General features: G+C 45.3%; 1 long non-coding RNA gene across 1 annotated transcript; it reads left to right on the top strand.

Annotated features, from left to right (window-relative positions):
- The first annotated feature begins 51,965 nt into the window (after nucleotides 1-51,965).
- On the top strand, nucleotides 51,966-68,266 carry LOC142869945 (uncharacterized). Its single transcript, XR_012918465.1, has 3 exons — nucleotides 51,966-52,730; nucleotides 62,989-63,087; nucleotides 68,116-68,266. It is a non-coding gene; the product is annotated as an uncharacterized LOC142869945 (long non-coding RNA).
- The last annotated feature ends 3,823 nt before the right edge of the window (nucleotides 68,267-72,089 follow it).

The raw sequence follows: 72,089 nt of genomic DNA, 5'->3' as shown, positions 1-72,089 counted from the left end.
GATGGATAGGGCTGGTTGAGAGGTGGCGTGGCATTTGTGGGGGTTTTCTAAGTTGCTTTCCGTCATGTGCTTGGTGGAATATGGCAAAGCATATGGGTAGCGGGTGATTCATCCGTGTAAGATTTCCTGGGGAAGGCGGAGACGGGCTCAGCTAGCACCGTCTCCCCCACCATAAGCTGCTGTAGCTCTGCCTTAATGAAATACAAGTATTTGCTCTATTTCAGGTTTTCAAGTGAATGATCCCCACAGTGCTTCTTAAACGAAATGTTCTCGTTTTGTTACTTTGTGTGAGCCCCTCTCTTTTGTCCAATGCTACTCATGAGGGTGCCACCCTGTTCAGGTGGCTAGGGAGGGATATTTCGGCTCCCTTCCTCCGTAGTACTCTCAGGAGTCACTTTTGAGTTTGTTGCAGGGTGGGTGTCCCCAAGTGAAGGGATGTCATTAAATCAGGAAGAGTTTTCAACAAATAAATTGTGGCATGTATGTTAGTGATGGCAGAAGTTAAATACTTAGGCAGCACAAGCTGTTGATCGGAAGAACTAATTCTGAGGGAGGTCAGGGTCAAGTGTACATAGTAGCAGTCTTTGATTTGCAGGCATTATTCAGAGATCGAGCTTAATTTACAAAATGCTAAGTGGTCATGCTGGCTCTTGCCTTGGAGAACGCATCTTTCATGTTCGACTTCAAAGCCTCAAGGATGTGACTGAAAGAAGCTTGAGATGTGGATGCTTTTCACAGCAATATGAAAATGCAGAAAATCAGGAAAAAATTTTTAAGTAGTCTGCTATAATTAAGCATTGATTTTATAGCCATATAATGAAAAACGGTAAGCCATTGAAATTATTTTAATTTTAAGCTGCTGAAATGTTTAATGTCAGAGGAATTTATGCTATTTTAGTTAAATGAAAAAAATCAGGATACAATTTGTATATTATGTTCCTATTTTAATAAACCTATCTACAATGTGCAGTTGAGCCATGTAAAATTGACATTTTGTATGTCAAAATGGTTAGATATCAGCAATTTCCAATGGTTCAACCTACATAGACAAAGGAAACCACACACACACACACACACACACACAGAAGACATCCACCCAAGGTCTGGATGGTGATTATAGGCAATTTCAACTTTTTTCTTTTTAATATCTATACTCTCAAGAATGAATGTGTGTAACTTTTTTCATAAGAAAAAAATATTCTAGGTGCTCCAGAAGCAGCACTTCTTTCATTGCAAAAAGGGATTGGATCTGGAGCTTGTTCACATTATTTGTCAGTAAATTTGAAGATTTTTGGTCTCTAGTCTCCAGAGTTCTTTAGAAATCACCAGGAAGTTAAAATTCTTATCCTTCTCTGCCCTAAGTCGATTCTGCCAACGGACCTGGGAGATCTCCTTTTTTTTGCAATCATCTGGCACCCAGCAGGTGCCCAATAAATACTTGTGAATGAAGAAGGAATGAGTACATGAGGAGAGGGTGGTTAAATGGTTTGATGCAATGTGTTCTGAAATTTGGCTGATTTCCTCCCAATTGAACCAACTGGTTTGTCCTAAACATAGGACATAGCTGGGCTGTAAGTCCATATGTACTTACTGTTAAGAGGCAAATAAGGACTATTGGAAGAGACAAAAACAAAAACAAAAACAATACGGCTGCGAATTTTGTTTAGAAGTATGTGTACTGTTCTCTTGGATAGAATATAAGATACATGGGCAAAAAACACAGTTCTTTGTGAATTTCTGGGAGATGTTAGAATTCCTGGCCCTTTACCGCGCAGCCATTTCTAAAGCAGCCAGGTCTACAGGGCTAGTGGCCGGGCTCTGACCTGTCCAGACTCCACTCTGGGGTCCTCCACAGCCTGGCCCCCCACCCCACAGCTCTGTCTGTACAGAAGCACTTAGAAAAATGTTACCGTTTCCAGGATTGAGATTGATATTTTAAATGTCCAGGTTTCCTTTCAATGATTATTCATTCTACATTGGAAGGGGGATGGAGAAAAGAGAAAGAAAGACAGGAAGGAAGGAAGGAGGGAAGGAAGGAAGGACAGAAGGAAGGACGGAAGGAAGGAAGGAAGGAAAGAAGGAGGGAGGGAGGGAGGGAGGGAGGGAAGGAAGGAAGGAAGGAAGGAAGGAAGGAAGGAAGGAAGGAAGGAAGGAAGGAAGGAAGGAAAGAAGGAAGGAAGGAAGGAAGGAAAGGAGGGAAAAAAAGAGGGAAGAGGAGGACGAGAGAGATTTTTAGCTATGTGAAACCAGTCAGTCCTCTCTTTAGCAAATGGTTATAAAAAAGCTGCAAAGGGTCTATTGATCATTTACCAGCTGCCACCATCAGCAGAGTGTTATTTCCATCCTGTGATTTCCTCTAAGTGAGGCAGGCCAGCTTAGGTGGTTCTAAGCCTTCCGCGTTGAGCCTGTCCCGAAATTAACTTGAATAACCTAATTTCTACCTTCACGTTGATCTCTTCTCTCACACTGCGCAAAGGGCAAAACAGAAGTGAAACAAGAAAGATTAACAAGGTCTGCGCCAGCTATTAGAGGAGCAGTCATTGTTTGTCTGCATTTAAGGAGAAAAGGACACTATTTGGCGGTGTGGGGTGCCGCTGCGCCGGCTGAAGCTAATGATCACCCTGCGCGCGGGGCTGGGAGGCGGGTGGCCCGTTGCTGGCCCTGACTGCTCTTACTGACAGGTGCTAATGGGAGGGGGCAGGACACAGCTGCCTGAACAGGAATCCCATTATCCTTTGCTGGGTATTGATTCACCCTGTGGGACGTTTCCTCTCTGGCTGTGTTAATTTTCAGAGTGCACATTTGCCTCGTCTTCGGCGCACAGAGAGTCAGAGGTGTTCGGGGTGAATGTAATGGGCTCTGCCTTCCCGTCTGCAGAGGTTTTGTCTGTTGGGACGTGGCTTCCTCTAATTATAGTGCCTGCTTGGGGACAAGGTCTGGAAGAATAGCTTTGCCACTAATATAATTGCCTGAGGTGCATAGCAAATTAATCTAATGACATGAGGTGCATTTGGAAAGTTGTTTTCTTTTCTTTCTTTTTTTTTTTTGCATTCATAAACAGTAGTTCTTATTTTAAAACTTGATGTTTTTGCACAGAAAATTCAGGAAGTGATCCAACAGTTGGAATCTTGGCCATGTACACTCATCTTAAAATGTTCAGTCTCTTCTTTGTTTACAGTCAGGCCTTCTAAAAAAGGTTTAGAGATAATTTAGAAATGATCTTTGTCTTTGGCCTTGTTCTAGGATTTGGTGGCTTGTGGTTAAGGGAGAAATATAGGTGGCTTGTGTTTATAATAGCTAAAATTATTGAATGTAGTGTTTAAAAATGTATTATCACATAGATAGTCAAGATTGTACTCTGCAGAATTACATACTATAGACTTAATTCTGCATCGTATTTTTGTGGTGATACAAGTCATTATGTAGCTGTTGTAGGAAATTTAAAAATATAAAAAAAATCATCCATAATTCTGCTATTCAGAAATAATAACCATCATTATTATTTTGATACTTTCTGCCCATTTCTAATTATATGACTTTTGTATCCTTTTTATCATTTGCTATTTTGCCAACATTTCCCTACAGCATTAAAAGCTCTTTAAGGGGTATGAGTACCAATGCCTGAGCGATACTCAGGGCAAGGAAGGACACCGGTGGACACTGTGCATCTCCGTGAACTTTGGGCGCGGTGGACACGGGGGGTTGCTGTCCGGAGCAGGCAGAACACGCTGGTGGACAAGCTCCGGGAGCCTCCTGGCCCTCCGATTTCCGCCCTCCACTTGGCTCTGTGAAAAGGCAGGAGGCACACAGAGTCGGCATCTCGAAAACAGCTGCCGGTCAGCGCAGATGCACAGAAGGGAAATGCAGCTACTGGTACTGAGAGCTGAAAACACAGTCGACCTGAGACCTATGACCTGTGGGCCACAGAAGGTCCATGCCCCTAGTGGAACGAGTTGCCGGGAAAGCACTTAGGGGTGACAGACTAAAGCTCAGATTTCCGGCTGCTCAGGCTCCATCCCCTCCCATCTCCGACACTCTCCTGCAAATAGTGAGTCTCTCGAAAGTACGTCATCATCCAAAGGCATGGGACCTGTGCAAATCTACCCCAGTTGCACAGAGAGAATCAGAGTATGAGAAGGAAAGGGCATGTAAAAAATATAAACCAGAAAGAAATGCTGCCACACAGCTTAAAAAATACACGAACAAATAGCTCTTTATAGATTCAAAAGTATTAATGAAAATGTGATCTTTCTGAAGTGAAAGCTCAAAGGAGAAAGGTAGGGCCTCACGATAGAGATAAGGACAGAAAGGAATTAAACATAAGAAAAAAATCATTATGCAAATGCGAACCTTATTATAAGAAGCCAAAAGATACACATGGCTAAAAATGCACTCTGGGACATAAAGAGCAAGTTTGAGAGAATGAACAAAATGAAGCAGGGAAAAAAAACCAAAACAAGTTGCGAAGTAGAGCAGAAATCACTGGTAGTGGAGACAGATAAGGGCTATCTCCTAAAATCATAATTGTGCCTGAAGAAGAGAAGGAAAAATGTGTAAGGTAAAAATTTAAAGTTACGTTTTAAAATTCTTGAAAAACTTTTTAAAAAGATTGGAATCCACGGGTTGAAAGATTACACCATGTCCTAGGAAAAACAAATTCGGAACAAAACTACTCTAGCATGTTTCACTAAGCTTAATGGAAAGAATCCTATGGCACCCAGGAAAACATCAAATTATCTCCAAGGGGAACAAGGCAGCTTGGCCTCAGACCTTTGTATAGAATTCAAAGGGGAAAGAAAGTGGAACGATATTTGCAGAGTCCTTAGAGGATGAAAGTGCAACTCAAAATGTGTGTGTGCAACCCAGGGGCTCCCCAAGCATGGGGACAGCAGACCTGTCTTCTCAGGCACTCAGGAACTCGGCACACACACTCCCCGGGAGCCCTTCCAGGAAACAAGCAAACACAAAACCAGAACTATGGGCATACACTGTAGGCAAACGGAAGACGAGTAGAGAAGATCTTGAGATGAAGGAGAAGGACAAGGAGGAGAAGAGGAGGAAGAGGAGGAAGGAGGCAGGGAAGGAGGGGAGAGAGGAGGGAAGAGGGGAGAAGAGGATAAGGAGGGGAGAGGGAGAGAGAGGGAGGAGGGAAGGAAGAAAAGGAAGAGACTGGTGGTGGCATGGGATTCACTGAAACAAAACGTGGGCTTGGATGACTGTGGCGTGTATGATAATAGAATGTAAATGCTATAAAATATTATAATAAGAAATTAAAAGAACACTGAGCATGGGTGGGGGGAGAAGAGGGAGAGATTTAAGGACTATATGCAAGCACAGAGACACAGAAAGGATAACTGTAATAAAAGGCATGTTGGGGCGATGTGCCTATGGGAGGCACATAGAAACACAGCCTAGTTGTCAAGGTGATATCTAACACATTTTAACAGGAAGCAAAATACATTAAACAAAGGTAAACACTATACAATGATAAGGATTACGCTTTGCAATGAAGATCGATCGCAAACATTAATGAACCAAATGTGAAAAAAGAATCACGTGGACAGAAGCACAGCAGAGCAAGTCAACTTTAATTTACCTTTCCCGGGTCACACTCTATCAAGTAAACGGAAGCAAGTAAACACATAGAAAGCCAAATCCTAATCATAAGAGACATAAAGTAGATTCATATTGATTGGACACATGTTAGGCCACAAAGAATACGACGTTCTGAAAGTGGGAAGAGTTCAGACATTGGCAGATGACAAGGCCAGAACGGAGCAGCTGCGACAGGTGCTGCTGTTGACCTCCCTATGTTCATTCTCTCTGCTGCCTTCTTGGCAGAGCCTCATGTTTATGGGGGAGGGTGGGGGGAATGATCCCAGCTGGCCACGTGGGATGCAGTTCTGACCAGTGAGATCCAAGAGGAGGGTTCCGGGAAAGCTCCCGCTTTCCTGATATGGGACTGTCCCTGTTGTTTTCCACTGCAGTTCCCTGCTGGTTCCTGCTTGGAGAGTAGATGTGACACCTGGAGGCGGGTCAGCCACTTTGCAGCCATGAGGAAAAAGACATGAGGAAAGGGGCTGTGAGCCCATAGGCTCAGGAGGCCGGCAGGCAAGATGGGGAGGGGCTTGGTCCTGGACAAGGCAGCCCGGTGCTCCGGGGTTCAGAAGCACAGTCCAGTCCTCTGTCAGAGGGGAGGGTGCTGAGCTGTGGTTTTCCGCAGTGCAGTTGAATGATGACTGGCAGAATAATGCAATGGAAAACAAATCCCTTATAATCTGGAAATAAAAATCCAAAATAATAAACACTTAGTGGCAAAATATTTGAAAAACAATTATCATGGAAATGTTATTTCAAATTTCTGATAGAATGAGGGGCTAGGTACCCAGACTACCCTTCCTTTTAAAAGCAACCAAATATCCTAACTAAAAATATTAAAGAAAACTGCTTCCTAAGTGCACCCATGAGCTGGTAGGAAAGCAAACTCTTCTTTAGGTTAAAGAAAAATAAGCAGGGAGAAAACTTAGGGGAGCCAAAACTTAGGGGAGCCAAATACTGTAGGTGGATTTTTCCCTGAGTGTATCTACTGAACCTGGTGATTTGAACTTGAGTTTTCAGGGCACTGGGCGCAGAGACTAGGATACAAGACCTGGGCTCACCCCAAATAGGCCATGCAATTGGAATTTCTTCTGTCATAAACCTGGCACCATTTTAAAGGAAGGTGCATTCAGATTTGTAAGGATGACACAAAAATAGACCCCCTCCCTACACACAGCAGAATTTTAAAAAATTGCCTTTCTTGAATATAGAGCGTAAGCAAAGGGGAAGAGAGAGACTGACCAAGGTAAAGTAGGAGCCACGGATCAGCATCAGCCCTTATGTGGGTTTGGGGCCCTAACTCATTCCTTCTGGGTGGTCCAAAGGCACTCAAGACAGAAATGTAAGTGAGAGCAATCCTCGACCAACAGTGACCAAGGGCGCCTAGTAGAATCCAGTGCAAATTCTCTGTTGAGGAATCTAACCTCTTCCCAGTCCTCAAAGGATTCCCACAGATGAAATCCCACGAAGAATGAGCAGATCACAGTGAAAACACCCACACAAACAAGGAAACAAGGCACTGAAAAACAGAACCAGACGAAACTACAGCCTTGCAGAACAGAACTACAAGGTCAAGACCTGTGCTTTTTTTTTTGTATCAATATGTGCTCATGCAGGAAGAGAAAGGTTTCAGACAGTTTACAGAAACAAGAACTCAAGTTATTGTTGCAGAGAAGCAAAATGCATTCAAGTACTTACAGGATTAAGCCACTTCCACCACCAACACGGGGACCACTGTAATAAGGCAAGAATATGTATCAGCAGGGAGGAAAGTCGAGCTCTCCTGGGATGCAATATGTCCATTTGAAATTGCTCAATGCTAACTGAATATTTTTCTTTCCCTTTGCAAATACAACATACCTAGCTTATCTTGGATCTAAATATCCTTTTGCATGATTATGTATAGAAGAAAATAATATAATTCTTTGCATTTGTGCCTTACTTTACCATTCACAAAGCCATCTTCATATACAGTACTCTTTTAATCTCATTTGAATTCTTAAAAGTCCTTTTTCTCATTTGATCTCTCAAAAATCTTTCAAGTATTAGCTCCATTTTCTTTTTCAGGGCAGAAGCTGAGTCTTAGACCTGAATCTAGGGCAATGTTAATAGGTCTCAGAGTTCAGAATATTATCCTTTCCTCTGATGCAAACTTTGATCTTTTTACCATTTGGATTTTAAGGAGAGAGCATTCAGAGTATTGAATTTTAAAGGATTGACCTGAACTGAAAGCTAATATAAAAAATATATATAAAAGAATGCATTCTAGAAGTGTGAAAATAAATGCTTAATTGAAGGAAGGTGGAATTAACATTAAAGGCTGAAGATTATTTAAAACACACTATATACAGAACAAAAAATTAATTGCTTTTTAGTGACAAGGATAAAATGATGAACTACCATGTTTCCCTGAAAATAAGACCTATCCATAAAATAATCCCTAGCAGGATTTCTAAGCATTTGTGCAATATAAGCCCTACCCCGAAAATAAGACCTAGTGATGGGTGTGGCTACGCAGCGTATCTGCACAACCCATGCATTTCTTCGCGGAGCAATAAAGAAAATGAGCAGCCCTTCTCATCTCCCCCATGAGAGCTTTATTGCTCGACTTGAGAGATTGGGGCCAATGGTTCTAAAGGAAATAGAGTTGCAAGAAATTCAGGATGGAATTCGGGGTTTGGTGAGTTATGATGATGATCTTCCAGAAGAAGACGACTTAACTATATTTGAATAAATGTAGATTGTTGTACCATACTTAAAAATAATAACACATCCTCTGAATATAAGCCCTAGGGTGTCTTCTTGAGGAAAAGGAAGTATAAGACCTTGTCTTATTTTTGGGAGAAACATGGTAATGAAGCAATGTATTCCTTCTTCTAAATTTAAAAGTTAGTTTCTTTGGAATAATTGCTAGAGGAATGAGAGAGAGAGAGAAAGAGACAGTGTGATGGCAAGAAAGGTAGCTAAAGAGATGATTTCCAGGTGTAATTTGATTTGGGTTGTGCCTCAAAAGAATGGAGACCTATTTATTTACTGGTATCCTTACATGCGAGGGCTATGTCAACTATCCGACAGTTCTTTGACAAGGGCAGATGTGTGAACAGTTTATAATATGACAGAAAAGGTAAATGCAACTAGGATGAAATGATTAAGTCCAGGAAAACTTTGGAATGTGGCACTGAAGAATGCTGAATTTTTCTAGTCCTGCCTTTTTGTGTCTATATTTCTGAGGGATATTGGTATGTAGTTTTTTTTTAAGATGCCATTTTCTTGTTTTGGTATCACAGTAATGCTGGTCTCACAAAATAAGTTGGGGTTCTTCCTTTTTTTTTGAGTTTGGATTCAGTTGGATTTTTTTTTTTTTTTTTTTTTTTTTTTTTTGCCTTTTTCAAATTGTGTAAGAGGCCATATAGAATTGATATTACTTTTCTTTAGAAGTTTGCCATCTGAGCCTGGAGTTTTGTTTGTGGGAATGTATTTCAATTATAAATTCAATTTCAACTACAATGTGAACGTAAGGATTCAAATAGTTTTATGAATATAAGTTTCAAATATTATTTTTTTCTCATTTCAGTATTGATAATTTGTATTTTGCAAGAAATTTATCCATTTTATCTAAGTTGTCATATTTATTGTCGTGAAGTTATTCAAAATATTTTCTTATTGCCTTTTCTGTGTCTAGAGTATCTGTAGTGATGTCTCCTTTTCCATTGTTGGTATTGATAAATTAGGTGTTCTCTGTATTTTGATCTGTCTGGGTAGAGATTTATCAAGTTTATTTAGGTTTTCATAAAACCAATTTTTAACTTCACTGATTTTCTCTTTGGTCCTCAATTTTCAATTTTATTGATTTCTGCTTTAAAAATATTTTCTTCTTATTTATTTGGGTTAAATTGGCTCTTATTTTTCTAGTTTCTTGAGGTAGAAGATGAGATCATTTATTTTATTTAATATCTTTTTTCCTTTCCAATATAAACATTTAATGTTATAAAGTTTTCTTTCAACTTTATAATTTACAGCCAAAATTAATGTAGCTATAAGATGTAATTGAGAAATTTTAATGTTGGCTTTAACATTCTTTCAGCTCAAAATATTTCCTAATTTCCCTTTAATTTCTTTTTTGACCCATGAGTTATTTATAAGTGTATAATATAGTTTCTAAATATGTTACAGTCTTCCAGATATCTTTATGTTATTGATTTCTAGTTTAATTCTGCTATGATCAGAAAAGTTATTTCTGATGATTTCACTTACTTTCTTTTTGTTGAGACATTATGTAGCTCATGATTTGACCTATTTTTTCAATGTTTTGTGTGCACTTCAAGAGATTGTAACATACTCTTGTTGGATCAAAGATCTATGAAGTTCAGTAGGTCAAGTTTGTCGACAGTTTTTTTTCAGTCTTCTCTATGCTTGTTGATTTTCTTTTAATTGTTCTATAAATTACTGAGAAGGGACTATTGAAATCTCCAACTGTAATTGTGGATTAGCCTATTTTTCCTTCTAGTTATATACATTTTGGCTTCATGCACATTGAAACACATTTATTATGTGCCTACACATTTACGAATTTTGGAGGCTTTTTATTATATGTCCCTATCTATCACTGGTAATATTCCTTGTTTTGAAATAGTACTTTGATATTGACATAGCCCTTCCAGTTTCTTTTGCTTAGTGTTTGCAGTATATACTTCTTTTCACCTATTTACTTTTAATCTATCTTTGGTTTTGTATTCAATTTAGATTTATTGTAGATAGAGTAAGTTTGAGTTTTTTTTTTCCTTCTAATCCAATTCTAACAATATCTGCCTTTAATTTGTGAGGTTTTTTTTTTTCATCATTTACTCAACTAATAGATATGTCTGTGTTTACAACTACTCTCACTATTTGTGGACTATTTTTCCATCTACTCTTTTGCTTGATTTCTGTCTTTTATGTATCAATTGACCTTTATTATGATTCCATTTATCTCTAGTAGGATTAGTAATCATTCCTCTTTGTTGTTCTTTTGTTTTGTTTTATATATATTTTTTTGCTTTATTGATTTCTCTTGGGTTAACATTGTGCTGTTTTATAATAATTTATCACTATCCACATTCAAATGATATTTCACCAGTTCATTTTTAGAGTAAGAAATATACTGGGGTATACGTTCAATCACCCTCTTATTTTTCCTGTGACTTTATTTTTATATCCTTTATTTGTACATATATCATAAACCTCACAATGAATTATTATTGCTTTAAACAGTCAATTACCCTTTCTAGATACTAAAAGTGGTTAAATGTTAAGTATTTTTATAACTATCCACATAATTACCATTTTCAATATTCTTCATTCTATTTTGTATATCTACATTTTCATATCCTATTATTTTCCTTCCTTTTGAAGAAACACCTTTATTTTTTCTTGTAGAGCAGGCCTGATGGTAGTGAAGTATCTCAGGTTTTGTCTCAAAAATGTCTTAATTTTATGTTCACTTTAGAAATATGTTTTTGCTAGATCAAAACTTCTAGGTTGATAATTTTTCAGTATTTAAATGTGTCTCTTCGTTTTCTTCTGGCCTGACTAGTCTCTTGTGAAAAGTCTACTATATTTAGTATATTTGTTCATTTTAGGTATTATATCCTTTTATCTGCTTTTTTAAATTTCAGCATATTATGGGGGTACAAATGTTAATGTTATGTATATTGCCCATGCCACCCCCCTCAAGTCAGAGCTTCTAGCGTGACCATCTCCCAAATGTTGCACATCTCACTCATTATGTTTGTATATACCCATCCCCTCCTCCCCCCTCGCACCTGCCTGACACCTGATAAATGTTATTTCTACATGTCTACTTAGGTGTTGATCTGTTAATACCAATTTGCTGGTGAGTACATATGGTGGTTGTTTTTCCATTCTTGAGATACTTTACTTAGTAGAATGGGTTCCAGCTTTATCCAGGAAAATACAAGAGGTGCTATATCACCACTGTTTCTTAAAGCTGAAGAGTACTCCATGATATATACACACCACATTTTATTAATCCACTCATGTATTGATGGGCACTTGGGTTTTTTCCCACAACTTTGCAATTGTGAATTGTGCTGCTATAAACATTAGAGTTCAGGTGTCTTTTTTGTAGAGTGTCATTTGATCTTTTGAGTAGATGCCAAGTAGTGGAATTGCTGGATCAAATGGTAGATCTACTTGTATCCCTTTAAGGTATCTCCATATTGCTTTCCACAGAGGTTGAACTAGTTTGCAGTCCCACCAGCAGCGTAGGAGTGTTCCCATCTCTTTGGATCCATGCCACCATCTATTGTTTGGGGACTTTTTGATAAAGGCCATTCTTACTGGAGATAAGTGATATCTCATTGCGGTTTTGATTTGCATTTCCCTGATGATTAGAGATGTTGAACATTTTTTCATGTGTTTGTTGGCCATTATTCTATCTTCTTTTGAAAAATTTCTGTTCATGTCCTTTGCCCACTTATTGATAGGGTGGTTTGATTTTTCCTTGCTGATTTTCCTGAGTTCTAAATAGATTCTAGTTATCAGCCCTTTATCGGATGTGTAGCTTGCAAAAATTTTCTCCCATTCTGTGGGTTGTCTGTTTACTCTCTTGACACTATCTGGCTGTTTTTAAGATTTTCTTTTATTACTAGTTTTCAGAAATTTGTGATTTTGAGTACTTTACCTTATACTATTTTTCCTTGGGTTAGTTGAGTTTTTAGATGTTCAGATTCCCAATTTTCATCAAATTTGGTAAAAAAAAAAAGTCTTTACCTATATTTCTGTAAATATTTTTCTTTCCTTTTTCTTTCATGTCCTACTAGTGCTTTACTTATAAGAATGGTAGAGCACTTGGATCTTGTCCTTTAGGTCACTGATGATCAGCTTATTTTTCACTCTTCCCTCTTCTTTGTTCTTTATTTTGTATAGTTTCTTATGGTATTTCCTTAAAGTCCCCTATCCCTATATTTTCTTATGCAGAGTCTAAAATGATCTTAATCAAGCATGCTTATATTTCATTTGAGACTTTATTTTTATTTCTGCAAGTTTTATTTGGATCTTTTCAAAAAAATCTTTCATTTTCCTCCTTATACTGGTCATGCTTTTGTCTTACTTCTTGAACATATGGAATACAGTTAAATTAGCTTTTTTACATCTTATTTATATATCTTATGACAGCTCTTATATCTATCATGTCTGTGTTTATTATTATATTTTTGGTTATGGAAAGATGCATGCTTTTCACATGGCTGGTAAATTTCTATTGGATGCTGGGTATTGTGAACGTATTGTTGTTGTTTACTGTATTTGGGGTCTGTTGTCTACTGTATTTGGGGTCTGTGTATGTTTAAGACTGGTAGATTTTTGGTTTTGTATGCCGTTAATTTAGTTGGTATCATCTTGGTATCATTTGAGGCTTGCTGTTCTTTTTTTACTTGAATCATATGTTGTATTTTGATTAAGGTTTTGCCATTGTAAATGCTTGTGAATTTCTTTGTATACTTTTATATAACTATAGTATATACTAGAGTTTTATATACAGCAACTTAGTTTTGTGTTTTTTTCAAATTTCAAAATATTAAAGGGGTACAAATATTTTTGTTATATGGATATTTTGTATAATGCTTAAGGTGGGGCTTTTAGTGTGTCCATTACCAAAATTGTGTTCATTGCACCCCTCACCCCCTCCCACTTTCTCCCTTTTGGGTTTTCAATGTCCTTTATATCTGTTTGTGCCCATCTTTTAGCTCCCAATTATTAGTGAGTACATATGGTATTTGTGTTTCTGTTCCTGAGATATTTCACTTAGGATAATGGTCTCCAGTTCTATCCAAGTTGCTACAAAAAACATTATTTCATTTCTTTGTACAGCTGAGTAGTACTCCATGGTGTGTGTGTGTGTGTGTGTGTGTTTGTGTGTTAATTTTCTTAATTCACTCATGAATTGATGGGCACTTAAATTGATTCTAAATCTTGGCAATTCTAAATTATGCTGTGATAAATATTTGACTGCAGATGTCTTCTTGATAAAATGACTTCTTTTCCTTTTCTTTTGGGTAGATACTCAGTAGTGAAACTGCTGGATCAAATTGTAAGTCTCCATTCATTTCTTTGAGAAATCTCCATACTGTTCTCCATAGCGGTTGTACTAATTTACAGTCCCACCAACAGTGAGTAAGCATTCCTTTCACTCTGCACTCTTGCAAGAGTCTATTGTTTTTAACTTTTTAATCATGGCCATTCTGACAACAGTAAGGTGGTATCACACTGTTTTAATTTGCGTATCCCTGATGATTATTGATGTTGAATATTTTTTCATGTGTTTGTTGGCCATTTTTATATTTTCTGTTGAAAAACTTCTATTCATGTATTTTGCTCACTTTTTAATGTAGTTTTTTTTTATTTGTTTGTGTTCTTTGTAGATTCTGGATATTAGCCCATTATTGGAAACACAGTTTGCAAATATTTTCTCCCATTCTGTAGGTTACCTGTTTACTCTGTTGATTATTTTCTTTGCTGTGCAGAACCTTTTAATTCAATTAAGTCCAATTTATTTATTTTTATTATTGCTCCATTTGCCTTTGGGGTTTTGTCATAAATAGTTTGCCTATGTTTTCTTCTAGATTTTTTATGATTTCATGTCTTACAATTAAGTCTTCTATCCATCTTAAGTTAATTTTTCTATTTGCCTAGTTTGTTGAGGGTTTTTATCATGAAAGGGTGCTAGAATTTATCAAATGTTTTCTCTGTATCCATTGAGATGATCTTATGGTTTTTTTGATTTTGTTTCTGTTTATGTGGTGAATTACATTTATTGATTAGCTTATGTTGAACCATTTTTGCATCCATGGGATAAAACCCACTTGATCATGGTGAATTATCTTTTTGATGTGCTGTTGAATTTAGTTTGCTGCTATTTTATTGACGATTTTTGCATCTATGTTCATAAGAGATGGTGGTCTGTAGTTTTTATTTTTTGTTTTATCTTTTTCTGGTTTTGTTATCAAGGTGATACTGGCTTCATGGAATGAATTATGGAGAATTCCCTCCTTCTCAGTGTTTTGGAATAATTTCTGTAGGATAGGTACCTGTTCTTTGTAGATCTGGAAGAATTTGGCTGTGAATATGTATGATTCAGGGCTTATTTTGTGGGAGATTTTCTTATTACTGCTTCAATCTTGCTGTTTATTATTGAACTGTTCAGGATTTCTATTTCTTCCTGATTCAGGCTTGGGAGGTTGTGTGTTTCTAGGAATTTATCCATTTCCTCTATGTTTTCTAATTTGTGTACATAGATGTTTTCACAGTAGTCATGTATGATATTTTATATTTTTGTGGTATTGGTTATAATGTCTCCTTTTTCATTTCTGATTGAGAAAGTTTGAGTCCTTTCTCTTCTATTTCTGGTTAATCTGTCTAGTAGTCTATCAATTTCATTTAGTTTTTCAAAGAATCAACTTTTTCTTTCATTTATTTTTTTGTATTTATTTATTTAGGTCACTTCTTTTCTACTGCTGGCTTTGAGGTTGGTTTAGTCTTTTTCTAGTTCCTTGAGATGTGACGTTAGGTTGTTAATTTGTGATATTTCCTTTTTCCATGTAGGCTTTTAAGGCTGTGAACTCTCCTCTTAGGACTGCTTTTACTGTATCCTATAGATTTTGTAAGCTTGTGTCCCCTTTGTCATTAGGTTTGAGGAGTATTTTTATTTCCATCTTAAATTTCATCATTGACCCAAGGATCGTTCAGCAGCAGGCTGTTTAATTTCCATAACTTTGTGTGGATTTGAGTGTTTATCCTAGAATTGACTTCTAGTTTTATTTCACTGTGGTATTAGAAGATACATGGTCTGATTTTCATTTTTTTTTAATTTGTTGAGACATATTTTGTGGCCTAAGATATGATCAGTCTGTGAAAATGTCCCAGTGCTGACGAGAAGAATGCATATTCAATAGCTTTGGGGTAGAATGTTTTGTAAATATCTGTTAGGTCCATTTTTATTAAAGTCCTATTTTTGTCTAATGTTTTTTTTTTTTAATTGATTTTCTGCTTTGATGATCCATTCAGTTCTGTCAGTAGGGTGTTGAACTCCCCAACAATTGTGATGTTATTGTTTATTCCTTTGCTTAGATCTAGTAGATTTGCTTTATAAATGTGGAAAGTCCTATGTTAGGTGCATATATATTTATGATTATTATGTCTTCTTGTTGCATTTCCCTCTTTGCCATTATATAATGACCATCTTTGCCTTTTTAAAAAAACATTGCTTATTTAAAGTCTACTATATCTGATATGAGAATGGCTACATGTGCTCACTTTTGGTTTCCATTTATATGGAGTATTTTTTTCCATCCCTTTACTTTGAATCTTTGTGAGTCCTTGTGAGTTAGATGTGTTTCTTGGAGAGAGCATGTAGTTGGGTTGTGTTTTTCCATCTGTTCAGCCTCTCTGTGTCTTTGAAGTGGAGCATTAAGACCATTTGCATTCATTGTTAGTACTGAGATGTAGGATACTGTTTTGTTCATTACATTGGATAATAGCTAGTTGTTTTCCCTCTTGTTTTGTTGTTTATAAGAGCCATGAGCTTTAACTTTTGGATATTTTCACACCGGTGGGTATTTATTGTACTGCTCCATGTATATAATCAATGCACTTCTGAATACTTCCTGTAGGATAGGTTAGTAGTGACAAATTCCCTTAATGTTTGCTTGCCTGGAAAAGTCTTTGTTTCTCCATCATTTATGAAACTTAGCTTTTCAGGATACAAAATTCTTGACTGGCAGTTTTTCTGTTTAAGAAGATTCAAAATGAGGGCCCAGTCCTTTCTACCTTGTAAGTCTCTGCTGAGAAGTCTTCTGTTAGCCTGATGGATTTTCCTTTGTAGTCATTGTTTTTGTCTTGAAGTTTGTAGAATTTTCCCCTTCATTTTAACTTTGGTCAGGTTGATCACTATATGTCTTGGAGATGTCCTATGTGATATGAATCTTAGTGTTTGATCACCATCTTGTATCTGTATATCTGAATTTCTGATACCAGGGAAATTTTCCTCAATAATTCCCTTGAATAGATTTTGTATGCTTTTTGCTTTTTCTTCTCCCTCAGGGATACCTACAATCCATATATTGGTTCACCTCACATAGTCTCATATATCTCTAAGTTATTGTTCATTCTTATTTATTCTTTTACCTGCATCTTTGACTGACTGAATTAGTTTGAAAGCCTTGTCTTCAAGCTCTGAAATTCTTTCTTTCACTTGTCTAGCCTGTTTTTGAAATTTTCTGCTATATTTTGAAATTCCCTAAATGACTCTTTCATTTCTTTAAGTTTTGTTATATTCTTTTTTATGTTGTCTAGCTCTTTAGCAACATTTTCATTTTTTCATTGATGTACTGAATTTTTTGGGGGGGGGCTTCTTTGCATTGGTTTTCAACTTTCTCTTCAATCCCATTCATCTGATTTTCTATCCATATTCTGAATTCCATTTGTGACTTTTCAATTATTTCCTTTTGTTTGGCATCTATTGTTGTAGATCTATTGTAATCCTTTGAGGGTGTCAGACTAGCTTGTTTTTCATATTACCAGAATGCTTTTGTTGGTCTCTTCTTATCTGAAGCCTCTTCTCTTAACTCAGGGGAGATAGGTTTATGGCACACATGTTCTCCTTTGCTGGGAACTCTACTTAGAAGAAAGAGAAGTCCCTAGACAGTACTTTAGTGAGCTATTCCAGAAAATTGACCTTGTAAGAGAGGGCCTGTAATACAGTTGTTCTGCATCGCCCCATTCTCCTGTGATTGTCACAGTCTAAACTGGTGCTGGATAATCTTTGTGCAGAGTGGTGACTTGTTCCCCAGGCCACTGTTGGAAGCTCAAGTCGGGGGCTAGATAAGGCCCCCTCAATGGAGGCTGGCACTGTGGCAGATTGCTCTGCCTATGTCTCCCTGTGGTTGTGGCAGTGGCAGCTGGGCAAAGCTACTAGTCAGTGGTTGTGGCTGTCAGGGCTTCAGACATTCACTCCACCCAGGTTCAGGTGTGATGGAAGCTTGTGGCTATCGGGTCCCTGGTGGAGCCACCTGCCAGGCAGCGGGTGGGAGCCACAGGGACAGGGTGGGGGTTGAGCAGCAGCACTGAAGCCATGGGAGTGAGACCATAGGGTTGAACAACAGCATGGGAGCTGTTGGGGGTGGGACCATAGGGCCAGGGTGCAGGGCCACCAGGCAGCCAGGGCTTTCCCCGTGTCCAGATCCCACTGGGGCAGTGGCTGTGGGGATTCTCCTCATGTGACTTTGGTGATGCCTCTTCTGTTTGAATCCCCCATGGGGGAGAGGGTTGCTTGGCTTCCAGTCACGGGGCATGTGAGAGTGTCTACTCCCCCTGCTTCCTCCTTGGCCTGGCTGGGATGATGTGGAGGCGGCCGTGGTAAAGCCGAGCCCTGTGTGTGCCAAGCGCTCTGGACCTGAGAGCTCAGAATGGTGTCAGTTGCAGCGACCGGGAAGGAAGCCCTCAGATCCCTGCGGTGTCTGTTTTCCCGTGCAATGTTTCTGCACAGGCTCCAAGCAGCTCCCTGATCAGCCTGGAGGTCTGCAGTGGTGGGGGGATCCCTCACACTTGGGCTTCAGTGTCCACGGGGGAAGCACAGAGCCCCAGGATTCTCTCCTCCTGTCCTTCCCCATGTGTGGACACCTCTCCCAGGCACCTTCCAATCTTGCTCAGTGGATCACCCTGTCACCTTCTCCTTCACTAAATGTCCCCCATTCCTTCTCCTGTGATTCACTGTGCTCTCTCCAAGAAGGCCCCCCAGCATGTGGGCATCCACCTGCATCTTTCAATCCTCTCCTTGACAGTAACATGTGGGCTGCTTCTAGTCTGCCATCTTGCCCCAAACCTAGTTTTGTGGGTTTTTTTTTAATCTTTCATTTTAATGTATTTCAAAATGTTCCTTAAATGTTATTTCAATTTCATTTATTAAACTTTTTATAAGATTTTTACAAAGCAAATAATTTTTACAATTATTTTAAAATAACTGTAGCTTCACATGCAGTTGTAAGAAATAGTGCAAAAGGATTCCACGTGTTCATTACACAGTTTCTCCTAAAGGCAATATATTTCAAAACCACAGTACTATATCACAGCCACAATATTGACATTGATGTGTAACCTATAGAATATTCCTGTTCTATCTTTTGGGAATATTTTAAATTACCCATTTGATTGCCTTATTTGCTATCCAGACTATGTATTTCATTTTTTGTCAGTTATGGTCATGTGTCCTTTTTGAGAAATTGGTCCATTTCATCTAAGTGGTTAAACTTATATATAAAAGATAGATTGCAGTGTTCACGTATATGTTTTTGACATCTGTGGGGGCTGTAGTGACAGTCCAATATTTCAGGTGGTAGTAATTTATTACTTCTCTCTTTTTTTCTTTGTCAGTCTTACCACAAACTTGTCAATTTTATCAATAATTTTAATGAATCAGCTAATTTGTTTTTACTGATTTTCTCTGTTGCATTTCTATTTTCAATTCTGATTTTTTCTTTAGTATTTCTTTTCTTTTGTTTGCTTTGGGTATATTTTGCTTTTCCCTATTAGGTTGAAGTGGGAGCTTAGATTATTGACTTAAGAAATTTTTCTTTTCTAAAGCAAACATAAAATTTCCCTGCTAAATACTGCTTTAGCTGGTCACTTTAAATTTTGTTGTGTTGTATGTCATTCAGTTTAATGTACTTTTATTATTCCATTTAAGGTTTCCTCTTTGACCCATGGACTATATAGAAATATGCTGTTTACTTTCTTAGTATGTTTTGATGTTTCTCTTATCACTTTTTTTTTTTTTTTTTGAGATAGGCTCTAGCTCTGTTGCCTGGGCTAGAGTGCAGTGGCATCATCATGCCTTACTGCAATCTCAAACTGCTGGGGTCAAGCAATCCTCCTGCTTAAGCCTCATGAATAGCTTGGACTACAGGTGCATGCCACCATGCCCAGCTAATTTTTTTATTATTATTATCTTTTGTAGAGATGAGGTCTTCCTATCTTGCTCAGGCTGATCTTGAACTCCTGGCCTCAAACAATCCTCCCACTTTGGACTCCCTTAGTACTAGGATTACAGGTATGAGCCATCACACTTGGCCATCTTTTTGTTCTTGATTTCTTGTTTGATTCTATTGTGGGCAGAGGACATGCTATGCATAATTTCACTTTTTCAAATTTGGTGAAGTTTGTTGTTTTAATGCGCCAGGACATAGTCTAGCTCGGCTCATGTTCTGTGAATATTTAAAAAGAATGTGTATGTTGCTATTTTGGGGGGGAGAAAAGGGAGGAGTGTTTTATAAAATGTCAATTAGATTCTGTTAGTTGATGGTTTTTGGAGCTCATCTGCATCCTTGCTGATATTCTGTCTGGTTGTCTATCAACTATATAAGTATTTATATATGTGCTTATTTCAAGTGTCAATATTGTACCAGTTTGAGTGAAGGGAAGAAATCTACTTCCCTTTACATCCGTTTACCACTCCCCATAATAATATAATTGCCTTAAATATTTCCTGCACATAAACTTAGAACATCATCAAACAGTGTTTTATATATATATATATATATATATATATATATATATATATATTTTTTTTTTTTTTTTTGCTTCAATTATCAAACATGAATTAGGAAACTCAAGAGGAGAAGAAAATGTATTTATCCAGATTTCTACTCTTTCTGTTGTGCTTCCTTCCTGATGTTCCACGATTCATTCCCTTATCATTTCCTTTAGCCATTCTTTTAGGATAGATTTCCTGATAGCAAGTTCTCTTCATTTGTTTTTCTCTCTTTTTAATATCTAGAATGTCTTGACTTTCCTCTCTTTTCTTAGGAATATTTTTATTGGATACAGGATTCTGTATGTGTTTATGATTTTTTTCTCCCAGCACTTAAAATGTTACACCACCTCCTTTTGGCTTCCTTTTTGTAAAAAGATACATCACTGTCATCCAGATTGTTTTTTTCCTGTAGGTAAGATGTGATTTATATCTTGCCGCTTTCAAGATCTTTCTTTGTAGCTTTCAGAAGTTTGACTGTGTTGAGTCTTTGTTTGGATTTTTTTCTTTTTCTTTCTTTTTTTTTTTTTTGCATTTACCCTATTTTGGGTTTACTTAACTTGTTGCATATATAGGTTTGTCCCTTTTGCTAAATTTGAGAAGTTTTTCTACCATTATTTCTTCAAGTATTACTTCAGCCCACACTGTTTGTTCACCCCAAGACCATGGCAGGAAGGTTAGACCTTATGTTGTAGTTCCTTAGGTCCCTGAGAATACGTTCATTTTTTTTTTTTTCAGTTGATTTTCTCTCTTGTTCAGATTGGGTAGCTTTTGTTCCTCTACCTTCAAGTTCACGAATTTCTTTTTCTCTTTTCCCTCTATTCCACAGTGGGGCACATCCATTGTGTTTTTTTGTTTTTTTTTTAATTTAAGTTATATCTTTTAGTTCAAATATTTCCACTTGGTTCCTTTTTAATGTCTTCTATCTCTTTTCTGAGGCTTTCTATTTTTAATTTCTTTCAAACATGCTCATAACTGCTTTTTAAATCATTTTTACAATGGCTACTGCAAACTCTTTTGTCAGATAATTCCAATTTCTCTGTCATTTTGGGGTTAGAGCCTACTGACTTTTTTTTTCCTCACTCAGTCTGAAATCTTTTTGTTTCTTAGTATGATGAGTCATTTTTGACAGAAACCTGGACATTTTTAATATGATGACACTCTGGATTTTATTGAAGTCTCCTCTTTTACCTGGCATCCTCCTCCAGAGAAAGGGGGTAACACCACCTCATTCCTGTCGGGTGGGGGGATAGAAGTCAAGGATCCCCACTCAGCTTCCACTGACAGTACCCAGGATGGACGTGCTTGTCCTGTAACTTCTGCTGACTGTGCGTGCAGGTGGCGTTTTTACCACTGGGCGTTGCAGAAATTCCTAGCTCTATTCTTGGCCTCCTTTGATGCCAGCCCTGTGGCAAGGGGCAGGGCACTGGCTTACAGGGGTGGGGTGGAAATCAAGCCTCCTAACATTGTTGCCACTGGCAGGAGTCGAGGAAGGGGGTCGGGCTCATTACCACCTGAAGTCACCTCCTCCTCCATGCAGCCTAGCCAGGGTTCGTAGGTGCCTGGCCACAGCCCAGAAAGGATGGTGGTCCAGCACTCGGCCCCTGCTGGTGTGGGCGTGGGTGGTGATTGGCTGGAATTAGAGAGGTGATATCTAAAAGTCTCTTCCTTTCTAGGTTGACTCTTTCCTGGACCTCTGGCGGGAGAGCATGGGGCTCTTTTTGTCTGTACTTGTTGGCATTTCTGTGTTGCCAACTTCTTCACTTTGAGACTGGACTATATGAAACAAAATGAAAACCCTGGGGTCTCTGGGTCCCAAGGTCTCTGCCTGGTCTGCCTTCTTCTCTCCACCTTTTAGATTTCTCTAGGGTTTTTTTTTTCTTTTTTTTTTTCATATGTAATTCTTTTTTTTTTTTTTTTTTTTTTTTGAGACAGAGTCTCGCTTTGTTGCCCAGGCTAGAGTGAGTGCCGTGGCGTCAGCCTAGCTCACAGCAACCTCAAACTCCTGGGCTCAGGCAATCCTTCTGCCTCAGCCTTCCGGGTAGCTGGGACTACAGGCATGCGCCACCATGCCCGGCTAATTTTTTATATATATATCAGTTGGCCAATTAATTTCTTTCTATTTATAGTAGAGACGGGGACTCGCTCTTGCTCAGGCTGGTTTTGAACTCCTGACCTTGAGCAATCCGCCCGCCTCAGCCTCCCAAGAGCTAGGATTACAGGCGTGAGCCACAGCGCCCGGCCTTCATATGTAATTCTTAAGTCGTACTTAGTGGAGAAAGACGGAAAAGTATGCCTACCCCATCTTTCCGAAAGCAGAAGTCCCTTGAGTCTGTTTTTAAAACTTTGTGAAAGTGAATATGTAGCAGACATTGGTCCAGAATTAGTTTAGCTTCATTGCTAATGTCTCACATTCCTGAAGTTTCTATGTGATGCCTTATGTATTACAAGGTCTTTCTACTGTTACTGGTGGTAATACATAAACTGTTCCCAAAATACACCTGGATTTTAGCAATAATACTAGCTAAGACTATCCTTGCTTTAATTGGGAATTTTTTATTCGTGTGGTTGAAGACTTTTTTAAATATGAAAACTAGGTTTCTGCTTCTCAATGCCTATACTTCTAACTCTTAACAATTTGCTAAGAGTCATCTCATCCTTTAAGGCTTGGAGAAGGATCCTTTTTACTGATTCTTTACAACATCTCTGGAAATTTTGAGGCTGAGGTCTTGGGATGATCACATTTCCCCCCAGCCACTTCCCGCCCTGTGTTCCTGCTGCCCCTAAATTCTCGCTACCCCCTTTTTGCCTCACGTCCTGTGAGTGCTGCGTCTACTTCCCTTATGGGTGGGGCAGCACCTTAGGGGGGTGGGGGGAGCTGTCCCTTACAGGAGAGCTCTAATCTGAGCTCTCGGAGCGTCACCGACTCATAGACAGGACGCAGCAGACACTGGTGAAGGTTTGGGGACAGTGCGCGCACGTTATATGAGAGTAATGGACACCCATTTCCTTCTGCTTACAAGTCTCCTGGCTTGTCCCAGTGCTGGGGAATTGCCCCTGATTTATTCTTCTGCTTTGGCCCAAGCATTCTGCATGTCGCTCGGCCCTCTCTCCTGGACCTGGTCATCCTCTTCCCTCCAGTGCTCCCGGGCTCCGTCCGTCCCTCCTGTGGGCACATTGCTCCAACGCCGCACCACGGTCTGTCTAGGTCTCGAAGAGAGAACAACCGCAGCGTTCTCAGTAAACACGTCCCAGACGCATTGGGAGGATTTCTTTCAGTCTTCAGGCGCATCCGTTGCAAAGCTGCGGGGCACCCTTGCTCGCCCTCAGTCACTGAGGACACGGCAGGAGCAGGAGCTGTCTGACGCGGAAGCCTGGGTCCCTGCACGGTGGCGACGTCACTCTTCGTTAACATGTGCCTTGAAAACACTTTCTCTACTTTGCCATTTGTCTAAAAATGTTTGTTGCTTAGCTGTTGTGTAAACACATGTATATACATAAAGCCTGTATTTGAAGCTGGATATGTTATTTTCCCTTTACGTGTATTTTTTTTTTTTTAATTATTCGGGCATATGTAGAAAGTCTTTCTCTGCCAAAAGGTTATGAAATATCACTCATGCTTTCTTCTGGTGCATTTCTTTGCTATTTTTACTTTTAAATCTGTGATCCCGCTGGAAACAATTTGAAGTAAGAAGGGAGCTAAAGAGCCGACTTCCTCCCCCGTGTTCCACACATGACCCGATGCCATTTGCCATCATGGCCCGGAGGCCGTGACAGGGGCCGTCCGTGCTGTTCCTGTGCGGGTCGCAGCAGCGTCGTGCAAACAGTGTCTGGCACTGGGGACGGAGACAGCGGTGGCCTGTGCGCGCTTGACAGGACTTGCTTGTGCCAGTTCAGACAGGACCCCCTGAGGTCTTCCAGGACGAGCAGAACTTTTCAGGGGGACATAATTCCGGCTCTGTGGAGTTGGGGTGGAGCTGGAGCAGTGTAAATTCTACGGATAACGTGACCCCTTCGTCGTCTTGTTTCTAATACCGCGTTATGCAGCCTGAGAACCCGCGTGGAATGCGCATCTTCCCACGGTGACCCCGGTCCTGGGACAGGCAAGGCGTGTCACTCTGGCGGTCACTGTTCGGAGCTCGGCACTGTTCAAAATCTGCTACCCTTGCCCCGAATACGTGGCCTGCACTTTCCCAAGGCCCAGGCGTGTCCGGAGAGGAGTCGAGGGGGCTGTGGGAAGCCTGGCAGCCGTGGCGGTGTCCCTTCCACGGGAACCTGAACGCATGCCGAGGCTGCCACGGAAACAGGGGGCAGGCGTTCAGAACACTCGTGATTCTAACACGCATGATGAAAATTCTCAGCAGCGCTGTTTGCAGCGTGCATGGCTCTGTAAATATTAGCAGATGAGAATATGGCCAAACCTGGTTGCTTCTCTAAGTGGTTCTCCTTTACAAACCTTGGGACCCTTCCCTGGGAATGAAGATAACAGAAGTTTGGCCCTCCCCTGTTGGTTAGGGGGAAGATGGCCCGTCGCCTTGGCTGGTTTACCAGTTTTGTTTTTGGAGCTCCACCATTTTGGTCATTAATCTGTAAAGTTGGCAGGAAGTCACCAATTAGAGTGGGTTTATGCAGCATCTTGGAAAACACTAGCTGTTTTGTCTCCATTGGAGAAACCCCACAGAAGCAGGTAATCCTGGTGGCAGAAAGAGCTAGGTCCCTAGGCTTGGCTTCCTCGCCAACTAATTGGATGACATGGGGTCTCCCTGAACTTTTATTTTCTCATCTCTAAACGTAGATATAATAATACTTTTATTGTAAGACCTTTGTTCAGATGAGAACACACCCCTGCGATATATTTATATATTGCATCCAGCCCTGTATAATTGGCATACAGCTGAACCTCAAAACATAATTCTTATTATTTATTGCTTTACAAAAATACGAGCTGTTTTGGATAGCTGAAAACTCTATGGTGAATGTGATGTTTGGAAGGAGACATTTAGAAATTGGACCTCAGTTTGCTGGTACTAGATTTTGGATGAATTGAATTTGGAGGGACTAGAATTTGACTTAGTTTTAAAATATTTGAATCTGGAAGCTAAAATGATTACATCCATTCTACTCTAGAGGTAACCACCCAATGAAAACTACTATGAATAATAAAGAAAAATTGCTGCATACATCTTTTTCATTTTTTTTTGATTAATAGGATGTGATGCCACTGTAATGGTATTTAGTAAATTATAATGCTCCCATTAAATTATAGTCCTGTAGCAAATATTTGTGAATTCAATTATGCTGCTTAGCTGCTAGCCATCCTGCATATTCATCAAAAGCTCCTAAAGATGGCAATAGCTCCAAATTTCAATCAGGAAAAAGACATGTTAGGTAAAGCTTGGATGGAGAGTCAGTCAGTTAATGCGAGGCTCATCGGAGTCCTACATTAGCTCAGCCACTGCCTGGGGCTGCTCTGGGATTTCTGTCCCAAGGAGACTGACTACCTTTTGTCCTGTTCCCTCCAACCAGCCCTTTCCAGCTGCCCGTGGAGAAGAGGAATGGGGGATTCCTCCTCGCTCCCACGTGGGAAGGGCTGGCAAGGGCAGACCTCGCTGGGGAAAAGGCAGGTTTTAATCTGCTGAGCTCGGGGTTAAGCCTGCTAGGAAATCTCAAGGGCAATTAGCACTTGGAGGACACAGAATTTAGTCAGTAACAGGAAATATGAGTGTCAGATTTCAGGGATTCCAGTTTCTTTAGGGGAGAGAGATTCTGATTTAAATAGCTTCCCTGAAGAGAGCTAAAAATCCTCTGTAGACAAAGAGGTCTTCAAAGCAAGGTCAAAGGCAGTAGGCAATAAAGCTCTTTATAAGAGGTCTGGAGAGTGAAATGAAATGAAAGACGCTGTATGGGAAGAAACGAATTGTCACTGCTGCTAGAAATATAACCAGGAAAAAAAAAAAAAGCAAACTTGGTCTGAGGTCTTAGGGCAGTAAAAGGAAACAGCCTTGGCTGTGGAGTTGTGTTCAACCTGGGTTCAAATCCTCCCTCGGTGATCACAGTGGTGACTTTGGGCAAGGTCTATGTCTGTCAGTGGAAACAGGGAAACTTCTGTGTTTATCTTGGGAGTTACGGACAACGTACCCGAAGCATCTTGGTACAACGAAAGAGACTGGGGTCTCTGGAGCCAAACGGCTGGGGTGGGTCTGAACTTTGTCTCCCCTGCTTACTAGCTGCGTGACTTTGGGCGAGCTATTTTACCTCCCTGTGCCTCAGTTTCTTCATCTGAAATGGGGCATACAGTAGAGCTTACCTCAAAATGTTGACGTGAAGGTCAGCAAATAATACCGTCATCCCTAGTGTCCCTGGGTTTGGTTCCAGAATCCCCTGCAGACACCAAAATCCTCAGATGCTCAAGTGCCCGATGTCAAATGACACAGTATTTGCATGTGTCCTGCACACATCCTTCCATGTGCTGTCAATCATCTCTAGGTTGCTCATGGCACCTGATACAGTATGAATGCTCTGTAAATGGTTGTCAGACTCTATGGTTTAGGCTGGGAATAACAACAAGGGAAAAAAAAAACAACTCTGTACACGTTCAGCACAGATGCAAATCTTCTCCCAGATATTTTCAACCCATGATCGGTTGAATCACGGATGTGAAACCCACAGATACAGAGGGCCGACTGTATGTGAGAGGGACTTAGAACGGTGTCCAGAGTCCAATAACTCTACCGTGTAAGTCTTTGTTATTATGTTATTGTGCTTAGGCATGCTATTATAATGACTCCTTGAGGAGCTGCGTGGTCCTCAGAGAATAGTGTGTAAATCACAGAGAAAGGAAGGATGGCAAGAGAATCAACAGCCGTCTTCATTTTCCAGTGTGGGCTGACCTGGAGCCCATGCCTACCCACAGAGGCGCGTGCCTTTCAACGCCACCCAGCTAATTGCAACGCAGAGCTGGGGTTTGAATCCTACTGAACTATAGAACCTGCTCCTAAAACATCCATCGCTCTGCAACCTGGACGATGCCTAACTGATGATCTGGCTCCTTGTCTCTGGGACTTGATTAATTACCATCAAGGTTAGTGCAATACCAGAACTCCTGGCCGGGAACCACTGTTGGGAGTAGTTCAAAGGAGCAACCATGTAGCTGAGACCACGCCAGAGCAGAGGAGTCCGCTTCTCCTTTATCAAGTGGGGAAAGGAAATCCCAGCATCTGTAGAGAGGAAGAGGCAATGCTGGTTCCTGGTAAGGTTCTAGATCTCTATAGTAGGCATGGAAACGCTCACCAATAGCCAGTTCTCCCAAGGACGAGCCGCATGGGAGGAATGAGTGCTGGCTCCTTGGAGTTCACCGTGGGCTTGTGGTTTGCTTTGATAAGGACCCTGAGGACAGGGCCAGGTGCTGCATGTCAGTCCTGGGTGGATCCTTGACTTGCTAGAGGTGACTCTGGGCCCCTTCTTTCCTACTGCCCATGGTAGAGGCGCCTGTAGCCAAAGAGAGACATGAGGGAGAGCATTCTGGAATTCTGAGCTAAACCCGGGAGGGTTGCTGGCCTGCGAGGGAAATAAACTTCTCTGTGTTAAGCCACTATTATTTTCATCTTGTTCTTTTCCTTTTAATATTTTCTTTCCCTGTTTTAAACGGAGGCATAAAGTGGCCTCTCTTGGCTGACAGTTTTTAAGTAAGTATGTATAAATAAAAAGCGATCATTAGGAAGTCATGTACATTTCCTCCGTGTGCTAAATATAGGTCATTCATCTCTTTTGATCGTGGTGTTAGACCAGCAAACCAGAAGAGTGATGTTCACACCATTACCTAGCTTTCAGTGGACTTTTTGAGAAAATATTTATTGAATTCTCATGTACAAGAAGGAAAAGGCTGAGTTGGGTGCTCCAAGAATGAGGCGGACTTTTAACACATTGGTTCCTGTATTCACATGGATCTGAGTGTCCGCCCTGCGGAAGTACGGCGGGGCCGTCGTTGCTCTGGACCCTCCAGCAACTTGAGCAGTGAGAACAAGGGGGGCATTGGAAGCCTCACTCATTAAGATTTGCATCATTAAAAAATGGCATGGGCAGAACCAGGATTTATAATCATCTTGCTGTCTACAACAGATTAAATTCAATTCAGATTGAATTGTGCCCAGTTGCATGTTGTGCTTTTAATTTAACAGTGGAACATAACATTTTTTGTTATCATTCACTACAATGTTACTTATGATCTCAAAAGACTGGTAACCACCTTAACGTCCAAGAGTAGGGGAAGAGTTAAATGCATTGTGATTTATGTCCTCAAAGAGCATTTAATATCAAGAGGAGTGTTGAAGAAACAAAGTTAAATTAAAATGTAAAGTAAATACAAAATTGTATACAGTATGATTCCCCAAATGTGGCTTTAAAAGGAAAATAATCAAACTACCAAATATATTTTTTTTTCTTTTTTTGTATTCTCAAGAAATTTTTTTTTTTTTTTTTTTTTAGATTTTTTTTTTTTTTTGAGACAGAGTCTCTCTTTGTTGCCCAGGCTACAGTGAGTGCCGTGGCGTCAGCCTAGCTCACAGCAACCTCAAACTCCTGGGCTCAAGCAATCCTCCTGTCTCAGCCTCCCGAGTCGCTGGGACTACAGGCATGCGCCACCATGCCCGGCTAATTTTTTGTATATATATTTTTAGTTGGTCAATTAATTTCTTTCTATTTTTGGTAGAGACGGGGTCTCGCTCAGGCTGGTTTTGAACTCCTGACCTTGAGCAATCCGCCCGCCTCGGCCTCCCAAAGTGCTAGGATTACAGGCGTGAGCCACCGCGCCCGGTCTCTCAAGAAATTTTTACATGAGCAGGTATTATTTTTATAATCAGGATCATCTAGTTTTTAGGTGATCTTTATAAAATTAGTTTAAGATTAAGGAGAATTTTCTCATTCCAATATTTAGTTAAGATCTGCATAAACTTTACTACCTCAATTGAATGTATCACTCCTATGATGAGGCAGGAAATTTGGGATATCGGAAATGTCACTGGTACTGCTGCCGAAGTTATCCTAGTTCTGACTTATGAATCCGTACTTTAACATAATGTAAGGTATTTTCCAGAAAACTATATTATAAAGTCTAAGTGCCAGGCTGAGTTGGCATGGTAATAGTTGGGAAAGCCTTAGCATTCAATTGTGTTTTCTATCTAAACAAAGCCTATTTTTCTGACCTAGGGTATCCTAAAATATGCATATTCTAAAAGAAACTATACGTAAACACTTAGAGTGTTTTAGATAAAATTAACAAGTACATGGATTGCAAATGTGAAAAGTCTTTTTCAATCTATATAAAAGAGCTTCTTCAGTTTTGTTTTTGTTTTTTCCTATTAAATCTAGTGCCGAATCTAATTTACCTTTTTCTGCATTTATATAATTTGATAGGGGGAATTAATATTTAAATATTTCAGATGATACTTAAAATACAGCTCAGAGCTTGTTTGAAGATCACCTACTTTATAGCTTATGTGCTACATCACTTGTTTTAGCTTTTGCTATTTAATTTTCCCTACGTTACAAAGAGAGAATTTAGAGTGCAACAATTCCACAATTATTCTATTTTTTTCATACACCATTATAACTGCCATTCTAAATGTGGTATTCACTGGGCTATGTTGTACTGGAAAATAAATATGTAAAAGGTGGGTGAGTTAGCAGTATACTTTTGTTTCTGAGGAACTTACTTGCATTTTAAATGCGAAATCTTCTAGCAACCTTATAAATGATTTACTCCATTCTTTTTAATAAAATGTATTTCAGAAAATTTACTTTGACCTTTAAAAGTGATTCTTCTGATATAACCTTATTGCTATGTTGTATCCTGTGGCCTACTTGAAATTTCTTTATGGCTTATGATTTGAAATAAAGATATTTCAGTAAAGAAAGAAACAGTTCACAGCAGATATATAAAGAGCTTTGTTGAAAAACGTATTAGAAAAAAATCCCCTGGATTTCTTCAAACGCTACCTGCTTTCATTCATTTTCACATTCATTCCTTCTTTTGTTTGTTTTTCATTCAACACATAGTTACCGTTACCTACAGTGCCCTAAATCATTTGTTAGCTCTTGAAATACAGATCTTGTTCACCACTGTACTTGAGTGTTTGGAGACGCTGAATTACACTGCTGAACTGTTTGTCACAATATTACTGTTGGTGTATTGTAAAAATTACAGTGTGTTCATTGTTCTCTCTGCCTGTACTAATTTCCTTCCTCCCAGCTGATGGGGAATTAAGGCAGACGCAGAGAGAAGAGGGCAAGATCGCAACCTCAGCTGGGGCAGGGACACAGGGAGTGCGGGGTCAGATTCTCTGGGGACATACTTGGGATACTTTCTATCATGCACTTTGAGCAGAGGACACTTTCCCAAGAAGGAAAAGCAAAACAAAAGAACACACACAGGTCAAGGATTTGAGGTTTGTTTGGTTTGGGTAGCTGTCTGGGAACCAGGGAAATCGAAACAGAGGAGGTTGGTTTTGTTAAGCCAAGATGTGCACATTCGTGGGATGACTTCGCTTGTTCGAATCCTTAGGGGACAATATCCACCTTCTAAAGGCAATGCTAATTTCAAAAGTCTGAGGCAAAAGTGCTTTGGTGTGATCCTTAGATCCTGTAGTGGTCTTGCCTTTGCATCCCGGCACCTACATCTTACCTAGTGCAGGACGCGTAAATGACATCTAACAAGTCCTTGTATGTTGAATCGACTGAGCCTTTCAGTTTTCAACTAATTGTGGCAACCAAATAGTAGAGAATCAATTCTTTCATAGTGGCTGCGTATAATATATCACAATCCAGTGGAGTGTGGAAAAGGAACATTTTCACAGCAACGGAGCTTCGGTCATTCCCTCTGCTGTGTATTTAGAAGTGTAATTTTAAAAGTCATAAGTCATAGGGAAGAATGGCTGTTTCTAAACCTCTTGGGAAATATCTCTTCCTTTTATTACCTGTGAATTATTATTTGGAATAACTGAAAAGCTAAAATATCCCCAGAATTAGAGAAGTAGGCAATATTGCTTGGTTCCTTTATTGCCAAAGGGACTGCTGAAATAAACGTGTTTTATTTGAAATGCGATTTTTAACAAGATTATTTTGCTTATAAAAATATGATGTCCTTGTAGAAATTCAGAATCTATAGGAGCATATTTTTAAAATTAAAAGTCACCCTGATCTTCCCACTAGATATAATCACATTTACATGTGCAGATAGATATACACATGCACATAAAGTGTCATATAAACATTATGTAATTCTATATGTATGGCATAATCTCAACTGTGTATTGTTATAGAATATTTTGCATTTTTACTGTTAAAATAATTTAAAAACTGAGAATTTTTTCTATTATTTTAAATGTAAATGTATACAGCTCATTTTATAGACTTCATTTTATTGGATGTATAATACTCCATTCTAATTGTTCACAATGGTGATTTGTTTCATGTAAAAATTCCCCTTTGGTGTAAAACGATAGGCTGTTACTCTCTTTACCTACAGAAGCATCGTGCAACTAAAGGAAGATATTTGTTAGATCAATTTGCTGTGCTAAAAAAAAAGAAAGGACAGAATGTGGCCAGCACTGAGTCTCATGCTCACCCACTCTCGTCCAAAACTAGAAAGAGTTAACATATGTGCAGCCACCATCAGCTCAGTGTGGGAAGGAAAGCGTTCTCCTAGTTAACGGCTTTTTTTTTCTTTTTAATCACACCCATAATGCAGCTAGAAGAGAATGTCAGGCCAAGATAGAAGCATTTCTATATTCTAATGAATACAGCAATAGGATTATAAACAAGAAAACTTGGAACACGGAAAACCAAAAGTGGAGGAAGGGATTCAATTAGACTCTGTCTATGCACACTACTCAGCAACCACAAAAATGCTGTTGTTTTCTAATTAAACACAAAGCAACTAGTCTCACTTTGGAAAATATATTTCATTCACATACATTATATAAAACCTTGTATCTTAAAAGGAGAAACTATATGAATATTTCCAGTTTGGATTTTTAACTCTGATTTTAAAGCATGACTAAGCTGTTTTGGATTCATAAATACATCCCACTTACTTAATTGTGTCCACAACAGGTGGATATAGAATCACACCACTTGTTGGCTCTACTAATCGCCTTTATGTCCAGAATTAGCACAGCGGCTGTCTAGACCCGCCGATGGGTGTTCGGCCCAGGCTGTGGCCATCCTGGCCTGCCGGACCGCTCTTTGCGAGAAGCGCCATCCCCTTTCAGGCTGGGGAGACGCGTTTAATCTTAGCGCTGTTTGCAGACGGACTTTAAAAAGCTGTCCCGAGAATACATCTTGGCCAGTAGTTTAGTGTGTCAAACTGAGGACGAGAATTGTGCTCTATTCTTAAAATGCAACTGTTTGCATGCTGGGAATATTAGCTGGGGTGGGGGGCAGGGGGGAAGAAAAGCTGGAGGTCAGGGAAGCAGCGGGCTGCAGGGTGGGAGCCCCGCGGAATCTGGAATGTGCCGCTGAGCTGAGGACAGAGGACGGGCACGCCCCGGGGGTGCCGTTTGTGGCTTAGTCGGATGTTGACTCTCCCCCCATTTGGGGTTGCAGATGAGAAAGGACAGAGCTAGGAGAGTCCTTTGTTTACTTAAACATTGTGTGCAATTATCTTTTGTGGAAAAATAATAGCATCCTTCAGGGGAGTCGGGGAGGGAACGCTTTCTAAGAGGAAGGGGCTGGAGGGTCCAGGTAAAATGTTCTTTGCACAGAGACAGCATCTTTGGAGATGGGAGAGTTCAGTACAATTTGGTATCTTGGAAACTCTCAGCATGATTGTATTAAAAAAAAATTGAAATCAAAGGCACTCTGTTCTTGCTGTTGTGGGGTGACCAAGTCCCTGTCTGGCTGTGGCCTTAGTGAACCGAACGTCCGACAGACCAGGGGCCCTGGGACCAACGCCGGGATCCTGAGACCCAGCCGGTCGGTGGCCCCAGGCCTCCTCCGTGTGCGGAGAGAAAAGCGAGGAAGGATGATTTATGGCATGTGCTCTGAGATTCCCTTAAATAGAAAAGACCAGCCGTTCATCTGCTCAGCGTGTTCACTATCTTCCGCGCCTCTCACGGTGCACTCGGGAAACACAGACCTGCACAGGCTCGCAGGGACAGATCTGGGTACGGGCACGATATCCAGATTGTTACAAGGTCCCACCCAGACTCCTTCCTCAGGACGCCCACCCCTCCATGACTGCAAGGCCCAGCGAGACAGGGGACCTGGCAGGGCCTGCCGTGGCCTTGGGGGCCACTGCCCCTCCGCCGCTGTCCTTTCTGCCCCCAGAGGGTCGATTTGCCCATTGACATGCTCTTTAATATGCTAAAAAAGTAGCTTACTAAATAATAAAGCCCAGACAATAATTTACTTTAGAGTGCATTATAAATTATGATTTCTACATAATCTTCATTTTAAACCAAACATTGCATTAAATTTATACTTTGAATAAAATTAAAATTAATTACATTCCTCAGTGTGTGTTGAGTAGATATTGGAAACACCCAGAGTGAGGATCTGGAACTTAAAACCTTTACAAAAGATAAAATAAAACTAGACAATAGAGCACTGGTTATTATTAGGTGTGCCAACTAGATGGCCTGCAGCAGAGCACTGGTTTGAAGGTAATACTCGAGTCGCCAGAATAGGCTGGCATTAGACCCACGTGGAACTGCTACGGATATTTTTGGAGACGGCACACATATAAATAGTTTTTTAAAATCAAAATTTAGCTGAGACTTGATAAAGTCTGATTTAATGAATTAAAATTATTTGCTGAAGTTAAATTATAATAGCTCTGTGTCTGTTTTCCTTGAAATAAGGAATGTTTTCAGGGCTGTATTGGACAACCTGCTGTCAACCCTGGAAAAATGAACTTCAAGGACACCATGCTTAGATGGAGAGGAAAGAGAGTGTGTGTGTGTCTGTGTGTGTGCGTTTGTGTGTGTGTGTGTGTGCGTGCACACACACATGCACACTCCTATGCACAGCAGTGGAGATCTAGAATCGAGGACCAAACTCTCTCTGGAACACACTCCAGGAGAGAGCTCAGAAGGGAAGTGCCATCCCAGTTAGTCTGGGCACCCAGAGTCCACTGCGTAGGCAGAGAGAGCACACGAGGGAAGGACTGCCCTGCAGACACGTTTGCCCGGCATCCTGAACCCCCTCTTGGAGGGCCTGTCATTCACCTTCTCCCATCTATCCTCTGCCCCTTGCTGTGATATTCTGCTGACACCATCCACCTGATGGCCTGATGTGGTCCAGGCAGCTCTGGGCAGAGGCTCGGACTGTGGTCAGGGCTCTGGCCGTCACTTTGCCCACGTCACTTGCACTGTTTTGGATGCATAGATCTCTTCATTAGTCAAGATGAGGTCTGGACTGTACTCTCGGGGGCAGGTCCTCTTCAGAGCCTTGACTCTGGGCAGGCACCAGTCTGGGACTGACACTTAGCCAAAGAGGGAAGAAGTCAAGACTACAACTAAACCTGTGGCTTTAGTCTCATTTTAAGCTCATGTTCCCAGTTGAGTTAATCAGAAAAGCCCAGAGAGTTTCATGGTAACATTGTCCAGGCCTTTTCCAATGCTAAACTCTAAAAAAATAACTGATCTCATTGAAATATCTACTTGGACTAGAAATATTTTATTATCATTTAAAATACTTGGGAATTCATCATGTTAGAATTCGTATATCCTACACGAGAACGAAGGAAAGCCGTTAGCCCTTTTTAAAGTACCTACTATTTTGTATATCTTGTACTCAACGGTTTTACATATGGTACCTTTTATGTCAGAGAGATGGCTGGGGGCGAGGGGTGAGTTTATGGCCCCAATTTGCTCCTGTGTCGATTGCAGATTTCCACTGAAGGTCCAAGTCGGGTATTTGAGAAACTCAAGGGCAGGAGGGTGAGAGGTTGTGGCGTAAGAGGAATTCCTGGGAGGAAAGCGAAACGATGACTCTTAGCCTCGATGTAGACAGAAGGGGAATAGCAAACCAAACAAACAAAATGAAAAGCCAAGTTCAAAGGGCTGTAGGAGCCCAGAGGAGATGAGGATGCCTCACCCGGAGGAGGGAATCCACAGCAGAGTGGCCTCGTGCTGTGAATGAAGGGCGCCCCACAAAGAGGGCACGGGGCAGAGGGTGTAGAGGTGAGGGTCAAGGTGAGGTTAGTTGTGTCTGGCGAGTGAGACAGAGCCCACTGGGGATACGGCCTAGAGCTGGGGACAGGCCAAGCGTGGAAGAGTCCTGTGTCCTCCTGGGACTTTGCCCTGACGTGATGCAACAGACGCAGCTGGAGAATCCGTAATCCATTTCCCGGCACTGCTCGGACGGTGCCCGGGAGCTCGCCGCAGCCCCCCTCGCTCCCCCCCGGACTTCGGAAGTGCACGTAATGCGACTTGACTCCTAGGAAGTTAAAGAGCAGAGCAACTTCATTTTGTGCAGGCGCACAGGTGTGGGGACGAAGGCAGAGAGAATCCTTCAAGAAGGGCACAGGGACTCGAACTGGCATTGGAGTGTGGCCGAGTTTAGATGCGTGAAGGGGAGGAGCCACAGCAACCTACATGAGGCTTTTGGCTGCAGAAAGATGCATTTGGGCATGAGCCTCTGACGCGGAAATAAGCGCTTTGGAGCTCAGCCTCACCAAGGGGAATGAAGTCACGGGTGGCGTGGCGGTGAGGGATTATTGGATGATGGGAGACCTCGCCTGGATGCCGGGGTGGTTGAAGGGCCAGCGGGGCGAGTTTAAGTTTGCTGCATTTATTTGCAGCAACATAGAAGTGAAGTGCAGCCATGCCTCCAGGGCCAGGCAGCCTTGGAACCCCAGGAACATTCCAGAGCAGGGCGGCAGGGCGGCAGGGAGTGGGGAAGCCTGCAGGGAGACAGTGCAGGTGGCCGTGGAGATCCCAGACTCATACTTCTTAACCTAGAGCTGGAGAAATGAAGCTTTGCGGGTGGTTTGCGGTCATTGGACTTTGCATTTCCAACTCTGCTTTCTAGCGGGGAGATAATTTTAACATTGCCAACTTTCTTAGGCAATGAAATAGAACTTGTTTTAGGAAGTTAGCCTGACACTAAGTTAAGAGGGAGGCAGGCAGAGGGCTGATACGGTCTGTATAGGGTGGGGTGTTCTGCAGGAAGTCGCCAAGAACGGTACATTAAGAAACATGAGGAGGGGACAGCCGGAGGGGTAAGTTGAGGCAGGATGTGAAGAAGAGAGATTCCACGGGAGCCCACTACCCCCATGCACAGAGAAGGGCCAGCTTTGGGGAGAAGGGGGTTCTGCGTGATGCTGGTCCATCGAGGGGAGCTGTTTTCTCAGCGTTCACTGACGCGGCCCAGGAGTCAAGGATGTTTACGCTCAGTTCTGAAGTCTTACAATTTCCCACCAACTAAGCCAGAAATTATAAAACCGGAATAGTTTTGCAATTAAATGCTGGAATGTTAAAAATATAACAAAACCAAAACCCCGCTTCTTCTTATTTTTTTTGCATTTTCTGTATTATTTAAGCCGTGATGGTTTGCGTAGACGCACAGTCTGATATCAGTACATCTCCGGGAACTGCGGGTGAGTGCCGTGAGAAAGGAAAGACACAAGAAGAAAAGCGGAATTCCAACGAAGAAAAGCGAAGCATCTCCAGCTTAAACACAAACACAACATTCGTCACGATCATGAAAAACAGAAGCCTGGGATAAAAATCCAAGAATTTTACCAATCCATGCCCCTTTTTATTAATTCATCCAATAAAAACTTCCACAAGCTCACAAAAGATTTCCGAAGCGCTGGGGAGTGGGGGAGGGTATAAATAGCTGTGCGGAGACAGGGCTCCGGAGATGGCTCGGTGCATGTTGACAGTATGGTAAACAAACGAGCAGTTGCCTTCATGACACAAACACTGGGACTCGGCTAGTTTTGATTCCGAGCTCTGATTCTGTGTGACTGTGCCACCGAAATTAAGATTTCTCACTTTACATCTCACCATTCTTGATGGGGCCAGCGCTGGTACAACATTGCATTCCGTCTAGAACGATTTCACCCTCGAAGCAAAACTGCAACATCTCATATGGCAACACGGCGTTGTTGTATTCATGACTGCCTTTTCTTTCTTCCTTTCTTCTTCTTCCTTTTTTTTTTTTTTTTTTTTTGCTAGGCAGAAAAATAACGTGGTTTGATGCAATGGCCCAACACAATAGGAGCTAATGAATAGAGCGTGTTGCACTCCAGAGACTGCCGTTCAATTACTGGTGGTGCCAATCAAGTCAGAAATATTAACCATGGTAACCGCAGACGTCCAGCTCTATGGCCGCGCGGGGAAAGCAGCTGCTCTGGGAAGCGCCAGGTCCCGGGAGGGACAAAGCACCACCGAGCCATGAATGGCTCCTTCCCAGAGGTGGGCACTGTCGGGCGACCCCTCTGAGAAGCCCTGTGGGAGGGGGGCAGGGATCTGTTGCCGGATGACTTGCAGGAGTCCAGGGGCGAAGGGACCACAGCAAGGAAGTGTGTGTTTAGAGGGAGCCGGATGGGGGGAGGAGAAAGGAATCGTGTGCTGCGGATCACTCGCCAACACAGCAATCCAGACTCCGTCGGGTCTGTGGGCTGTGAGTTACGTGAAAGGCAAGGGAGGTGCTGGCTGTTGAACTGTGTCCCCCTAAAATTGGTATGTTGAGGTCCAAACCCCAGCACTTCAGAGTGTGGCTGCAATTGGAGTTGAGTGGCTGCATGTGACTAGTGAAGACGAGGTCACGCTGGAGCAGGTGGCCCCAATCCCATAGGACCGGTGCCCTTGTAAGAGGGGGAATTTGAAGACACACACACACACACACACACACACACACACACACCATCTCTTATAATGTGGTCTCTGAACTCAAGAGGATTTGCTTTCAGCCTGGAGACATAAAAAGGAAATAGTGGCGACACTTTCCAGTTAAGAACCTACTGGGATGTACCATCAAATGCTAAATGGTCTGCTAAGCGACAGAAGGACACTGAATATTTTGGAGCACTTTGTTCCTCTGACCAGAAGGAGACAGAGTCTTCACATTATCGGGACGAAGATGGGGCAGAGATTTGAAGGTCTGCTTTTCTGGGATGGAAGGGGTGGTATTGGGGAAACGACATTGGACGTTCGGGCCAAAGACTTACGAGCCAAGTTTTGATCTGATATTTGTTCACAGTTGGATCTTAAGCAAGTTAATTAACCTCTCTGAACCCAATTTTCTCATTTGTGAGATGGAGTTTGCCATACCTACTTTGAGGACCGCCGAGTGGAAGAAACTCGGGAACAGAGGTGGCCGGGTTCTGTGAGCGGAGACCGTGATACCCGTGTTGGCAACAGAACCAACCTGCACATCCACGTGCGGGCGGCGTGGAGGTAGGGCAGGGAGAGAACAGGTTTCCTGGGGGCACCCCACCGTGTCGGTCCCGCAAAGCCTGCCTCCCACAGTCCCTGGGTGTCACCCCCATGTGGCCCTGCATGGCCTGTGTGTCCTCCCACCCTGGGCTGTGAGTATGTGTGACTAACGGACTGCTGCAAGTCTGTCCAGTGTCGCGTGTCATGTGTTCGGCCATGGCCATAACCCTAGGGCAGGAATCCCTCCCCCAGTAGGGGAAAGGGGGTGAACAGGACAGAGGGAGGCACCTTGGGCTGTCCTGCCCCGGCCACTATGACCTGATTTCAGTCACTCTCTGCTTGCCTTGTTCCTTGGGGTCAATCCTGTGTGCCCGTCCCAGGCACTGGTCCCCTCTCCTTCCATGTGTGTGGGCCTCGGTTCTCCCCCTATATGCAGCCCAGTGCCTGCGTGTGCGTGTGCACACGTGTGTGTGTGTGTGCTGCGTTCGCTTATTCCCTCTCTCTGTAAGCCTCTGCTGTTCTTGACCCTGTGTCAACTCAGTGCTGTCTCCTCCCTAAGCACCCATGTAGCACGATTTCCACCCGCTCATCTGACACTGATCCCTACGGCTTTGTTTGCCCACTTTTTTTTTTTTCTTTGAGACAAGGTCTCTCTCTGTTGCTCAGGTTGGAGTGCAGTGAGTGACATCGTCATAGCTCACTGTAACCTCAAAAAATTCCTGGGCTCAAGGAATCCTCCTGCCTCAGCCTCCCAAGGAGCTGGGACTGCAGGTGCACACTACCGCACCTGGCAAACTTTTTAATTTCTTGTAGAGATGGGGTCTTGCTACGTTGCCCAGGATGGTCTCAAACTTCTGGCCTCAAGAGATCCTCCTGCCTCAGCCTCCCAAAATACTGGGATTATAGGCATGAGCCTCCATGCCCAGCCTAAACTGTAAACTTCTTGAAGGCAAGGGGGCCTGGTTTGATGCCATTATAAATTTTAGAGTGTGTTAAGCTAGAGGTTGCAAAAAGGGCAATCCTAGTATGATGGATTTTATACGGCCCAAGCATGTTTCAAAGCTTTTGAATGGGTTGTTACTTTTAAAAACTGGGAAATGTCACATAAAAAATCTATATTTTGAGCTTCTCAGAAGATCTGGTGATGCCGGGACACATTCTGACACAGCAACCGTCTCCCGCGGCTGCTCAGTGAGGACCCCTTTCCGTGGGTGAGGCCCCCGTCGCCGCCGGTCCCACCCAGGCCCTCTCCACCCTGGGCTTGCTTCAGCCAACGTCCTGCAGGGAAACCCACCCTCGTCCCGTGGCTGACTTTCTGGTGCCGGCGCCCAGCTCCCCGGGCTCCTGCTATTGCCCAGTGCAGTCCCCTCTTGACGAGAACCCAGCCCGCCAAGCTGTGGCCCGCTCTGCCAGTCCGGTGGTCGAGACTTCCCCCCGCCCTCCGCCAAGCTGCGCTCAGCGCTCGCCTGAGCCGCCACTAACAGCAGCCTTCTCATTGCTCTCCTTTCATTCGGTCTTTTTTTTAATTGAGGTAAAATGCACATAACATAAAAGCCGCCGTTTGAGCCGTGCTCCAGTGTGGAGTTCAGTGGCGCCTCGAGTGCGCTCAGCACGCTGTGCAAGCATCGCCCTGGTCCAGGTCTGGAAGTCTTCCTCATCCCAAACGTAAGCCCACACCCGCTGAAGTCGCTCACTCTTCCTCCTGCCCCCCAGGCCCCCGGCAGTCACGGGTCTACTTCCTGTCTCTGTGGATCTGCCAGTTCTGGACGTTTCGCATCAATGGAGTCATATCGCACGTGGCCTTGTGTGTCTGGCTTCTGCCGTGGCGCAATGATGTCAAGGCGCATCCATGCTGCGGCACACGTTCCCGCTGCCTTCTTTGTCCTGTCCGAGCCACATTCCCCGCGGACGTGGCCGTGCCGCGCCTGTTTCCGCGTGGGTCAGCGGATGGGCGTTTGGGCTCTCCGCTCCGGCCCTTGCGAATAGCGCTGCACCCACACGAGTGCACCCATTTTTGTCTGACCCTCACTTGCTCTTGCCTCCCACTGTTTCATTCTCCCCACAGCCAAAATAATCTTTGCAAAGATAAATCTGATCTTCTCACCCCTTTGCCTAAACTTGTTTCAGTGGCTTCCCTTGCCTTATGGGATAAAATTAAAAATCATAATGCAGCCTACAAGGCCCCAGGTGTCGTGGCACTGTGCCCCTTAGCCCCGGGCACCTGTTTAGTTCCCAGAACATGACATCCCTCTGCTGCCACCGCCCAGGACCACGTCCCTTCCAGCTCAGCCTGCAATTCTGTCTGGATTCTTCTCTAGCAAGTTCACTCTTAATGACACCTGAGAGTTCGACCAAGGGCTCACTTCCTAGGCCAGACCTTAATGGCCTCCAGACTGCCCAGGCCCCATGCTTTATGTTCCCTTCTCCTCTGTGGCATGTGTCGCAGTCACAATGACAGTGACTAACTGCGCGTCCCTGAGGAAATGATAGACTCAGGAGGGCTGATACAGGGCTGTCTGGGACCCAGCTGCAGATCCAGCCAGCAGCTGGATTTCCTTACGCTTGCTAGGTGCTCAACATCAATTTGCCTAGGAGCGGGTCCAACCCCCAGTGACACCAATACCTTTGACGGTCTCTGCCCTTGCTGCTGTCCGACACTTCCTGGGCTTGTACCATGTGGGGCAGGAGCAGGGAGGCCCCTTTGTCCTGTGAGGAATTCGGGGAACGCGCGTGATTTCCTGTGCGGGCCGTGCAGACGGCCACACTGCCGTGTTCCCTGATAGCTGCGAGCCGAGAGGTGCAGCCTTTTACTCGGAGACTGGAAGAGAAGATGAAGGTGCCATGTGGAAAAATTGCTTTCATCTGGTCCGTGACTGTTTTGTGTTAAGCAGAGGCGCTGCAGCCCGAGCAAAAGTTGAGAATGCACGATGGCTGAAATTTATTAAGCTTCGGGCCAACGTTCATGCATTTGAAATGATGTCAGAGCCCAGGAGACAGAACCACTTAATCTCCTGCAGGAGACTGAGGAAAGTTAGTGCCCTGTGGAAGATCACTCACAACATGTTCCTCTTGGAGCAGGCGTGGGCAGTCGGGGTCCAGTTGCTCTGCCAGAACCAGGGCAGTGGCAAGGAGACTGGACGTGGTCCCCACAGGTACCCTTTGGAGGCTCCAGCTGGGGCCACACTCTCGTATTCAAAGAATGGACCATTGTAAGTGAATGGCCACTGTGTGGAGAGACAATGTGAAGGGCTTCACCTCGGGGTGGTGGCCTGGGGCAGCGGCCACCAAAGCCAGCATGAGATGAGCAAGGAAGACCCGGCTGGATAAGTTCTAGCTAAGGTAACCTTCAGATAATTCTGACTTTTTTTTTGCAGCTCGTTGCAAATTCTTAATGAGGAGATTGCTTTGTCAGACATGTTTTTCTCTTAAAAAGTTTTTGATGAGAAAATATTGATGATAAGGCATTAATGATCCTTTAAAAAATGGCTAGCATCCATTGAACACGCCCCTGTGCCAGGCACTGGGCTGCATCCTTTTCATGCATCCTTCCTCGAAGAAGTCCCCAGGGTGACCGGCGCAGGCAGGTGCTCTGATTAGCCTCATTTTATGGATGGAACCGAAACTTGGAGAGATTAACTTACTTGTCTAAGGGTATTTAGTTAAAGGCGACAGAGACTCAATTCCAACCATAGGTTTCTTAACCACACAGCTATTTTGAAGGTTTGGGACAAGCACAGGAGCCTCTTAGGGCTCCATCCTACACAGCAGGAAGTAGTTATAGATGGTGAAAGAGAGAAATCCATCATCAATGTGCCCAAAGAACCAGAAGCAGATCCCTCGAGAAGAATGTACATGGACGCACACACCGAAACCCAAAACAAACTGGGGAACCAGAAGCTTCCAGCAGCAGTGCCTTCCTCTCAACCATGCAGGGCCCGGTGAGTTGGTTTGGGTGGATGTTTGGGCTGGTGTCATGTGACCGGACTATATACACAGCCATCCACTTGGACTCTGTTTCCTGGAATTGCATTTCTGGCTCAATGCTACATTTGTCTTATTATATTACCCATTTGATAACGTCAGAAAGAGATGGCTCATTCTCAGCAGTCACCCATTATAATAGCCTCATGGCAAAACAGTGAATACCATGCTGGAATTTGCAGGGAGATGGCATAGCTCGGGTTTAAGAATACAAGCTCCTGGGACAACTGCCTGGTCAAATCCCAGTTGTGCTAGGTATAGCTGTGTGACTTGGGGGCGAGTTACTTAAACAATCTGTACCTTCCTTTCCCCCTCTGTAAAAGTGACAGTAAAGATGGTCCCTTCCCGTGATGATTGACTTTTATGTGTCAACTTGACTAGGGCGTAGTAGAGAGATACCTGGTTAAACGCCAGGCTTGAGGTTGCCATGGAGGTATTTTACAGATGAGATTAACATTTACATCTGCAGACTTGGAGTAAGTAGATTACCCTCCATAGTGCGGGTGGACCTCGTCCAGTCAGTTGAAGACCTTAAAATAAAAGGACCAAGTGCTGCTGAGGAAGGAGGAATTCCACCTCCAGACTGCTTTTATTTTATTTTATTTTATTTTTTGAGACAGAGTCTCGCTTAATTGCCCAGGCTAGAGTGAGTGCCGTGGCGTCAGCCTTGCTCACAGCAACCTCAAACTCCTGGGCTCAAGCAATCCTCCTGCCTCAGCCTCCCCAGTAGCTGGGACTACAGGCATGCGCCACCATGCCCGGCTAATTTTTTTCTATATATATCAGATGGCCAATTAATTTCTTTCTATTTTTATAGTAGAGACGGGGGTCTCACTCTTGCTCAGGGTGGTTTCGAACTCCTGACCTCTAGCGATCCGCCCGCCTCAGCCTCCCAAAGTGCTGGGATTACAGGCGTGAGCCACCGCGCCCGGCTTCGGACTGCTTTTAGACTCAAGCTGAAGCATGAACTCTTCCCGGTGTCTCCAGGCTGCAGTCTTACCCTGCAGAGTTTGGACTTGCAGCCCCCACAGTTGCATGAGCCATTCCTTATCAATCTCTCTCTCTCATACACACATGCGCATACACACACACACAAACCTAGTATATATAAACCTATTGTATATAACCTGTTATACTTGCATATATATACCATATATACACACACATATGTGCATATATGTCTCTCAAACCTATTGGCTCTGTTTCTGGAGAAGCCTGACCACCACAGTTCCTTACTGAGCCACTTTGAGGATTAAATGAGTCACTACACGTGCAGCCCATAGAGCAGTGTTCGACACGCTAGCAGTTATAATAAATTCGGCACTTGCAGTCTGCATGGGCTCTGCGTTGGGTGGGGCACTGTCCTTGCCCTCGGGAAGAGGACAGTCCCATGGGAGGACACGCTGGCCACTGTAACACACTGAAGAAAGAGACAGAGACAGGACAGAGCCTTAACAGTGGGCCGAGATTGCCCTGGCTCCCCGCACATTCTGCCAGACTCCCTGACCTAGTGCTCGAGGTCAGTGCCTTCATCTAGGTCCTTCTGGTATTACAAGAAGGGGTGAGTTTAAGGCGATGTCAGCGTCCCAGACGTGAGACTGGCTTGTGCACAGGCAGTTGTTTCTTATTCAATAGTGGGGTTATGAAAGCACCTGACAGATCTGAAACACTTGGCCTGGGTACGGGCAGAGGGCAAGTGTTTTCCTAGCAGATACACAGGCCTGTCTACACTAGAGGTGTGCACGGGTTCAGGCCAATTAGGAAGGCAGCCCCTGTCCCTGGGGAACTCAGAGCCCGGGGAAAGAAATCTCCACCTGAAAAACAACTGTGATCCGTGGCATTGCTGGAAAGGACATCGGAGCCCGGGCAGTGGGAGCGGAGGAGGGAGCCCAGTGCTGACGGGAGCCAGGGAAGGCAGTGGAGATTCTGGGCACGATGACCTGCGGGTCAAGGGGCCAAGTGTAGTGACAGGAGAAGCAGAGGAAAATCACCTCCTAGGCAGAGTATTGGTCTTGCTTAACACAGAGGGAGCAGCATGAAGTTTGGAGCAGAGAAGGTCTCTGCACACTGGGGAGGGGAAGTAGCATTAGCTGGGAGGAGTGCCACCCATCCAGCCTCAGCAAAGCCCGACCCTAACAAGCCCACGGAGCAGCCATGCCCGGCTCCCGCTGGTCACGAGACAGCAGCGGCATAACTGCTGAAGAGCCACTTTTCCTCTAGCCCATGTCTTTTCCTGCATTGCAAGATAACTTTAAGAGGCCATTCAGAGAAGGGACCCCAGCTCCGAAAGCACTGTCGTGCCCTCTCTTAGAACTCCCCTGCCGCTCAGCACGGCACCTTGCTCAAAATAAATTTGTAGTAGTTCTTTCTAGAAATGAATCAAACCATAACCCTTTGCTTTTCAGCTCACCTTTTCCAGTCACTATTTAGTGATCATTGGCAGAAACACGATCAAGAATTTCACATCTGAAAGGTCCCTGGGATGTAGGCTGCCCACCCATCTCACTATAGAGATTAAGATTCTGAGGCTTTGAGATGTTAAGTAATTTGCCTAAAATTACCAAGTAACTTAGCTGGTCAGGTAGAGACCACCCAAATCTTTATAGTGTAAGAAAAGAGTGAAAAATGCGAACCCTCTGGAATTGCAAGCATCCTCAGATGTGGTTATTTATCCATTGTTTGTGGCTGGTCTTTGTTGTTTGGAGGGCGGCGCTGGTCCAGCTTCATTGTGGATGAGCTGGCTTCCGCCTGTCCCCTGGCGATGGGCTGTGCCGCTCCCCAGCACTTGACCCGAAAAGATCAAGGGTTCGAGGGCAGCTGGATCCGTGCAAAACGACCTCTCAAGCACTTGGTGGACATTTTCCAGAACAGTGCTGGGGTATAAGGGATGTTAGCAGATGAATCAGACATGGTTCCTGCCTTCGTGAACTCATCGTCGTTTGGCAAAGTAGCATAAACCGAAGAAAAAGGACGAGTAAAGGAAGAGTGACATAACCACACAAGGCGGCTGCCAGAATGGCCCAGCCTCTCACCCTCATGAGGGTAGGTCAGCGCCTCCATCACCTCAGCCAGAATTCAGCTTTGCTTGCTGTCTGCTTAGAGCAGAACAATTTGGTAGCTTTGTAATAATTTGCTATTAAAAGGAAATGAGTTGAGGCTTCCACCCTGAAAAAATCAAGGATGAGGAAATACAGGGAAGAGGCAAGAGGCACTATTTACAGGCCAGTGAAGTTGGAAATGGAGGAGAGAATGAATGTTATTAGGCCACACTCCAGAATTCTTCAGGGCAGACTGCGTTTTCTGCAGAGAGAAAAGAAAAGCAAGAAGATGCCAGTTTGTAATCTCGTTTCTCAGGCCAAGAGCGTCTGTTTGTGGGCCATGCCTGATTTCCTGGGTGGAGGAAACATCAGGGGCAAATTGATTTTGGACGGGAAGTCCCTTGTGAGGTTGACAGGTGAAGGCAGCGGCATCTTGCGCTGAATCTCTTAGCCGTGGTGAACGCACAGCTCCTTGGTGGTCTGGATGGAGGCACGTTGCCAAGGCCACTCCGAGAGAGCCCAGCGCACTCAACAGAAGGATGTAGGGCTGCAAATTCCTGCACAGGTGTGAAAGGACAGTCATAGCCACGCCTAGCTGGGGTGATATTAGCAGGACCACATGGATTGTTATAACAGAGTTTCCATAAGAAACTTAGCAAAAGTAGACGCAGAACCAATTCAGAGTGTCAAAAATATGATTTTAAGCATGTCCCCTAAAATTAACCCCTTTTAGTCAAGGGACTCTCTGTAATCATCCATAATACTTTGCCCAGGCTCAAGCACATAGGAAATGCAACTGAATAATATCTGTGGAAGAAAGGAAAATGCACGACAGTGGTAAAAAAAGATACTTAGAAACACATCAATTTAATGTCTTTAACTATGTATCAACAGGCACAGATAACTAAGAAATGGATTAAATTTATAGATTTAGGAGATAATCACTCAATAATATTTCTTCACAAATTTATTGGAATTAGACTTTTCAGGTCAGGTATATTATCGAACTTGCCCTCACAACAGAGTAGATCCATGCCCATTTTATGGAATCTGGTACTCAGAGACACTAAGGGATGGCCAAGGGTGAGCACTGCAAAAACACACTGAGCAAATGAATGAGCAACTCCTGCTGCGTGACTCAGTCAGTATGTGACAAAATAGACAAAACTCAGTTTTCCCGGTTCCCATTCTGTGTCCTGATTTAAGACAACTCCTGAGTTAAGACCGAAACGAATGTGTTTCTGATGACTCCAGTATAACCTGCTTCCCTGGGCTTTGGTTATAGAGTCACTAGTCAAAAGTTATCACAAAATCTATACGTATGTAAACAAATGCCTCCTTCTAGAGACCATTTCTCCACCAGTTCACATAACCATCACCCATAGGAGTGTGGGAGTTTATGGACAGTAAGATGAAGTCACCGGCTCCTCCTTCTGTGCTCCTGTCTCGCTTTGAATTTGCCTCTCTCAACATACAGGGTTAGGAGGTGCCCTTCTCTCCCTGCCCCTCCCACCATATCGTGATCTTCTCAAAGACGGGGCAGGTGTCATGCCCTACTCTCTGTGTCCTCTCCCAGCCCAGTGTGCTTTGTGTGTAATAGGAGCTCAGAAATCACTTACTGCTGAATAAGTGTGACCATTCCACTGTCTTCATCTGCCACATACAAAACGGATTCTAATTAAATATATTTTGAGGATGGTAATATCAACAATAATATTACCAACAAATCTTAGGTTATTGCTACTCCTTCCAACAAGATTGCATGAAAGAAACTTTCCTTTGGAAACTGCAAAGGAGTGCTCTACCTGTGTCCAAATATATATTTCAGATCCAAGAATGACTCACTCCGTAAAAGACAGTGACAATCTACATATGGATGGAAGGAGTGAGGTTGTTAATTCTCATCCCGATTGGCTGGGGTTCCTGATCTGATTCAGTATTCTCTTTTGCTCACTCCTTCAGACCACGTAGCTCTACAAGGCTAAATCACACTTTTTGAGTCGATGTTTACTGAGTCATATCTGATAAGCAGAATATCATGAACGTGTGTGAAGTTGATTACGTGAGTTCTTGCCTAACCCGAGAGAAAAGGGACAAGATAGAAAAAATAAGATCCGGTTCCTACCAGATGAAAAAGCATAGACTGTAGGCAAAAGAGTGGAGATTTTCTCAAGTTAAAGATTCCACCAAAGAAAAGAGTGTGAATCAGAATTAGAAGCCAAGTCAACACAAAGGCAGATGCATTTCCTACAGTGTTGAGAGAACTAGGTAGATAAGGGGATAGATTCGGAGGCCGAGCAGATATCTGGGCTTTGCAAGTAAAGTTTCAGAGACAAAAAGCAGCATCAAACACATGAGATGGAATTTGCTTCAAAAATATAAATCAATTTATTTAGTAGGTCAAACATTGAGCTAGGTTGTCATTATATAAAAAAACTGAGTGATGGTCACACACACACAAAAAAAGTGTGTTAAATCCCAGGAAGTTCAACTTTTGGAAACAATTTTAGAACTGGATTAAAAAATAACTTCAATAACTGCCTGGCCAGCTCTTTATTCTTCCTTCTTTGGGGGCAAAATAAAATCTGAGTTTCTTCTGAGTCGATTGAGTTTGAACATTTGTGCTAGGCTCTGTGAATTGCTAACATTCCGTCTTGCCATGTCTTGTAAACATATAAAAGACTATTGTTATACAAAGATAGGTTTTTAATGATGCTTCAATTCCTCTACCTCTGGAGTCCACTTAAAACCATCCTCTGTTGGGAAGCTACTTGCGAATATCGTGGCTTTGCAGGAGCACAAAGATCATCTACCTCATAGAAAATCGTCCTCCACTGGCAGAGAGCTGTGCTCGATGACCTAATCGGTCTTTTCTATCTCCAATTTCTATGATTCTATGAGAATCATCACCCGCTATAAGAAACAGATGTGGGCTGGGTAGACAATGGCTGTGAGATCCATCTTCCTCCACCAGCCCCTTTCAGAGGCGTAGGTTGCCACCTCTCTCCACCCCCCCACTCTGTGGCAGCTGATGAGATATTTATAGTCCTCTTCTTCAGCTTTCCAATTATAATTATCAATATCTCCACTGATAAAAAAAAAAGAGGCATCATCAGACTTGTGCACAGTATATGATAAGCCAAGTTTGTGTTGAAAATGAGAATAGTTTCTTCCAATTACAGACAAAGGAGAGGTGCATTTGGTGGTGAGGCTGCCATCTAAGCTGTGTTCACGTGGCCACAAGAGAGATCTTTTGCACCCCCCCCCCCAAAAGCACCTGTGTGGACAAACAGCAAGGTGGAGTTGCTCCTAGGAGCAGCTATTGCCTGAACAGACAATGCCGTCTGTACTGTACAGAGTTAGAGCGTTGCTTTAAATATAATAAATAAAAGTGAAATCTTACACAAGGCAGCACAGCTTAGTAATTGCTGTTTTGGAGCTCACGTCTCTGCAGTTATTGAGCTCAGCATTTCATCTCCAGCTGCAGCACAATTTTTGCCAAATATAGATAAATGAAGTTAAAGTTATTGGCAACCACTAGTTCTGTGTCCCTGTTTTGAGTTTATAGATTTCGTAGGAATGGCATTACTTTATTTCTGCAGCAGACAATTGTTCTTCTGAAGTGAGAACTTTTTCCATGCTACAGTCTGTGTGGCACTCTGACTTGAGCTGGAGTTTTTTATCAGAGAGATATATGCAGGGCAGGAGGGAGATTTCTGTTCTAGCTACAGATCAGTTGAAATGTGGAGGTGGAGGGAAGACAGATTCTCAATCCAACCAACATATTTTGGGGGTTTCCAAACCTTAATGGAATTTTAATAAATTATCCTCAAGTGCCCCTTTCATCCTAAATGGCCTCTCTATGGTGACTACGCCCCACAGATCTACGGCTCCTGCAGACTCACCTGAGAAACAAGACTCACCTGCTGTCTGAAAACACCGTTTGGTTCTAGCCTTTTGTGCCTGGTGAACTTTGAGTCTATAAAATTTCCTGTTAGAGTGACCATATGAGAATAATAGAGTTTGGGATTAAAAGTGATCTTCAGAGTTGTGGTTTAACTTTCCATAGTACACAACTCACTGCTAAGGCTGATGGCCCCTGACTTCTTTTTGATCCCCTTTGGGTGAACAGAAAGCTTAGTCTTTCAAGAGGCAGATGGTGACATGTATTCTCATTGTTGAAGATAAATATGAATGAGGCAATTTTTTGTTGATGTTAGGGGACAGCCATCGTGCCTCCCTGGGTATTGTCCCTGTCCTGTGCACACTGAGCCTCTCCATTACTCTGTTGTGACTTTGTTTTTACTTTATGTTTAACTATTACGGGTGCATAATAGCTGTATCTCTTTATACGGTACATGTGATGGCTTGATACAGGCATACAATGTGAATTAATCAAACCAGGGTAATTGGGGTATCCATCACCTCCAGCATTTATCATTTCTTTGTGTCAGGAACATTCCACTTCTACTCTTTTAGTTATTTTGAAGTCTACCGTAACGTATGGTTGATGCATAGTTCATTTTTAGATGCCTCGTACTCTCAGTGGCTTTGTGGGTTTGGTAAAAAATACTTTCTAGAACCTCATGCAGTTGTAAAACAGGACGAGATGAAGACACATTTTGGAAGGAGATCACTGCGTGAGCCAAAGTCGTTCGGCTGATGCGCACTCCACCGTCTTGATGTCTTGGCCACCGTTACCCGGAAACCGCTACTTGCTGAGACGCCTGACCTCACTTTTACTCACACAAGGTTATTCTCACATGTCTTTGCTGGGTGACCCTGTCGTGTGTGATATTAGAACAAAGTCACAAATTATGCTCGCTTTTCCTCCTCTTCTTCCCTCCCTCCCTCCCCCCTTCTGATCTGTCTCGTGCTCTCTCCTTCTTTTCCCACCAGTGATTTAAGCCCACTTAAAAGATAAACACAATTCAGCCATGAAAAGAAATAACTTAAATATGCTAAAATGCATTTTTTTTCAATTCATGTAATTTTGGTGATTGCCTCTGTTGGAAATCCCTTCAGGAAATACTTTTTCCGTGTCCTGTCTTTCTACCAAATCTGAAGACTTAGTAGGACCCCCTTTCCCGACCCCCCCCCCCCGGGCTCAGATGGCCTTGGGAGTGGCCCCCTCTGCAGCCCGTGGCGGCTCAGCTGCAGCACTCCTCACACTGCAGTGTGCGCACATTTCTGTACCGAGCCCCCCTCACCCCACACCGGGTAAAGATCACTTTTAATTTATTTTCACATTCCCAGTCCTAGCATGCTCGAGATAGATGCGTAGAAGGTCCTCGGTGCGTATTTGTGGAATGCATGGACGTGATGACAACAGAAAGGACTTTGGAAAATAGCACCAAAATAAAGGGAGAGGCTTTGAGCAAAGTCTAAAAGCAAGTGAGGATGCTGTGGCGCCTGCCTCGGGCTGGGAAGGCATTTGCTGGCTGCTCACTGCTCGGCCCGGGCTGGCTGGAGAAGCCTCGGGCAGCTTGGCTGCCCCCGGGCCCGAGCCGGGCTCTGCTCTGCGCCGTGGAGGTGTGCGGTTCCGGGCAGGCAGCTGAGAGGCGCTCAGCTGTGGCTCGGAGCTGTGAAGGGCGTTTGCAAGCCTCTGCTGCTGGCCTGTTGGATCCCTGCCTCCCTCGAAGACCTGCGAGCTCCTCCTTTGGGGAGGAGCACGTGGGGCTCCTGCCCTTTCTTCTTGTAAGAGAAAGAGGTGGGCTGGCTCAGGAGCCATGGAGTCTCCTTGGCTTCTTTGAGCCTGAGTTGGCGACAGCTATTCTTTCCATCTTCTCATAACAGAATCTTCTCGTAACAGAACAAGGAGCGGGCTCCCACCCCCTCCAAAATGATTTAGTTTGGACACGAAGAAGACCTGCCCTGCAGAAGAGAACCTGCAGGGATTCTGTTTCACGGTTCTTCGCGAAACACCGTTTGTCCTGGGTCCTGTCTTCCCCACAGCAGGGGCTGGAGGATGAGCGTCCTTTCTCCAGAATCACACCGTACGATTCTGAGGGAGTCAGGATGAGTGGCCGCAAAGAAGTCTGGCGAGACTCGGTGCCAGCCGTAGACAGGCAAAAGACGAGGAGCACCCAGGAGGGGCCCGGATACTGGCTGTGACTCTTAGCCCAGTCTGGGGTCATCTCTGAGTCTTGGGATTCCTCTGAAAAGCCGTGTTTTTCTAGGACCATTTGAGTCCACAGCTCCCAATAGCTTCTTTCTCTCCCTCCCTCCCTCCCTCCCTCCCTCCCTCCCTCCCTTCCTTCCTCCCTCCCTCCCTCCCTCCCTTCTTTTCTTTATCCTTCAAAAAAAATTTGAGGTCAAATTCACATGGCAAAGTCATTAACCATTTGCAAGTGTGCAATTCAGTGGCAGCCGGTATGTTTCCAATGTCACGCAGCCACCACCTGTATCTAGATCCAAGACATTGTCATCACCCCAGGAAACCTGTACCCAGTAAGTGGTCACTCTCCTCTTCCCCTCTCCCCGGACCCTGCAAACAGTGTCACGCTGCTATCGGCTTTTGTATCTTAACATTGTACGTATTGGGAACAATTCCTTTCAGTCCTTTTATTTTATTTTATTTGCAAAATGTATTAAACACATTTTGTGCTAATCACTGTTCTGGGCACTTAATGTACATGAGCTGCCCAACCCTCAGAGCAATGCTGTGAGACCGTTACTGTTTCACCCCTACTTTGCAGATGGAGAGACTGGGGCAGAGGAGGGCAGCAATGTGCTCCCAGTCCCCGGGCACGGAGGGCAGAGCTCGGGCTCACGCTCACCCCAGCCCTGCTGGGATCGACACTCCTGGACACTGGGCCGTCCCCTCCACTGGGTTTCAAAAAGACCCTGAACTTCCCGCCTGTTGCTCCCGGCTTCCTGCCCTCCCTCTGCCGTCCTGGGCCTCGGGGCTAGCCACACAAGGCTGCCTTCTCCTTTCCTTCCCACGTGGGCCTTTCTCATTTTTCTCCTTCTTCTGGTTTTGTTCTGTAGCCTCGTGGGGCATTGGGCAAGAGACGAAAGATCCCATACTAACATCTGTGCTGTAATTTTCCGTGACTGCGTCCGGGTGACCGAAAGCATGAATACTCTTTTCTGGATCAAAACGTCTTTCAGGCTTGATCCTGACCTCTTTGGACAAACACAGCTTAGGTAAGAGTCTAAACTCTTCTTTTGGACGTTGAGCAAAACTGGAAATTTTGTCAGTGAGAAACAACCAAAGTTCATGGCCAAATAGCAGTGTGTTTGCTTAACCTTGGGGAAAATGATTTTTTTTTTTTTAAGTTACAAAACTGGATGCAATTGTAACCCTTCCCCCCAACTAAAAAGGCAACAGAAAACATGAAGGCTGAAATGAGAAAACATTGTGTGTGTGTGTGTGTGTGTGTGTTGTCAAAAGACAGAATCAGAACAAATTCAGTTCAAAGATCCGAACTGTCTTTTATTTGCGATTCTAGAATTGGGCAGCACCTCATTCTGTTACATAAGATGGAGCGAGTGTTCCGACAGGCTGGGCAGAAGCGGTCGGCTTCTCGGACAGGGAAGGACTGGGGAAGGCAGAGTAGAAAACAAAACGCAGATTGGTCATTTCAGAGCGACTGTCCTAGTAGGGTCTATACAGAGGGGGCTGCCTTGTCACGCGGCTAACCCTGGCCTGTCTGGGCACTTGGCTACTACTGCTCTCTCCCGACGTCTTGGAAGAGCAGGTGACACCCCGGCCTCGGCCCCGTGGTGCGGGCTTCAGCACCAGTGACCCCAGTTCGGTGTGGCCTGTCGGGCCTAGAGCAGGAGCTCAGTCCAAACCAGCGCCTGGTACATTTTATTTGACAGTGCACACGGATAACATATTTAACGTATTTTAATTTTACCATCAATACCTACACACACCTTTTTAAATGACGCGCGGAATCGTGAGAAATTGCCACGGCTGTGGCTGGAGTTTGGGTTTCATTCTGTGTTTGCTTCTGACGGGAGCGGTGAGCGCAAGGGCAGGCCCCGTCTCACGGAGGAGGAAACCGAGGCACACGCGCACAGCCTAGGGTGGCAGCGTGGGGTCTGGCGTAATCGCTGGTGGCGGGGACGCAGGTGTTCCTGTTTGCTCTTCCCTTTACTCCTCTGCTACCCTTTGCTTAGATGAGTGAGACTCACGGAAACGAGCCGCCGTCTCCTGCCGATTCTCTGTTCGGTCCCCGTGGAGACAGCCCAGAGCACCCCGGTTTTTCCTCTGTCCCCTGTGTCGCTCCACCGGCGCTAGCTTCTGTGCCCCTGGGGGACAGACGCGAGGCAACTGGGTCTCACGGTGACCGGGGGTTTCAGTAACCCCGTGAAACCACAGGCTTCTGTCTGCTGCTGGTTTTTCCCTTTCAGAGAAAACGAAACACAAAGCCGTGCTTTATGATTTGGGGTTTTTCTCTTCTCTTTGCACCGAGAAGCGCAGAAGTTGAATTCTTAGTTAAAAGCATGCATTCTTTTATTAAGATAATTATATGTGACCTGAAAACAACAGTTCCCACATTTAAATACTTTGTGCAAATGTATGGCTTGGTCTCTTTAGCTACTAAGAGTCACACGATCACACAAATCCTCGTTGTCACTTCTGTGTGTCACCTGCAATCCTGCTGGTAGGTTTCATACCAAGTCAGGGCTCGTTCCTGAACTTGGAGAAATGGAAGGGAGGGAGAACACCCAGCGAAAGAGCTCAGGGTCCCAGGTGCCCCTCACCTGTTACCACTGGCAGAGAAATGTAGCCCCCAGTCAGATGAAACGCACTTGTCCTAGCGTCAGGGATAGCACAGGCACTCAACAATTACCGAAAGAGCGTTACCTGCCCTCTCACTGCTCAAGGGAGGGTCTGGTCCAGGTAAGACCAACATGACACATAGACTTAGCTTGGTGCAACAAATTCCATCACTTGATAGTGGGTGTCTGAAGAGTCCAGTGACCAGGATCTTAAGGCTGAGGCCTCTCCCGGTGGTGAATTGTGCAGGAATAGATCAGCACGTCAGCCGTGGGCAAGCCGGGGCTGAGACGTAGCACGCATGTTGCTTATTTGACGAGTGATGTAGGACAGTAAAAATATGAATTATTTACTAAGTCCTACTAAAAGCGCACTGTCAACGTCTTACAAATGTTAACCCACTAATTCTCCTAACTACGCTGTGACTTATGTACTGCCAGGTTCATTTGCCAGATGAGGTCATTGAGAGTGAAAACGCTTAAGTAGCTTGTCCGAGGTTACTCAGCAGCAAGTGCTGGAGCCCGGATTTGACCTCCTGTCTGCCTCGTTTCAAAGTCTTGCTCTTTCTCCCACTTCCTGCTGGCTGCAGTCCGAAGTCAGCCCTCACGCCTTCTGAGCAGGCAGGTGCACAGCACAAATGGCCTTTCCCCTGTGCGCTACCCGGGTGGGGGTGGGGGTGGGGGGTGGGGGTGGGGGATGGGATTTCTGGACCTGCAGGAACCCGTCTGCATTTGGACATAGAGGAAAGTCACCAGCAAAAATATGGATTGAGGACCAGTCGCCAGGCGAAGCGGGCATTCTGCCTTCCCTCTGGCGATATTCGACAAGGACCATCCCTTTTAAAGTGACAAGCAAAAATATCCAGCTAATCGAAGCCAGGAGAACACCTTATTTTTACCCAGCACATCCAGATGTTTGGGCCTGTTTGTTTGGGCTGTTAGTTTTAATAAATCCTGAATTATCTGGGCAATTGTCTCATGATTCATTGCTTTGCTTTCCATGTCTAAGCACGGCTAGCGGTGCAAGAAACGTTATGTGATCCCTCCACCCTCTCTCTTTCCTCCAACTGAAAAGACAGGGCTGGGCCAGCCCCGGGCGGTAACTGGACTGTCCGACGCCGTGCTGAACCTGGCCGGTGGTGGTTCCAGCTGTGTTCATGAATGATCCACAAAGCCACATCTGGATTTACACACTTCTTACCTAAATGTAGACAAACCTAAATTATCTTGGATCAGCCTGATGTATTTCTATCGTGTGCTGTCCATCTTCCCTAAATATCTCACTCCACCGTCTCACACCTCCACATTTCTCTTTTCTCCAAAGACTTAACAACAAAAATATGTGCTTCTTTCCCCACGACCTTCTCCACCCCAGCAAGGAGTTTAAGGATGTAAGAAACATGCCTCCTTTTCTTTCATGTGCACCAGTGAAATTTTTTTGAGTAAGTGTGACGTGTAAAATATCAGAATATTTTAAAACAGTAATACCTTCGGAGACTGCATGTTTTAACTTCTTTAACTGAAGCCCAAGAAAGCTCTGTCTCCGCACCAAATAAGGAGCATGTCTTGGGGCGCACACGCGCACACCCTGCCTGCCTTTTCTACTCCACTCCGCCCTCCCATTTCTTTCTTTTTTTTTGTTTTTATTAGAAAACACTTGAAACTTATCATGGGCAGCAGATGGGAGTAGAAAATGCAACTTGAAGACAGTTATATAAATATATCCTTGATGTCTGTTTTGCTTTTCAATTTGCAACGAAAGTACAAAGGTAGGCCGGCGCGCCAGCGAGGGCGGCCGTGTCTCTGATATCCGTTCCAGATGTTGGCCAGACTGCGCGGAGCCGGGCTGGTGGCACGGGGCTGAGCCGCCTCCTCCTCCAGGTGGGATTCCTCACGCGGATTCTCCGCACGCTCCCCGCCCGGCCAGACGCTCTGAACTCCTCCACCTCTCCCGCCCCTCATGCGCCTTCCCGAATTCCTCACGCCGGGCGGTGGGGTGGGGGCGTCTAGAGACAAGGCCCCTCACGTGTTCTCGCTTAGCACCTTGCCTCTTCAAAAATGAGAACCTTAAAATGAAGTAAATAAAATGAAGGAAAACAAAACAAAACAAAACAAAACAGGGAAAAAGAGCCCCCGCGTCGTTGCTAATTCTCTTTGCCAGCCAGCGCGGCGTCTGCAGAGTCCCCGAGCTCCCCCGAGAGGCTGGGGGTCCCGCCTGCCCCCCTGTGCCTGCCAGAGTGCTCGAGGTGGCGCTCTTTGTGCCTACTTGTAACGGATTTTACGCCGTAACATGTTCGCTTCCTGACTCAACCCTGCTGGGCACAGAGGTGTCTCATAAACCTCGCAGGCGCCAGCTTCATTTGTCTGAACCTTGGTGGCTGTCTAGTGCGGGTCAACAAACGCCCGGGCGTCTGTCACCACGCCGGGGACCACAGAGCAGTGCTGTTATTGGTCTGTGCCCTGTGTCCCCCATGTCCCCCCGTCACTGAGACAGAGCATGAGGCCCTGTCCTCTCGGCCCACTCGAGGGCCGGCAGGCTGGGCACTGGAAGAGCAGGCGCAGGGAAGCTGGGGCGGAAGGCGACTGGGCAAAACCGAGAGTCGCCCACGGCCCCTAGAGCAGTTCAGGGCACCAACTGCGTTAGGGACAGACGGACGCTCCGGATGGCACAGTTCTGTCTGCACGATGTTTTGCAATTGGAACATTTTTGAGGGCACAAAAATTCCAGGGAAATGACTAGGGATGACAGACGTGTCGGAGGTCAGGGAGCCCGTTTTCTTCTCCCCGGGACCTTCCGAAGCCGGGCGTGAACTGTGCTTGGCACTGCGAGCGCGCCCGGGTGTGCTCCTCTGCGGCAACGGCAGAAAGCACACTCTGCAGAGGTTTTCTTGCTCTTCCTTCTGCTTCCTCACGGCAGAAAGAGCAGGTCTTTGTCAGACATGTCTTCACTATTTTGAGTGCTCTGTGTGTGCACCGGTGCTTGTGTTTGAAGGGGCCGTGGACATACACCAGGCCATGGCTGAGAGCAGAGGGAGAACAGAGGCCGAAGTTGGCCTTGACCTTGTTGCTTCAGAGTTCAAGTTCTCAACTCTGTGGGTTCAGCATGGTACAGGGCACGCGGCCTGCTGAGGTGTTGCTAGGATGTCTTTCCTTCTCCCCGCAACTAGCTGTGCGTGCTTGGACATGCTGCTCCATCACTGATGCTTCATCTGTTTCATCTGTAAATGAGGAAAATAGGACACCTTGAGGTTTAACTAGAACACATTTTTCATGAAAGGGTCTGGTAGAATGCTAGAGGATCGAGCGATCTCAACACATTTTAGAGATGTGGAATTCAGCAGAAGGCGGATCTAAGATGTCTTTGATGGGAAAATCCAAAATATTGTATCATAAACCAGTTTTATCTGTCATTAGATTTAGGTTCAACAGCCTCGTTTGAAGACTGACGTGCAAGGCAGGGGTGAGGGTGGGCGCTTTGCACACTGTGGGGAAGGGAGTGATGAGAAGGCCACGGCTCACCGTTGAGGGCTTCTTCTTGGCAGCGTGAGCTGGGTTCTGTGGCTCTGCTGCCAGGGGCAGGGGAGAGGCCCCTGGGAGTGGGGTGGGGTGTGGAGGACCCTGACTGGATGTCCGTGTGCTGGTTGGATTCTCACGGACAGAAAAAATCCACGGTGGAGCCTGGGAAGGAACACAGGGCCTGTGCACACGTGGGGCCTGTTCTAGCCTCTTCCACAGCCTCCTCCCAGGCTCACGCCGGCAGCTGCCATTCCCCAGGTGGATGGCCCGGCCTTCTGCAGCTCCTCCTGCTGCTTTCTCTGCCCCAAGTCTGTCTTCCTCTGTTTTCCAACTGGTCAAGTCTTATTTCCCCAGGATTCTAGCTCAGACGGCCCCCGTGATCTTCCCCGCTCCTTGGCTGGAATCAGCTGCCCCACCCTGTGCTTCCCCGACGCGCACACGCGTGTTTGTTCGATGCTGTTTTCCTTGCGCGGCTTCAATGCAGCTGTCTCAGAAGCCGAGGCAGGCAGGGTGGGGCCCACGCTGTTCTGCATCTTTGGCACCTTCCCACCTCCCCCCTGCCTGCCTCAGGGGTCCCTCCCAGCAACACAGCAAGGGAGGTGGTGGTGCCACTTTTGGGGGAAAAGAACTGAGGTTTAAAGAGATTTATTAACATGTTCAGGATCACACGAATGGTGTTATGATGGAAACAAGATTTGGATCCAGGTGTTTTTGATTCTGTAGCCCTGCACCGGACACGGCTCCGCGGGAAAAGGCCACAGCGAGGGCTGGCGGGGCAGCTGGTCCGTGGCCAGCGATGACGCCTTGCACAGGTGGCCCCAGCGTGGGCTCTCGGCCCTGCACGCCAGGGTTGCTGCACATCGGTTAGAGTCGGCCCTGTCTGTGGCCAGCCGGCGTGACCGGACTGTGCAGCCGGCGGGCAGCGGGACAGCCAGGGTTGGAATAGGGACGTCACCGCATAACCACGCCCCATGCACAGGAAGTGGCCACAACTGGGTGTGACAGGGCTTCTCTGATAATGCGCACTGTCATTTCGCATTTGCCTGGGATTGCCCAGGAAATGCTTTTATGAAGACAAACCATTTCCAGAGACTTCCAAAAGGGAAGGAATGAAAGATTCTCAAGAGCAATGTGGACGTGGTGCCAGTAGGGGCCCACTGGACTTCAGCCCACTCCCGGGAACCGCTTGTCCGGAAAATACTCTAAAGCCAGCTGGCAAACGACTGCAGCCTGGGGCCAGATCTAGCCCCGGGCCCATTCCCGTACAAACCAAAGCAAACAAAAGAAAAGTAGGAGGCAGGGACCCCGTGCTGCCTGCAAAGCCGAGAATGTTTCCTATCTGGCTCTTTACAGAAAGGTGTGCTGACCTCTCTTCCGAAGCATTATTTTTTTGTTTTCCAAAGCGTGTTCTGCAGACACGGGTACTGAGACAGGAGGGAGTCCACGGCCAGAGTTTGGGAAACTCCGGTAACAAAGTGAAACAGAGAACTAGACGTCAGGGCCCTGAAGAGCCTTTAAACCCACAGATTTATTTGACCTGGGAACTCTCCCTCCACGGGTCACCCCGAGGGCAAGTGTCCCTGGAGCTGTCCTGTGGGAAATGTTGATGCTGACGTTTTAACACAAAGGCATCCCCACCAGTTGAATTCTAAAGGAGAAAAAGCTCAGGTGGAAGTCACAGCTTACAGATGGTCAGCTTTTAAAGACTATGGTTCTGGAAGGTCTGACATAAGAGGCAAGCGGAGACGTCCCAGCTGATCTTCACGTCCTATGGGACAGTTCGTGTTTTAAGGTCACATGACAGTGGCAACACTAAAATGGGAAAATTGCATTATACTGGGCAAGTGCCTCAAAAGTGTTATCAATAGCAGTGGCTGCCTTCTAGAAGGACACCAGTCCCTGCCCTCCCTGTCAGCCCCTGGGGTTCACCCTGGGACATGTGATGTTTGTGCAGAAGAAATTCTGCACAGACTAGGGCATAAGTGAAGCCAAGCCGGACGGTTTGTTGAGCTCCAGCAAGCCTCAGTTAATTATGTCATGAGGAGTCTTTGAAAGACCAGATCGTGCCAAGGTAGACAGGGTCTGGCTATGATTAAACCACAATCGTAGCAGGTCTTGACTTCCCTTTCTGTTGCTAATGCAGACATTTACTGGTACCAATCACGTGCTAGGCACTGTGCTATCGGGGGACACACACAGAAGTGGAGAAGTTCTTTTTCCCTCTAGAAACTCACAGTTGATTCATGGAGCGCATAAACGTTTATTAGTCACAACTGTGTGCTAGGCAGGAAAACGTGACAGGTCCGATCCTGGACTTTATGGAGATCACAGTCACACAGAGAACTTGGGGACTGAGCGGGTAACTGGAAGTGCGGACAGCGAAGTCCCGGGGCCACAGCACCCCCCAAAACACACAGACCCTGACCTCTTGGAGGTCACAGCTCCGCGTAGGAGGCAGGCCTGTGGGTTACAAGTGACAGTGTGGGGTGGCATTTGCAAGAGAGATGATGAGGGCTGCTGTGAGCTCACAGGAGCCAGCGGTGTTGGCTTTGCTCGTGGGTGGGGGAGTGTCAGCTGGAGAGGACACTGGTCACAGGACAGAGGAGAGGGGGCGTTCCCAGCAGAGGAGGTCCGGGGTTCCCAAGCAAGGGGAACGGGAAGGGACATGGCACCCTGGAGGGAAGCAGTCCAGGGTGGGCCCCACTCGGGGACACTGAGGGTGGGAAGGGGCCCCGGACCACGCCGAAGGGTCTGGTCTTTGTGCTGTGTGTGTGGGGCGGGGAAGCATTTTAAAGACTTAAAGCACAGGGACCATGACCACTCCGGTGAAGTCAGGCTGACTATGTGGGGCTTCCTGCTAGTGTTTCAGCTGGGTTGGGATCCCAGAGGGCTCCCGCGAACGGGCCTGGGTGAGTTAGTCGCACCAAAGTTCAGGCCTTGTGCAATGCCACCGTGCGCCCTTTGAGAACACAAGGGCATCTGGAGCTCCGGGACCCCACGGGCTCTGTGCCTGAAGCAACCTATGCGACCAAAAAGGGAACATTTCAAAATTCTCTTGTTTACGGTCTTACATAGCACCAGCGGCGTGACTGTCAAGTCAGCTGCTCCCTCGGAAATGAAGCGTGTGCCTTTGTAAAACGACACAGAAAAGACCCACCGAGGAGATTATAATTTGGTCATGACAAGGCATGCTGGGCCAGCAGGGTCCTTGCCCCAAAGCCTCTCTCTTTCCACAGGGAGACACTCTGCGGGTTCTGCGGGTGTGACTCGGGCCCTTTTCTCAAAGTACCGTGTGACACATTCGTCTTTTTTTTAAGAGTGAACGTTTTCGTGTTTTACGTGCGTGTCCCGCAGGACCATTCAGTGGAGTGGGGCGTGCTGTGGTGGCCTTGGTGCAGTGTTGGTGTCCAAGAGAGAGTGCTGCTTCCTCATGATTTTAGAGATCCAGGGGTGTGGTATATACTCACAATGGAATATTACTCAATCCTAAGAAACGATAGTGAGCTAGCACCGTGTATGCTATCTTGGATTAAGCTTAAGCCTGTAATACAAAGCGAGATGACACAAGACCTGGACAATGGGCTCCACATCCACTCGCCATCAAATTGGTACTGACAGCCTAAAACTATGGCACTCAAAAAACTGTAGTGTTCAACAGGGATCTGGTGGTGGGGGGGAGACCCACATCTTAAGGATGTGACGAGCATTGTAGGGGGGAAAGGATTACCTCTATCCCTTTTTAGGGAGAGGCAAAGAAACACACTGTAACCAAAAATGTCTAAAAAAAATTGTTAATGGGAGGTGAACAGGTGGAAGGGGGAGAAGGGGAAGGTGGTGGGTGCAGGGTGCACCACTTGGAGGCGGGGTGGGGAGGGGGGGCAGGGGCAAGATACGTAACCCTAACAATATTTGTACCCACAGAATTTGAGATAAAAAATAAATCCAGGGGAACTTGGAGGTAATTTCGTCTGCCCCCTTAGCTAAGGAGTGAGGAAATTGGGCCACCTGACTGCAGAGACGGGGTCTAGCTCCACGGCGGTGTCCTTCTCCTTTCCTGCCTGGCTCCCCTGCGTCCCCATCTGTCAAAGGAGGACCGGAACTCCCGCCCTTCTTCTGCACCGCAGGACGCAACGCGGAGAAGCACGCGAGGACCCGGGGCCTGAGGCACCGTGCACGCAAAAGAGCGAAGGCCACCCTCGGACGGGCGTGCCGGGCCTCCTTCTTCCTGCCCTTCCCATTCTTTTGTGCCTTGTCACCCCTCACTTACAATGGGAACGTATGGTGGTAAAAATGATATTAATTCATTGGCATGTTAGGGGTTTTAGACAAGGCATTTACTTCTTAACACCTACGGTGTGTTAAGTACTTACCACTCTCTTAAGTACTTACTTAAGAAAAGAGGTGGGATTAGTTTGTGTTGGGTGGATGGAGCGTGTGTGTCTGTGGACATATGTATGTACATGTACAAGCATGTACGTCTGTGTCTGTGTAGGTATGTATGTACACGTGTGTCTCTGTGTGTATGTGTATGTCTGTGTGTGTATACGCGTGTGTTGCTTTGTCACATGCCTTATTTCATAGAATTCTCCCTAAAGCCACCCGAGGTTGGGTACTCTTATTGCTAACCTCCTAATGAATAAATTGTTGGGTCTTAGCCAGATGACGTCACCTGGCCAAGGTTATAAAGAAAGTGGTCGGTGGCAGCGTTTGAGACCAGGGTATCCCGACCCCAGAGTTTTGGCCTGTGCATCATGGGCTGCTGGCTCCCGAGTCGGAGCAGTTTTGCTTTGAAGGTCCCTCGGCGGGAAGCTATTCCCGACAGCGGCCAGAATTGACTGAGCGAGCGGCTCCCTGTACGGCGAGAGGTGCTGGCAGCAGGTACAAGGCTTACCTCGTCCATTCACAGCCTACCTGGGAGCAGGTCCAGGTGCAGAATGACTCGGGGGATGGATGCCGAGCACACCGAGGGGTACGGGAGCTGCCCCACGCAGGACGTAGCCCCCCGCGGTCCGCAGAGCCCGTGCTCTGGCCTCTCCAGCGGCGGCCTCCCCATAGCCCCGCACCCCAGCCTTCACTCTAGAAAGAGAGATGAGCATCGCTGTGTTTTTTTTTTTTTTTTAGTTTGATTTTAAAAAATAATTTTATTTCAAAATATCAGGGGGCACCAGTGTTCTTGTTACATGGAGGAATCGTATCATGCTGAAGTCTGGGCTTGCAGTGTGCTCGTCGCCAGAACAGTGTGCCCTGTACCCGCTAGGTAAGTCTCTATCCCCACCCCGCTGCCTGTGCGTGTTTTACAGCAGCGCTTGTGAAGACTTTGTAGAGTGCAGCGTATAGTCAAAATCCATTTTAAATTTCCCATAATGCCCAGTGCATTCCCTCCCCCGCCGCCCCCACGACAGAATAACAGTTTTAGCAACAAAGTCTACCTTTGCCATAGATCACGGTTTCTCCATCTTGGTGTCACTGACGTTTGGGCTGGGTCATTCTCTGCCGTAGGAGTGGTCCCAGGCACTGTAGGGTGATGTTTAGCAACATCCCTGGCCCGTGAGACACCCGTGCTTCTTCCACTCCTGTTACAGCCAAGAGCGGCTCCGGGCACCGCCAGTGTGCCCTGGTGGGAAAGTCACTCCCGGGTGAGAACAAGGCCATAGATGAGACATTCTTACGTGTTTCTATACTATTCTACATTCTCTTCTCTTTAATTAAGAAAAAAGCTGATGGCAACCTACGAAATCGATTGCCTGACCCACTAACAAGTCTTGGTTTGTGATTTGAAAAATGCTGTTATGGGATTGCGAGATTAGTGGGGGGTTTTCCAAAGAAGGGAAAGTACAATTATAGGTAGCAATGAGCAAATCATTAATGCAAATTTGAAAATAAGAATACAGAACTTGGAAGTTTCTTTTAAGGAGGATTTAGTCTTTCTGAATACAAAGATGGTAGCCTATTTTGGACACCCAGTAAACTGTTCAGAGATGAATTCTTCTCCTGAACACGTGGGGCGGGCATGATACAGCCGGAAAGAATGCGCAGTCCTCCCCTGCCTCCCGAAGAGTTGGAACACAGGTGCCTGCAGGATCTGGGATGTGAAATGATGAAAGGATTTTTCCATGAAGGATTTATTTGCAAACACTATCCATAAAAAAAGACAAACCATTTTATAAAAAAAAGTAAAGCAAGTTCATAGGTTTTTCTCTCCTCCTTAAAGGGAGGGTAGAATTGTACACGCTTTTATGAGAACTCTGCGTCTAAAAGCGTGCTCGGTGCTGACACTGAATTCGCCGGCCTTCATCACCGGCTTCATGGTTTAGATATCAGGGTAAACCGAGTCTCACCACAGGCATTGAGGATCCAGGCAGGTGACTGGGATATTGGTTTGGAGTCAGATAGGTCTGAGTTTGAGTCCAGGCTCTGCCTACTTTCTAGGGGACCTGGAACAAATGACGTAGGTCCTTTAAGCTTCATCTTTAAAATAGGAATGATAACATCTGTCTCGAAGCTGTCTCAAGGCTTGTCACTGCTGTACGGCAGTGTGTGGCACACAGCGCACATCCAGCAAAGCATCATGACAGTGACCGTGATTGCCAATGGGTAGCACCGATATTCTGCAAAATCCCGGGCACTGCTGCCCCTCAGCCTTGCTCCTGCTGCTCTTTCCTGGTACAGGATGAGCCGCAAGGGGCCACGCTTTACGTTGGCTGCCCGAGGAGGAGATCTGCTCAGAAATAGCAGCTGATGACCTGAATCCACTGACACCTTGAGGGTGAGAAGTTTCTGACCCTCAGGCAGGGGCCGCAGAGCACGCACCTAGTGCATCGCCCCCAGGCCATGCTCCAGCGGCATCTCTGGGAGGGAGAGACACTTTTGAAAATGGGCTGTGGCTGCCTGGTGACTCGGCTGCTCATCTGCCTAAAGGGCAATGCTGGGTTTGGCGGGGCCAGTCACCAGGAACCCTGAATCTGTGTTATTTTCAGTTGTACCTTTTTAGAAGTCTGATGTAAAAATTGATAATAAACAAAACAAGCATCGGGTTGGATGCTCGGATGCATGTCCCGCAGAAGAAGAGTGTTGGTGGGAGTCACAGAGCAGCATCTGGCCCCTGACACATATGGGCTTGCCCAGCAGTGTCGCTTAGAAACGCCACTTAATCAAAGACAGTCGCTCCTCATGTTGGAGCGGAGCCCAAGCCGTCCGTTTGTAAAGATAATTTGCAATGGGAAAAAGTCTAATATCTGTTCCAACCATTTTTTTTTCATTTCTCTTTTATTTTTATTTTTTCATACTTGAGGTGATAATTTTGGAGGAGAAATAATAGACATAGTTGATACTTCCTTTTATAAAAGGGAAGACCAAATGAGATAACGTACTTCATAAGCCGTGGAGTAACTTTATACGTGTAAGGTTTGCCAAAACGACCACTAAGAAGATTTGAAAGTCTGGAGAGAAAATGATGAAACTCGGTGATAAAAAAAAATGATGCACTCTGGAAACTTCTGGCAAGCACAGATAGGAAACGAGACCCAGTGACAAATATACCCTCTCTCTGAGTTTTGACATAGGTCAGTAGGTTCTAAAATATTTGACTGCCATGATAGTAGCTCCCCTGAATAACAGCCCTCCACGCCAGGCAGGATTTTTCTGCCATTAGAAAGCCTGTTATGTAAAATAAATGCAAGTGCAGCTTCCCCAGGGAGGGCAGGGCCCAGTAGATTCCTACCCACTCCCTCTCTCCCTCCACCTTCCAGGCAGCCACTGTCCACCTGTAGCTCCGCCCAGTGCCCCTCCTGGGTGGACTTGCAGGTGGGCTCTGTGGAGTGGTGACTTCCTAGAGGTAGCTTCCTAGAGGTATGTTAACATAGATTATTTGTGAGTTTGAGTAGGACCATACATTCACACGCATATGTACGTGCATCATATGTTGTTTTCTCTCTCGCTGCTGGCCACCAGCAACTGACAGCATAGAACCCCAGCTGCTCTCGTCACCGACACCAAGGCTTTGCTGCGAATTCACAAGTGCGTACAGTGTTCGGGAGTCCTAACATCCGGTTTGCGTTGCTCTTAGGTGTTCTTACCTTCAGCTTCCAGAATAGAGTGATGTTTCCCCTTGATCGGTGAAGGACAATTTGACTCTCAAATGGGCAAACTCATTTCCACGTGGGAGCCAATCCTGCCTTCCTGGGACGAGCTTTTAAAAAGAGGAGAGAGCTTCGGAAGGCTCCGGGGGAGGCGTTTCCACCTGAACACGCACGCACACTTGCGCTGCAACCTGCGTGCCTTTTAAAGTGACAAACTGTAATTGTTCAAACCTTGGCTCCCTTCTCCTCCCTCAGTAAGAAGTAGAAGGCTGCCAGTTTGAACTTTAATGGGCTCAGCTGTTTCAGAGCGGAGGAGTCAACGGTGTTAGATTCGTTTTGCAGCTGGACCTAGTGAATTATATTCATTCACAAACCCAGTTTTACCTGGCCGGCTCCAGCGTCCCCACGTGTGTGCTCACGCGGGTGCAGATTTTTCTCTGGCCTCGGCCGAGGGGACCTTTAATCCTGGAGGGGATTGTTGCTGCTGCTACTCTGGTGCTCTCTATGCGCCCTGCCTTCCCTCTTGAGGAGTTCTGGAACCAGATGGAAAGGGGGCTTGTATTGGGAGTGTTCTCATACACACTGAGAAAGTCTTGCATATGCAGCAATTTCAGCTTCTATTTCTGAGAATTTTGTCAGGAGTCTTGACAATCAATGAGAACCGAAAACAATTAGTCACAGTTGCGGATCTCTCTTTAGGTTCACGGGCAGAACACGCTTCCCAGGCGAAGCCATGTCGGACGGCAAAGCCCAGGGCCGTGCTGAATGAATGCAGTTTTTAACCAGACAATGGCATTTCAGTCTGGGGCTCAGGAAACATCCTGACGTCCTCTTTGTTTAATCAAAGTTCTTTCCGACTCTCGAATGCCGGCTGATTTGCGGGGCCGCCTTGTATTCCCATCTCTGATAGATGGTGCAGTTGGTGTTGAAATCTGTACAGCTCATCTGAGCAAAATGTTTTCAGCCAGTACAAACGCATCCAAACAATGTCATTCTTACTCTTATCATCAATAAAAGAAATCTCCAAATTTCCCCGAATCAGGGAAGGGCACAGTTTTCTTTCATCACATTCGGACCCAGGCGAATTCACATGGATTTGAGAAAGCAGGGACTCAGGAAGGAGGAGCCAGGCCCTCCACCTCTGGGGCAGGTGTTGGGAAAACTAAAACAGGGAAACAGCTCTCAGAAGAACCGAAAACCTGTTGAGTCTGCCTTTTAGGACTTTTGACGTGGGCCCTCTTGTGCTTCATGTAATTTTCCTGCTGTTCTAGGTGGCATGGAGGAACAGGGTAGTGGGAAGAGGGTTACATCTGTGCTTCCAGAGAGTTCCATCTGTGCGGGGGGCGGGGGGTGAGCACAGACTCAGGGCGCTGCCCAGCAGCCGCTGGCGGGCTGGTGGACAGACGCCTTGTGGACAAACCAGAGCCCCAGAGGGCTCCAGGCACTACTCCAGAAGTCTGCTTCGGGGCGTGGGGGTGCGCCAGCGTTTCTTCCCGGGTTGGTGGCGAGGTTGGGAGGAGTCAGGGGACGCTTTGGGGTCTTGCAAGAGCAGCAGGGGTTTGCAAGGGAGGGAAAACCTTCCTCCCACAGAACCTGGGTGGAGAGAAACACAGACGGGTGACCCAGCCAGGGCGCAAATAACTCTGGTGGCCATTCAACCCCAGGGCACCACAGAGTAACTGTATAACCTGTTGAATTTCAGTTTCCTTATCTGTAAGTTGGGGATAATACTCACTTACAGTTTGTTAAATCAGAGTTAAACAAGATTTATCAATCAGTTCTGTATCTCATATATGCACACGTTTGGTGCCTGACACACAGGCTAGGAGGGTGACAGGGCTGGGTCAAATGCTGGTTTCCTTGTCACTATGGCCCCACCCTCTCCCCAGCTTTCACTCACACACATGGTCTCAGATACGCTGGAGCGGGACTGTGGTTTCTGTTTGTGGCTAGTTCTCTTTGTCCCATTCCACGTCTCCTGCCCTCCGTGGCCCTTCCGCTCCACTGTTCCCGGCACAGCCTGAGTTCAGCGTGCTGGGGACAGCCTGTGTGTGAAGCCACCTCTCCCTGTGACTGCCCCGAGCAGGGCTCTTTTTCCAGGTCCCGTGTGTCCTCGTCTTCCCCTGTGCCCCGCACCCCGGACAAGGATATCGGACAGCAGACATCGGAGTTTTCGTGTCATTTACTTTTCTTTTGTTCCCCGGCAGGCCTGTTGCGGAGGAGGCCGTCCTCAGACTCTGGGCTGTGGCCTTCTGCAGGCTTCAGGGAACAACCGACAGTGGCCCTGAAAGGACAGGGCGAGAGACCTGCACGGTAACAGCGCCAGAGAGACCCTTTAGTGTCCCTCTCCTTCTACGGGAAATGAGGCAGGTCACAAACATGGCATGCAAGCATGTCCCACTCTGCTCAAGTCTTATCACTTAGAATTGGAGCAAAGGCTGGCTCAGGGAGGGGAGCTCCTCGCCCATGCTCTGTTCATGGTTGGAAAGAACGGGATGGAGAGCCACTGTCCTCCCCGGGGGCAGCCAAAGTGACTTTGGGGTGTGCCTTGCCTCTGTGCAGACATCTCCTTTCAACAGTTTGATAACAGAAAGGATGGCGGGAGCGAGGACGGCGGGCTGCGGGCTTGCGTAGGCGGGTGGCAGGGACGGCAGGAAACCTTGGGAGTGCGAGGAGCTAGAGCTGTGCATTTACAACCAGAACTTTTTCCTTTTCCCTCACACGGCTCTGGCCCCGTGCCCTGGACGTACCTGGCGGCCCGCAGCTGCTGCAGCAAATTGATTTATCCTCCGACAACGGCCGAAGCTGCTGCCTGTGACATCAGAGGCGCTGCTTCGCCGGCTGTTTTTTTTCGGAGATGTTAACATTTTTTCCCCTTTGCTTCTCGCTGTTGTTTCTACCATCTGGTATTTTGGGGTGCAAAGTGTGGTTAATAACTACTGTGCTTTCAAACAGAGACTGCTCGGAGAAGTGTGTGTTTGGGGGAGTATCGGGGAATGATATGTCACATCATGGCCATAAAATACTCTAGGACAACTCCCGTACTGGACTGCCAGATATTGCTTTCTCTTAAAAATGCTTTCATCAATTCATTTTTTTGTTACAATTTCTTACCCTTTTAGGACAAGGTGAGTGGAAGCTGAAGTCAAGAGAAATAGGCCCTGACCCAAGGGACCTGATCCCCAGCCCGGCTGGGAACCCTGGCTGCGGTCCCAGGAGCTGAGTCAGGACGTGGCAATGCCTCCCAGGCGTGGGCAGCACAGCCCGGGGGGAGGGGCCTCGGGGTGGGGCGTGGCAGAACCGGTGCCCTTTCTACCTGTTTCTAACCCTTGAGCAAGCCATTCACGCCTTTGAGTCTTGAGTGCTTCATGTACACGCAGAGTCCAGTGCTAACCACTTCATGAGAACCGCGTGAGGGCAAAGTGAGATGGAGGAACACGTGCAAACCCCCTTAGTGCGGCCTGCAGTAGATGCTCATGTGGCATCTATGACTGCCATGGCTTTGTGTCTGGCCGGAGCTGCCTGGAAGGGGACGTGGTTTTTGTAAGACGCCTCTCCCCCCCTGTGCCCCCCACCTCGGCCCCGAGGATGTTTCTGTGGACTTGCCGGCTCCATCTGCATTTCTCAGTTCAAGACTCCGTTCTTGGGGGTGTTCAGAGCCTTCCGAAAGGCTCAACTGGTCCAATTTACTGACGCTGAGCGTGCTCACCTGCACAGTTCAGCTGAATGGCTCGTGAGAGCGATTTGCAACATGGCCCTGAGAGAGGCCACGTCGGTAAGAAGCGGGATGGAGCGAGACTGTCTGCGCGGGGGTGGCGTCCACGTGAACTCGCGGGCACCGTGACCGAGTTCACCCCTCCTGGACGTGGGGACTCCAGTGCCACTGTGGACCAGGAATGCCAACTCGGCAGGTGTTCTGTGCCACACGGTGCCACCGCGCCTTCCAGCCTGGGTCTGCAAGTAGCTCTAGAAATCCACTCACCCGTATTTTGCATCGCCAGCGGCACATTTCCAATTAAAAGGACAAGTTTTTGGGTATGAATCATGTACTTTGTATAAATTCTGCTATGTGATGATTTATTTTCTTGACACCAAATAAATTACACACGGTGAACTTGGCCTACTTTTACGCCACCTCCTCTACGGATTCTGGGTTAACACGAAGGGAATTGATTAGAGTGACAACTAATTTAGTGGGTGATGAGGACCTCATGATTTGGACCCTGCAGGAAAATTATTTTAAAGAAGTGAAAAGTAAAAAAAAAAAGCTTTTAGGAACCAAAGCATTTTACAATTCCTAGAGGTCCTTCCAGCTTTAATAACTCACCTGCCATGTTCAGTGCAAAGGTTATTAACCTCCCCGATGGAAACAGCAAAGCCCCCAGCCAGTCCACGCTCAGAGTCGTGAATGAGTCACTGATCATGCACAGCCCCAGTGACCTACTTGCCAGGGCCTGCGTCTCTTCGCTCTGCACTCAGGAAGTACCTTAAAGGAGGAACTATTTCAAAGTCTGATTAAAATTGACTTCGTTTTAATAAACTGATGTCTCACCGGCCCATTTTTAGTTTTAATGCCAAGTATCCCTTTAAAAAGAAGTCATTTTACAGACCTGGTGGCACACACCGTGCTTCTGAGACCTGCTGCTGTGGACCAACTGCGGGGGAGGGGGTGGAGACGGGGTGGGGGTGGGGCTTTCCTTCCTTGCCCTGCTGCCTGGAGCAAAGGCCATGAGGATTGAGGTGGAACAGTCACAGACCTGCAAATGGCCATGGAGGCCCTTCCTGTCCTCATGCTTGCAAGTGAGGAAGCCAAAGCCCAGAGAGGGTTAGCATTTTGTTCCAGGCCACACAGCACCACTCGGGAGAGTTACTACCATGTGGGGACTCTCCAGGCTCCGTGAAGTTATTCTGGCGGTGCCTTTGCCACTCAAGGTGGCAAATCTGAGGACCAGCACTGTGCCATCATCCAGGGAGTCGTCACAAGTGCAGAAGCTCAGGCTCCGGCTCCATCCTCCCGAATCCCACACCTGCATCCGGGCTCATCGTCCACTTCCGTGAAACTGGGAAAGAGACGCAAACAAAGAACAGTGGAACAGACTACTGATCTGTCTTGTTTAGCTCCGTGCAACGTTGGCCTTGCTTTGTCTGTGTCTCCACACGATTAACGGACTGCTCCTCCCAGCCGCCGTCAATCACAGCCATTCACACGGCTTGGAAGTAGCACCTGTTTGGTTCCAGACCGCTACAACAAAGTGAATGTCGCAGTAAAGGGAGTCACGTGATTGTTTTGGTTCCCCAGGGCATATAAATGTTACGTTTCTACAACATTGCAGTCTATTAACTGTGCAGTGGCACTGTGTCAAAAAGTGGGACATACCTTGATTAAAAAAATACTTTATTGCTTCAAGCGTGTCCATCCCCCAGACGGTGCGCATCGTACCCATTATGTATGTATATACCCATCCCCTCTCCCCCCCCCCACCTGCCCGATGCCTGATAAATGAATGTTATTCGTATATGTCCACTTGGGTGTTGATCAGTTAATACTGATTTGCTGGTGAGTACATGTGGTGCTTATTTTTCCATTCTTGGGATACTTTACTTAGTAGAATGGGCTCCTAAAAAAATGCTACCAATCATATGAGCCTTCAGGGAGTCCTAATCCTTTTGCTGGTGGAGGGTCTGATGAGGGTGGTGCTTGCTGAAGACTGGGGTGGCTGTGGCCATTTCTTAAAGTAAGAGAACAATAAAGTCTACCACATCGGTAAACTTTTCCTTTTGCAAAAGAGTTCTCTGGACCATGTGAGGCTGTTTGATGGCATTTTACACACAGTAGGACTCCTTTCAAAATTGGAGTTTTAAGGATGGGTATATACAACCACAACGAGTAAGATGTGCAACGTTTGGGGGATGGACATGCTTGAAGCTCTTACTCGAGGGGGGATGGGCAATATATGTAATCTTAACACTTGTACCCCCATAATATGCTAAAATAAAATAAAATGTGAGGACAAAAACTGAAAAAAAAAACTTGCCACTAAGTTCATGTAATAATCTGAATCCTTCGTTGTCATTTCAACAGTGTTCACAGCATCTTCACTGGCAGCAGATTCCATCTGGAGAAAGCACTTTCTTTGCTCATCCATAAGAAGCAACTCCTCATTCATTCAAGTTTTATCAT

This window comes from Microcebus murinus, chromosome 3, assembly GCF_040939455.1.
Source record: "Microcebus murinus isolate Inina chromosome 3, M.murinus_Inina_mat1.0, whole genome shotgun sequence".
Classification (NCBI taxonomy): Eukaryota; Metazoa; Chordata; class Mammalia; order Primates; family Cheirogaleidae; genus Microcebus; species Microcebus murinus.
The sequence above is the reverse complement of the archived record's forward strand: the minus strand, read 5'-3'. Positions and strand labels throughout refer to the sequence as shown.